The sequence below is a fragment of the Mycetomoellerius zeteki genome, unplaced genomic scaffold, assembly GCF_001594055.1.
Source record: "Mycetomoellerius zeteki isolate Tzet28-1 unplaced genomic scaffold, Tzet1.0 scaffold309, whole genome shotgun sequence".
NCBI lineage: Eukaryota > Metazoa > Arthropoda > Insecta > Hymenoptera > Formicidae > Mycetomoellerius > Mycetomoellerius zeteki.
In genome coordinates this window covers 44,358-116,446 of record NW_017257293.1, presented here as the reverse complement: position 1 = coordinate 116,446, position 72,089 = coordinate 44,358, and the positions used below count along the sequence as shown (strand labels likewise).

The 72,089-nt window shown below is 31.1% G+C and overlaps 2 protein-coding genes across 2 annotated transcripts; one reads left to right on the top strand and one right to left on the bottom strand.

The window, feature by feature from the left end:
* Nucleotides 1–18,910: 18,910 nt before the first annotated feature.
* LOC108724547 (uncharacterized) lies at nt 18,911–19,947 on the top strand. Its single transcript, XM_018450977.1, has 3 exons — nt 18,911–19,058; nt 19,577–19,618; nt 19,714–19,947. The coding sequence occupies exons 1-3, from the start codon at nt 18,945–18,947 to the stop codon at nt 19,768–19,770; spliced, it is 213 nt and encodes a 70-aa protein (XP_018306479.1). The 5' UTR covers nt 18,911–18,944; the 3' UTR covers nt 19,771–19,947.
* Nucleotides 19,948–31,310: 11,363 nt separating this feature from the next.
* Nucleotides 31,311–66,819, bottom strand: LOC108724544 (atrial natriuretic peptide-converting enzyme). The gene is made up of 20 exons (XM_018450974.1): nt 66,787–66,819; nt 54,244–54,304; nt 49,150–49,267; nt 46,541–46,777; nt 45,865–46,118; nt 44,853–45,137; nt 44,292–44,671; nt 43,097–43,224; nt 42,763–42,889; nt 41,124–41,275; nt 39,802–40,000; nt 39,185–39,337; nt 35,582–35,884; nt 34,071–34,221; nt 33,600–33,748; nt 33,313–33,499; nt 32,980–33,133; nt 32,510–32,633; nt 32,040–32,188; nt 31,311–31,568 (listed from the first exon to the last, which is right to left on the bottom strand). The coding sequence occupies exons 2-20, from the start codon at nt 54,294–54,296 to the stop codon at nt 31,365–31,367; spliced, it is 3,507 nt and encodes a 1,168-aa protein (XP_018306476.1). The 5' UTR covers nt 54,297–54,304; nt 66,787–66,819; the 3' UTR covers nt 31,311–31,364.
* Nucleotides 66,820–72,089: the final 5,270 nt, after the last annotated feature.

The following is a 72,089-nucleotide window of genomic DNA, read 5'->3' as shown; positions in this document are numbered from 1 at the left end:
TGTTGACGATAAAATATTGTAATGCTTACGTTTCTCGAATATATTGTTGAAATTTTGGAGGATATCAATTATTTTTAAACGAAATAAAAACAATTTTAATATCGTAAAACGATTATCAATTTTGTTAAAATTTTTACATTTTTAGTTTTGTTTATCCGAAAATGGAATAACCGGTTCTAAAAGATTCTAACTTTTAAGTCGGATCAGTTCTAATCGAAGCATGTCTGTTATTCGTCAGGAAGTTCATTCTATAAATTTGTTAGCAATCAATCATTTGAATGATGCTGTAACAAAAGTTAGATTCATTTCACATTCAGACTCTTCGTTTATCCTCATGCTTACACATGCTTAGAGTTTTTAAATAACGGGCCTTTTGACAGATTTCACTCTTGAAGCTTCTGGTCACTAAAAAAAATTTCGTATCCGGCTTTTGAATCGTCCGTGCGTCTTTCCTCGCATACCATTGGCCAATGCAGCCTCTAAAGAAAGGATATATTAAATTCCACGATATACTTGTCAAGGCGTGGTGCTGCTTCAGAGGGCCACCGTGCTGAAAATTCTTCGGCAACACCATTGCCACACATCACGAGACACCGACTCGCCCTTCGTTCCCTGCCTTCGCTTGTTTGCGTAGCCTCCTCTTTCTCATTCTCGACTTCGCGGGGTGCAAAACCGACTACGAGGTCACGCAGCGCCTAATAACGGCGTATTAACTTCGTCATCTGTGATCTCAAAGCGATCCGTTTTAACAGACTCGCCAGGAACGCCGTTCTCGCGCTGAGTTTCGCAACATTCCGCAAATATACATTTCAATCAATTATACTGACGACTTCACTGTGATATAAACAAAGACGACGATTCGTGAATCTAATACAAATTTAAAAGTGCAAACACATGCAAGTACATCTCGAGTCTTGTTAAAATTTAATGAAGATTTTACTCAGTTGATATACTTCACTTAGTTACAGTGACAAGGTGCAGAACTTTATATTTACTAATTATTCAAATTGCACAAATAATTTTAAATAAACATGTTTTTCAAGATAATCATTACAAAATTTAGTAATGAACTCTTATCAAATTATCACATTTACCTCATGCACGCGTCATTTATTTTTACCGATGACTACGTTTACACGGCATCCTTAATTGAATTTAATAATATCTAATAATAATATCTGTACTTATGTGTGAAACTAGCCAATCACAGTCATTTCATTTTTCAGAGGAACAGTTATGAGGTTGGCCAGTTTCATAACTATAGATGTTATTAAATCCGATTAAGGATGCCATGTAAACGTAGTCGATATCTTGATATTCGATCTTTCGTGTTTACAGAAGGTAATGCCTATACGATGCATCGTGATGTACTGAGAATTTGAACGACAGGCATGAAACGCCAAGTGTAATATGTGCGAAACCACGATGACAAGGATGAAAATTGATTTGTCGTAGGGTCGGCCTTGTAAGCAATCCAATGAATCCCGTGGGAGGTCATCATAAATATGTGAACCAAGTATCCGATCCCTAGTGACTCGAATTTCGTGGTCCAGCGTGGGTTGAGGCGTAGTTTTATGTGTCAAAGGCCGTTTGCGCCTCGCAAAGAAATCGTCAAAAAGCGACGGATCGTTACATTTATTTTTGTGAACGCGTTTCGCGGAAAATTGCTACAAGTTGTAGCGATTGTTGGACGCCATAGGAGTTCGTTGTTGAGTATCTTAGCGGCAGTCATGGTTTATTCTGTTTTTTCTTTAGCGTTCAACGAGCGAGGGACCAATTTTTGTAAACTTTGGATGACAACATGGCTACCGTTTGATTTCAAACGCAATAAAGAATGCACGGAAGTACGCCCCGTTCGGCGCAGAATCCAGCAACAGGTTGCAGACCATCGATGCTGCGCGCTATCCTAGATGATTTATGAATCCACTGGGGAACGCGATGCAAATTTTCTTCTTTTACACCTATTTCTCCTCGTACATCGCGATCACACTAGATAACGTTAGAATGCTAACTGAAAAGAGGGATGTAATTTTCCTTTCCCTCCTGCGGAGTAAATCACTGTTTGAATATTACACGAGATGGTCAACTTTTGGTAGAAGGATTTTTATTAGATGTTGGCAAAAAAATAAGAAACTGTTTTATCTGTTAAATTTGTATATGTAGTCATGTAATATGATACCATTGCACTCTGTACATTATATATCTCTATTTATCTTTAAGCAAATCTTTCTTTCCATAAAATTGATGTAATGAAATATTTTAAATAGTATGGTGGAATTTTTTACAGTTCAAATAATTCGAGATTTAACTTCAAATTGTTCAAACTCTTTGAACATCAAAATACATTTGAATTGTTTGAGTTTATTAAACTCGATTCGAAATCCAAAACGTAGCAAATAAAATTGTTGTTGATTTTCTATTTGCAATAAACATTTTTTTGTTCAAGTTTTTTTTGAATATTTGATTCAAATAAATTGATGGAAAGAAGACCGACTCTATATAAATTATCTAAATTTGAAATCGATCACGATTTCTTAGAATCTATTTAAACCTTACTTTCAAATACCTACCTTTAACAAATCCTCATCTTGATCTTCAAATATATCGAATTTTTGAACATTATATTATTTGATTTTGTTGAAGACATTTTTATAATAAGACTATGTGAAATAAAATTATATTGATATTACAAAGTATATTGTTCTTTAAATGGATGCGACTTATCAATATATAGTAAATGTAAGTTATTATTAATAAATCTGTATGAAATATATATTTATATAATTATGATGTACTATACACTTTCTTTTTTTTTAAATTGACTTCATATAATATTCTATGTAACAGGCAGTAAAAACATTGCATTCGGATAAGATAAGCATTTCTTTGAACACACGTGGGAATTTATATAATTAAGTTGTATATACATAAATATTATAAAATACACGAGCTGCGAGCATATTAGTGGTCCTTCTTACATGCGTATTCATGGCGATAGTCCTGAAAATATCGGACATAAGCCGAGGCAGAGGACTTACGAAAGGCGACAGGTCCGATGTACGGGAGAACAATAAAAGTAAAATTCGGTAAGATATGTGAGTAATAAAAGTGGACAATGGAGGGGCAAATTAATATTAAGGTGAGCCTGGATATCCGGGGGCTGCATCGGGATTATAGAGGAGAGACCCCGGCGTACCCTGGACGCGAAAGGGACCTCTCTCGATCGAAGGTAGGTGGGAAGAGAGCTGAGGATCGAGTAGGGACAGTAATTTATCAACCGTAGATAGGAATCTCTTCGGTCGCGTGTACGGAATCGGCAAAATATTGTCCATTCCCTTAGGTCCTAGCGATTCCCGATCGAATGATCGATACAATTTCTTATGTCTAAGAAATCGATTTGGTGTTATTCTGATTTTTTACGAATAAAATTGTCGGCCAAGACGACGCAGGCAAATTTATACTTTTGATCAAGAAAACGCGCATTCGTTGCGGAAATTAAGAACGGTATGGACAACTGTTTCGCCGGGAGCGACGCGCCAGCCAAAAATGCCAGACATACCAGCGGGCGCGCGCCCAGACGCCGCCTGTTTCTCGTAGAGAGAAATAATGGGAGACGAGAGGAAATAAAGGATCGTCCGTTCAAAGAGTTGGAACTCAATGAACAGATTGGGATGTGTGCGTCTCTCTCTCAGCTCTTTCGCGATGTATAAAGCAAGTCCATTCTATACGTAGACGTACGAATGATCAACATACGCGCTTTGTTTTCCTTCTTCCATGATGTACTCTCTGTATAATGTGAACGCTATTGTGCGAATATGATAGTTTTGGAAGAGGATTCTGATGTCATGTCATAATCGGTGAATGATAGATATATTTGCTCATGATAGGCGTATGACTGCATACAACACGTTCCATATGCGTAGGGGAGAGTGAGGTAATGACGAAGGAGTCAGATGAGGCAATTCCGAACGATCGCCATTAGTTTCTTTTCATTTTCACCTTAGAACATATACTATTGGAAGAAGAATAGGGCGCTGAACATGAAGCCAACATCTGTGCGAGAGAGGAAGCTATGTTCACAATGTGCATGTGCAGCACCGTCGTCTATGTGAATTGTACAGTTGGTTTAGTGTTTCTTACACATTACACAGATGTGTAAGACGGTGCTGCATGGTGCTGTGCATGCGCATTGCGAATATTTGGGACTTAGGGAGCATAGACAATATTAGGAATATTAGGGAGCATAGGCAATTCCTCTTCCAGTAGTATATGTTCTAAGATTTTCACACAAATGTCTGTTGTGTGAATGACTCAGTAAAGCACACGGTCTCGACCTTGCGCAAATTGTAAATAAAAATGCAGTTAAATTTCATTTGTCAGAAGGTAAAAGGAATGTACTTTCAACTGAGTAATAACATCATAAAAAAATCATGAAAAATTTTGAATAGGATAATTAAATCAAAAAGACAGATGAAGTACCAAAGAAGAGGAAGAAAAAAGAAAGAAAAGAAAACATATAGAAAATGACTTTTGTGATAATTAGCTGTGATTAGTATTCTGTTTGTGATTACATGGTAGTCGGGAAATTACGAATAGCAAGAGTTTTGTTAATAAAAATTTATTTTATGTTCAAATCTAATAAAAAATGACTATAGACGTAAATAAACAAATAATTGGTGTATAATTATAAGCAATTAAAAACTTATTTCTTAGCTTTTGTTTTATTTCATTTTCTGCTTAGGTGTTCGTAATTACCCCATTCTCCCCTAATGGTGTTAAATAACAGATCGCGCTTCTGAATTCGGTACCTCTGAATTCATCAAACGATTTTGTAACGCATTGCAACTGGTTCATTGGAGTGAGGCAAGGACAATGTAGCAACCCACTGGTAATAAGTAGCAATTTGGTAGGCAAATCTTTTAAGCACCCCGCACGACCGTTTTTATAATCCTATGCAAAATACCTATTTACATCCATTCTTTCTGAATGCGAGTACTAGATATTCATTGGTATTTTTTTGCAATTCGGCGAAATAAAAATTACGAACATTATCATACCGAAAACATCAGTAAGGAAAAGTGGAATTGCAATCGTGTCAAGTTACTATCTAATTTTATAGATAATTAATTTTTGTATTTTTGATATCTAAATGTATTTAACAGCCTAAAATTTTTTAATGCTAATTTTTTCTAAAAATAATAATTATACTTTTAATTTATAACATATGTCATCAATTTAAAAAACGATATCACTTGAATTTGATTTGTAATTAATAGTTATTAATATAAGACTTCAAAAAAAAGAATAAAAAACTTGATTATAAGTTCATTATAATAATATCTTTAATTAAAGAAATATAAATAATAATAATTTAATTAACTAAACTTATATATATATGTATGTGTGTATATATATATATAATATATATACTCTTTCTAAATTTGAATCAGTGGATAGTCACTAATTATCCAGTGGCATACTTAGCACTGATAGCAGTGAAATTCAACTGAAAAAGAAAAAATATTTGAGCATTATATGACTAAAATACTGATATTTACACGTTAATTTCAATCTTCTAATACCATATTCATTGAATTTAACCACTAAAACAAGGTTAGTTAGATCACATAATAAAGATTAGCTAGGTTAGAGATCTCATATTTAATTCACTGATTATCAGTGGCATACTTGGCTACTGGTAACATACTGATATCAGTGGTTAACCACTCTGATTCAGATTTAGAGAGTATTTAATAGACTTAATAAGTTAAATAAGATCTCATCTTATTAAAATTGAAATAAGAATAACAAATTTAATTAAAGTTTTACAGTTCATAAAAGATTTGAATAAATTTTCCGCTGACTTTCGAAATAGATTTATCTCGATGTTTTTAACACTATTATTTTAATATGTGGATTACTTTTTAACCAGATTTAATCTTTTCTTGTTCGCTCCTTTTTATCGAAACGATCGACCTGTTTCTATAAGAGTGATAACACCTAGTCAAGACTCACGAAACGAGTCCGCACGATTGCGAACGTAATTCATTTACTTCGGTCGCGAACAACAAATTATGCGTGTCAACACACGCATTTAGATACTTCGGCGGGATGGCGGGCCTCCTCCTGGTGAGAGACGACTTAGAGTAGAGCACGATACACACAGGCGAGAGGAATATAATAGTGGTGGTGGACCGGCGGGGGCGATGGAGTCGTTTCGATCGCATAAATCTCGCGTATTCGGCTGCGTGGCGCGTCGTGACGGGTTCTAACGATATATTCTGATATAATTAAAACAATAAATAAGATGGCGTCCCACCGCGAGCACCAGGGGTCGATCTCTAGTTCGGTACCTCCGGCTTTACCCCTGGACTCCTCCGCGCCTGGGTTACTTCTTTTCCTCTTCGCGTGCCTTCGAAAATTACGTTCGCGTACGCGACTCGCGTACGCTGTTCCGCAGCCTCTTTTTTCTAGTAAGAGTAACCGGACACGAGTTAAACGTATATCACGCGACGAAGTGAACTTTTTAAGATCCTCAATTTAGGATCGTTTTCGCAGATATGATGTAATCCGAGCAACGTTGCTCACGCAGTGTTATTTGAAAAAACAGCGAATATTGTGATATAATTATTAGATAAATATTTATTATAAATTATATGTAATCGTTAACTACAATATTTTCCTTAAAATAAAGTTGTGTTTGATTTATATACGATCACGCCGAATCGCGTTATCGTATATTCTCCATATCGCTCATCATCTATCAGCAGTCGACCCGTTTCTTCGAGTTTGCTATGAGGATAATTTACGAACGCATACCTGTGTGTTCGCGGGCTCGCGAGCCACGAAGAAGCGTGACCGAGGGCGTGGCGAGGCTTAATTACTGCTTAAACGGGAGTCCTCTCCGCCTACCAAAGTATAAGCTATCATAATCCTGAGGTGCCCCTTCGACCTCGACCCATTATCCATCGGGATGTTATAGTTGCGGGGGCTAACCACGCCGAAGCAGGTTAGCGGCCACTGGTAAATTATACGTTAGTTTTAACTTCGACCATATCCCTGCGCCCACGGATCCGTAATTTATCCCTTCCTCTCCCTCCCAAATCGTTGGGCGGATCGATGCATGTTTATCTTTACACTTCGCAATCATAATTTACGGTCGCATCAAAGGAATTATTAACAAATATGGAATAAATATACGTGAATTGTTACATGTCAACAATTTCTCTAAATTTTTTCAATATACATATAATGGAATATATGATGAAAGGCTCGTTAACCTTAATTTTGGCCATGAAATTTCTTTAATTTCTCATCCAAACTAATTTTCTTTCGTTCAAAAAAATGATTCAATCTCTCCTTTCTGAAAAGATTTCGTCTCGCTTCGTTTCGTCTTATTGTTTTTTCCATCCTAATTTTCCGCTTCATAGACTTCTCAATGAATCTAAGATTAATTAATGACTCGGTTTCGTAAATAGTATAATTCTAAAAAAATTACGTTAGGAAAAAGAAATAAATTGTTATATTTATAAATTCTATAAAAATATATATTTTATGTAAATTTTAAAAAATAAATTTTTAATAATATAATTATTAATAATATTTTTAATAATAATCTTGAAAGTTAATTTCTTTAAATTTATCAATCTTGGGATTAGCACATTAAGTATTTTAAAAGGCGACACACAATTGCTCAATGATAACTCTATTGTTGAGCTCTTATGCGACAGTTGCCATTATGTAAAATACATATAACGATGCTGAATAATTCATAACCATCGTTACACTCTTTTGGTAATTTGTGTTTTCAAAATAAATAATTTTCTCTATCGAATTCATTGACGATATACGGGCTTTTTCATCTCCATCTCATGATGGAGGCGCTACCCTTACGGATGATACGGGGAGTTACAGTTCGAGTAAAGTGGTCGGACCAATTGAGTGGTAATCGAGTACATCCCCTAGCAAACTTGATCATCACGGATAACAGACTTATCTAGCCGCCAGTGAATTAGGGTATATTGTAAAAGAGTCGTTACCCTGATCGTTATTAGCAACGGTTATTCACGAGATAAAGTTTCTGTACTCTCCCCTCATCATTGAACAGAACAAAATTTTTAATACATGTAAGGTAAATGAATATACAAAAGAATGGATGTTTTCTAACCTATCGTTTCTTAATATTTTTACTGTGAATAGTTTTTCTGCAGTTTCTATTTTTTTTCATTGATAATAATTATGATGAACTAATTTAATTGTGATCAACAAAACTTAAAAATTTTAAGAAATTATTTAGAAATTAATTTTCTAAAAGCAGATTGTAAATATATATATTTGTTATTTTCTATATTAAAAAAAATTGAACATAACATATTTTAATTTATAAGTCTTAAAAATTGAAAGAGCAATTAATTGTTTGCGAGAAAAAATTACATCTTAAAACAGTAATATAATAAAGGGAAAATTACAGGAAGAAATAAAAAAGATATTCCATGCATTTTTCAATTTTCATATTGAAAATACGATAATATTTTATTTGATTAATAGTAGTTTAATCAATGTTCATATTAATCTTTATAATCTCTGTAACATTAATCTCTGTAACAAAGTCAGATGTGTACCCCTGCAGTATGTTAATTGAATCTTTATAGGAGAGCGGAATTATGAAAGGATGAAAAGCACCTAATCTCTCTCTTAAGTACAGTAATGGTCGCCGGACAAAGAAACTTTAATTATACAATAATTAAAAGAGCCAAGTTTTCCAGCATCACGCGTTTTCGTTTATCTTTCCCCTTGTCTGCTGCCCCCTACTTCTTTCTTTTTCCTTGATTTCTGCTCGCTGCCTCGTGTAATATACAGCGAACACGATAAATTAATAAAGCCTGCTCGGTTATCCACAGCGCCGCGTTGTTAATTTCGTGATGTACGTTCGCGCTGAGTTTGTGGAGCGATAATAACTTTGTAATTAAAGAAGAAAATACGACACCAGCTCGAACCATTTTTTTCGGAGCCGTCCAACAACAAGGATGTAGGATATTATCTCTTAATATTAAATTTGATACTAAATTTGAAAGGGTTGAGGCAACATGCTAAATCATGTCAAGCGTATTGTGGCTAAATTGAAAAAAACTATTACTAACAAAAACATACTTCCTTCCATTCTTCAGTTTTTTACTTTTCTTCAAAAGCATATACTCAATTCTTTCCAGTTGTACAATGTGAAAGTAAAAAATGTATAATAAATATATAGCAACCTATACAGCATACGTTATCCGAGAGACAGGCCCTAGGAATGTCAATGGGACGTTCAAAGGATATAGAAAATCTTTTGGAGTTTGGAGATTTGTGCTGCATGGGGAAATATTTATGAGATAATTTGTTTGTGCGATTACTACTTTCTTAATAATAAACATCGTAAAACTGTTTAAAAGAAAGGACGAGGCTCTCTTCTGCGTTAACTATTTTAGTCATTTCTAAAAAGTCAAGTCTTTTTTCACGAATCATTGATTTTCCTTTCTTTCCTCTTTTTAAAAAGGATGTCTACCTGAATTCGAGTATTTGCAACCTAAAAAAGATTCGTGACAAAGATATAACGGGTATAAAAAATGTATTAACCGAAACTTTATTGTTATATTTTATTCGTTTATTTTTTAATTTCATTAAGTAATACACTTATTATATATATATACTAAATACTCTGTATATTAAAGAACTTAGTAATTTTTAGTGACTTAACATTCACTTTAATGCTTTTTTATATAATATTATTTTTAATTTTAATTTTCTCGGCTGTATTTATGATTCATTAAGATAATTTGTAATTTGCACTAGTTTACATTAGGTCAAGAACAACTGTTAAACTGCGCAACAAACTGCTCTGTATTAGCAAAGTAATGGATAAAAAAATGTTCAGTATCTGTAGATTTTTTGTCACGTAGAAAATGTCGTCAGTAAGATGTTAGGAGAGAATCACAAAGGTGAAGTATCGCGAGGGTGAAACGAGCCAGTGCACGTGGATGCAAACAGATAGAGGACTAAACGCCCCGCCGCACACGTACGATCTTAAGCTTAGCTTAAGACGGGATCACGCAGCGGGTGCTTAAATGCTGATGTAATCGTTGCACCGATTCCCCGAGTCCCGATAATCACGTCGCCGATATTTGGATTTCATTCTTCGTCCATTAAGACCGATAAAAAACATTATAATACGTACAGAGGATCAGCGACGAGACGACTTAGAATATCCAACCGAGAAACGGACCGATTAAAGATTCGAGTCGATATGGCACACAGGTCGATAATATTGAAGGGGAGAGCTTATCATATTTATTCTATATCGGGAAATATGTTATGCACGAGACGATAATATCGGAATGAAGCTGGAAACGGTGATGTTGAAGAATACTTGAATCTCAATATTGTTGGTTTCTTGAGGAGCCGCTCGTTACGTACCGAAGAAAACGAAACGTCGGACGCCGTAAAGTTCGTTAAAAGGTCGACGCACGTCGGCCGTGATTATAAATTCAGGTTGAAACTTATAATCGTGTTTGTTTTAATTAGAACCGCAGCGTGCGCCGGGCTCATTTAAGACTTCGAGTTTGCACCAGCTCTCCCGTCTCTCTCCTTTCCCTGTATCATCGTGGCGTTCCCTCTCTCCCATCCCTCTCTCTTTCTCTCACTCTCTCTTTCTCTCTTTCTCATCTTTTCTTGCATGGCTCGCTCGCCTCTGTTAATTTCACGTGAAGCATTAGCACGTTAATAAACGGTTATTTATTGGCCCGCTCCCGCGATCATTTATTTCTGCGTCTCGTTGCATTTTCCGAGCTCATAGCCTTTTCTATCTCTTAAATTAGGCATCGCTTCGCATCGAGGAAACGCACCGCTCATACATAAATCTACACGCGATCGTAGCGCATGATGTTTAATAATGGTGTAGCTATGGCGAAGCAATGTAAAATATTTTGTCATCATGAGAAAAGATAAAATATAATATCGAATATTATACACCTGAAAATAATAAATAAAGTACTTGAATTATGTTACAAAATTATGTAAAATATATTAGAAAGATTCAGAGTTCATTAATATAAATGATGTTAATTAGTTGTTTTCTAAATTGTTGATAGTTGGAATTATAAAAAGATTGTATCTAATTTTAGCAATCTAATCAACACGTATAGGTATGTGTGTCTATAAAAGTATAATTCGATTATCACCATGGAAATCTTTTATGTTTCAGCTTCGCTTAATGACAAGCAGCCGAGGATCATTCCGTATCACGCCATTCTTTGCCCAGAATTATCTTGCTAGAACGACTAAGAGAGGGGACAGATTTTCCGCGGATAAATTTCAAATCGCTAACAAATCCGATCTTGCGCATCGTTCGCTCAGCAAAACACGTTCATGTAAGACTCAGCTTCGCATGAATGGAACCTTTAGTCCTACGTACCGTATCGTGTAGGATACGGACGCAAGATGGTGTGTAATCATATACGGATTAGAACGATGACATTTTATTGAACGTCGTTAAATGATAATATCCCAAGCAGGTATCCACATGTTTAATTTACTCTTACGATTATTCTGTAACTCGCATTAAACAACGCATTTAACAACAATGTATTTAATATGCACAACTAAAGACATAAGTTTAAAAATCGAAAAGTGAGTGTTTTTTCAATGTCCCATGTAAGTATATAATAATAATACTGATTGCGAATATATTTTATTTTTGTTTATACAAAAAATATTTTAATTAGACAAATACATATTACACATATAAAAATATATATTTTAGATTAAAACTTGTACATTTATTACAATAAAATAAATTATTTAAAAATAAATTAATACTCTCGCGCGTCCAAAAATAAAAATAAATTATGAATATACACATTTTTACTATCTGTAAATAATGAAATCATTTATCATATTGGTGAAATTAAATACTTTGAGAATATCAATAAATATTTATATTTTCAATTAATAATAACATGTATACATCACTTTCAAAACGGATATTTTTTTTATTGTCATGATTCTTTATATTTTTCATTACGTTATTATAGATCAATTTACCATACTGATCTAACGTATTTACCGAGCGATTTAAGTTTTACCTGGTATCCTGTACCGATAATTGATAAGTATATCATGCGCGCGTTAAGTTTTTACTATACCATCATTTGTAATAAAAATTTTGTAAAAATTTATGAACACATTAGTGTATGTCTATAAATATATAATACTAATTTTAAATAAAATATCATTATATATTATCATTATATAAATAATTATAAATAACTTTTAAAAATAAATTATTAAAAAAATGCTTTGTTTTTAATTTGTCTATTCATTCTATCGATTAACGACAATTTATTACAGGAACAGATTAATTTGTACTATTTGTAATAGTTATAATTTTATATAGAAAATGTTTCTTACTTTTCCTATTCCTTAATAATTTTATTTTATAAGTTTTATATTCTCACATAAGTACTTTATATTTTTATAAATAATTTTACGACTGACATTTTTTTTTAAATATTTTGGCTACATAGTGTCAGCTAAAAGTATCAGCCAAAAAATTTTAATTCTAAATACGCCTTGAAATCAACTTGCAAAAAACAAAACAAATAATATAGCTTATAATGGTTTATGCAGCATAATGATCATATATTTTACTGGAGACACACACAAAATTTACACAGATACTTAGACGTAATATAAGTATTTGTTAGACTCGAAAATGAGAGAGAGAGAGAGAGAGAGAGAGAGAGAGAGAGAGAGAGAGACATCTAAATTATATTTCTTGGACTATTAAGAACTACGTCTGCAGTAAATCACAAACGTACAGACTAATACTTATTATTAATTATGATTAAAACCTTTTGAATGATGTTCAGAATCTTTAATAATATAGATGAAGACTTTTGGAAGTGGTTTTTCTATAATCTTCATTTTTATCCGTTAAAATTAAATAAGACAAAATGAGCTATAACTGACAGAATATAGAAATGTAGTAAACCAATATCAAAAGCAAATACGTCTATCCGGAAGAACATTTTGACTTGAAGGATACAACTTTATCTTTTGAAAATAGCAATACGATATTTTTATAGCTTATTTTTTTTAAACCAATACGTATATTATATATGTGTTGCCATATTTTACGTATCAATCGTTACTAATTTATATTCGTTTCATTTCGGATTTGTAATTTTTCCTTTGTCGTTTCTTCAACATTATGTATTTCGTGCATAAGATAAAAATATTTTACAAAATGTATGATTTTTATGTATAAATATAAAATTTTTATGTTGAATATAAAAAGAATAATATAAAATATAAGAGTATCTATTAAACTCGAAATTGTATTCTTGTATTCCTATATAAGCGTCGCTAGCGAATCACAAATCTATAGACTATTACAGCTTAAGTTTTAATAAACATTAAATGATGCAACTGTCATTTCTATCATTGGCTTTTGCCATAATTTTCATTACGGCGATCATGCACACAATGGAAGTGGTAAACGCCGTTTCCGAATCTGATGCAGTCGGTAATGCCGATCCTATGGCATGCATAACATGGTAAACATTAGTCTTTCTACACGGTTAAAACATTGTGTATTTGTATTGGAAACGATCTATTTATTCTTTTTAACTATTTATGTTAAATTTTTTAACATATTTGAGTATTAATTTAACACAATGTAATTATGTTATTTAAGAATTAAATTAATATTCAATGTGTCTTATTATTAAAATGATATAATTTATGAGTAAGTGAACAAGTAACATAAAAACAATGTGTTTAAAATGTAAATTCTAAGATGAATGAATAAAATATGGGTTAATTTAACATATCATAAATGTTAATTTTACTGAAAAAAAAAATGCTTCCACAGTTTGTTTACAAACTGTGCTAATATATCTTTTTTATACTTTTTTTCTTTTACATGATATTTGAATAACTTTTTAACATATTCATCTTGTGTTAAATGAACCCAAGGATTTGAGTGAACAGTTTGAAACATGCGATTTATATTAAATTCGACATTTTTTCCAACAGTGTAGAGTAAAACCAATACCCGGAAGTTTTACGCTATGCCAAGATATCCAGGTACTTATGGAATTTCATGTTATGGATAGTAAATTATTATTACGTATTCTTCAATTCCGTCTACAGACTTATTTTAACAATAACTTGCCTAACGCTCAACATTTTTTTATCCTTTTTCTCTAAACTGATTTAAACGTCTGTACGTCATTTTCGAAATGTCTTTCTATTTGAGCAATCATGTGTTCAGTTTTATCATCATATATTTTCAAAAGTTATATCTGATATTGCATATTTTTATTATAAAAATAGATGAGTCGCTAGCAACCATGGACAAGATAAAATCAAAAGAAAGAAACTTTACAGAGTAGACATCAGAAAAACAAGAAAATTAATTATATATTAATGAAAATATATTTTATATTTAAGAGAAACAATTAGCTGCATTTTTTATGAAATGAAATTCAAATAAAATCCACACCGGAAAACTAGAAAAATGATTGCGATGAGAATGGGAGATTGCAAAGAATGCATATTATATATATATATTTTCAAACAAAAATGTAAATTATATTTGTATCTATTATATTTGTTCGTTTCCTAATTATGTGATAATAAATAAACACCAAACTTGCATCATCGTGTTTTATTTACAGATGTTTTATAATATTTTATTTTTAATATAGTTTATCCTCTTATAATTAGAATATTAATTTTCTAGTACACTTTAACTGTTTTTTATTTATTTTAAAATATCTCTTTCTCTTTTTCAATTATACTGAATTAATTTTTGAGCAGTAATGGAAATATACCGATTATTTTCGTTTTACATTATTTTATAAAACAAACGTAAGATAAAAGATAAAATCTCTGATTATTAGTGTTTTTGTAACATTTATCATTACACAACCAATAATAAGATGTGGACATGAGAACTATATTAATTCTCATGTACTGTTAACGATTTTTACTACGATATTCATGACAATATTTATGATTAATTTATGTGAATATTAAGTTCATTTATTTATATATTTATTTATACTGAAGAGGATCCAAACGTATATGTGTCTCTTTATAATAAAGTATTTACAATTACATACTTACAACCTGTGTCGGCTCTCAAAGGCTTCGCTTTAATTTTTTTTTATTTATTCATTAAAGCTTTTATTTGATTTATCATTACTTTATGTGATTCAAAATTATTTTCATATTAGCAGATACAATGCACATCAGCTCGGTTGTAACTATACTAGGTCGTAATGCCCAATGACTCTCAAGCTACCTTCTCCAATCCTCCTTTTCTTTTAATTCGTTTGCCGCACTCGCAGTTATTTACAATTATCCATAAATTAGTTACCGAATGTGACGATTGCACGAAGTTTCCCACAGCACTGCCAGTATCAAATGCGACGTGTATTTCAGCGAAATATTATCTATTAATAAATGGTACGATATATTCCAAAATTCTTTGAAAAAATAATTTTCACTTAAACATTTTTAATGTATAAATAAATATAATAAACGTTCCAATAAAACGGTAATATTTTTAACTCCCATTACAAATCGCACGTCAATTTCAATGTAAATATTATTCACTGCGAAATAATCGCTTCGATAAATACTCATTGCTTATACAAATCGTTGATTGGAAGAGGTAATAAATTAATTACTGCAATCTCCAATCGTTCATAAATCGTTGCGTACACGAAATTATTCGCGCTGCTACCTGCTTGCTCGACTGTCGGTGAACGAATGGGTAGTGTTAATGTGACCTTAAAGAGCGTCATATTCTAGCGTCGTGCTTTAGATCAACTATTATAAACCGTTACAAACTGTCTGTACAGGAGATATATGCTAATATTGTGTTTAATGTGTATTCCAAATTTTTAAACGGCAGATACATTACATGCGTTGTTTAAATCGACACGATTACGATAACTTTGGCCTCTCAAAATGAAAGTGATTTTCGGAAGCATTTTTAGCGAGGAATACGAGAAAAATAGTAAAAAAATTCTCTAACCAACAGATATCAAAATAATTAACAATTACAAAGAAAAAAAGTAGAGTGGACTTCACTTCGCATGGAAAATCGCGCGCCCCTTTGCAGGGGGCAAGAGGAGTGAGAGTCGGAGGTGAGAGTCGTGCGCCCCTTTGCAGGGATGGAGGAGAGAAGAGTCGAGGGTGAAAGCCACCTAAAACCTGTTGGAGATCTTTCAGAGTCATAACCTTTTAGTGGATAATCATTGTTTATTAAAAAGTTATTATTAAATTGATCATAAAATTGAATTATGATTATCAAATTAAATATTGATTATAGAATTTTTTTATTATTTTTCCCGCGTTCCTTACTAAAAATGCTTTAAAAAATAACTTTTATTTTGAGGGGCCAAAGTTATCATAATCATCCCCTTGAATCAATCATGTTACCTCACATCAATTCGATAACAGTAATGTACAGATCATATTCATAAAACTGACAAAAAATGTAAAGCAATGTGTATTATATAAGAGACATACATATCCGATAACATTTAACAATGTAATTAAAGCGATATTATTCGAAAAACAGTGTTTTAAATAAATACTTCGACATATTTTTAATTGAGCAAGAATATTTATTACGTTGATTGATAGTCACTAAATAATTATAGAAAATAATTGTATTTAAACATTGCTAAGGAAAATTAAACAAAAACTTCATATTTAAAAAATATTTAACACATAACAACATAGATCAAGGCTACTGGAAATGACTAAGTCCCTAATCTTCATTTTTATCTGTTAAAATTACATAAAACGAAACGACGCTATAATCAACAGGAAATATAGTCAGTCAGTATCAAAAACAAATACATCTATCTACCCGAACGAACATTTCGACTTAAAGGACACAACTTTATCTTCAAAAAATAATAGTTTTTTTCTATTGTTTATACTATTTTTAAAACTGACATGTGTATTATATATTTGAGTCATACTTTACGTATTAATCATTATCATTGGGATTATTTCAAGTTTATAGTCTTTATCGTATTTTTTTAACTTTATATATTGCATAAAATGAAAATATTTTTATGATTCAAAAAATGATATTTATGTATATGCAATAAATGTGTGAAGTACAATATAAGAAAATGTAGATATCTGTTAGACTCGAAAACAATACCTAAATTGCATTTCTTGAGCTTTTCTTATATAAGAATTATGCGTTTGCAATAAATCAAAAACGTACATATTAATACTTCTTAAATAATACAAGATGTGACTGCTTTATTTATCGATGGTTTTTGTTATAATTTTTATTATGACGATCATACACGCATTCGAGGTGGAAGCAGACGCTTTTTCTAAAGCTAATGCAGTCGGTAAAACCGATCCGAAAGGAACATTGGATGTTGTAAGCATTAGTCATTTCATAATTAAATGTTATTCTATAACAGAATTCTTTTTATATAAACTTCTTTTTTGTAATTTAAGTTGGAATTCAAATTCTCGATCGATTGTAAATATATGGACGAAGAATTGTCATTATACATATATTAATGAAAACGTGTCTTACATTTAAGGGAAAGAAGAAGCTGCATTTTTCGTAGAATAAAATTTTAATAACATTAAATAAGGAACGCACAATAAAGAAATTGGGAAAGATTGTAGTAAAAATGAAAGACTATAAAAAGAATATCATAAATATTTTTAAATAAAACCGTAAATTACTAATAACTTAATTTGTATATTCCTATTATTCATCTTTTGATTACGTCATAGCAAATAAACAAGAAGTTTGCAGCATCAATCAAGTTTTTTTACAGACTATAATATTGTATTTTACATTATACACTCATTATATCTTATCTTAGAAAGCTCTTTTCCAACAATACATTTTAATGCTACTTTTGTTAAATGTTTGAGATACATAGAACCAATTTAAAGCCAATATTATGTCAATAAATTATGCTACTAAAATATGTATTTTGTATGTATATGTTAGATTTTTTAAAGCTACTACTTTTTTTTACTGGTAATAAACAAATAATTAATAAACAAATAATTCCTTTGTTAAGTGTACCACAAATAAAATAAATGTATAAAAAGATAAAATATAATGTTTTTTCAAATACATTGATTACGATATTATAATAACCTATCTCGAATTCATAAACCATTGAAGTAATACCTGCTCTATGGAAGTTTCACACAATCCACATTCTTTTTCAGGCATACAACTGCCGTATTCGCAATTTGCATTGATATTATCAATTATTATCGCTTTCGAATTATAATAAATAATGATTGTTAAAATTTCCATTAAAGAAAAATGAACAGCAATATTGGTCACATCACTAAATTTTTCAATCGAAATTAAAGTTGTATACGAAATAATACTATAATATTTAAATATAGAAATTTATGTAATAAGTCGCTAAAGAAGCTAGCCCAAAGCACATATTTACTCGAAAGACAGTAATGTCTTAAATGATACTTAAATGGCACGATTAAATGGCACGATTTTATTTTCTAGAAGTAGGAATGTTTTTTTTTATCATTTTAACGTTATATTATTTTTAAATATAATGTATGTATTACATACATAGTGTGTCATATTTTATAGTTTAATAATTTCGTGTATGTATTTTTTTTATTATTTATTTTAATATCACATTTTTCTCGTATAAGATAAAAATATCATGATTATGCATGTAATATTTATGTATATCATATATTCAACATTATTGCAATATGAAATGTAAGTACTTCCGCGTGTTAGACACGAAAACGACATCTAGATCGCATTTCTTGTCCTATATAAGCTCTACACATCGCCGATAAGTTAGAACGTACGTATAATTGAAAATAACTTGAACTTTAATAAATATTTAAAAATGCGACCATCCTATCTATCGTTGGCTCTTGCCATAATCTTCATTATGGCGATCATGGATGCATTCGAAACGAAAGCAAAAGCTCTTTCTGAAGCCGATTCATGGCCTGATTTGGTAAGCAATTTTTATAGTTAAAGTTCTATAGTTGTAGTTAGAATTCGTTTTTTTATTTAACAAAATATGGAAAATTTCTCTCTCTCTCTCTCTCTCTCTCTCGTATTTTTTTGAGATTTTATTTCTATAAGTTTTCTCTATAAGTTTTTGAAATTATTAATCGGAAACATCTAGCGTATATGTTTTATTTATAATTACTAGCACATTCCCTGCGTTACGCGCGCGCTGCTCCATTATAGACATTATGAAATATATTGTTACGAATTTATATTCTAAATGTTTGCATTAGAAAACTGACCTCATCGTTATGGCGGATTGAAAATTTGAAAATTCAAAGTGGTTGAATCACACTATGGCGAAATCTTTAATTAAATACCATAAACAATTTTATAATACAATTATTTTTTATCGAACGCTAATGTAACCACGGTACATGTTGCTTCCTTTTTTTTGTTTTACGTTTGAAAAAACCGTTATAATTATATATTTAAATGGAATTATTTCTTTTTTTATTACAGTTTGAAATACTCAAACCTATTATTAGCAAACCTATAAAAGGAGTAAGTTCTCCAACAATATATTTATTAAAAATATTACATATTAAAGAAATTGTTCTTGATGTTGCATTATTAATGGATGAAAATTTCACATTAAGATAAAGAAGACTGCGACGCACATTGCCACAGATGTCATGGATGCAAGTAAACTGTAGGACAAGATGCGCGATAAGGAATTATAAGAGTCTTTACAAAATGTTGCTGAAGAGTATGAATGTTATTGTACAGTAATAAAAAGGATAATCGGAATGAACATCGAGTGCCTGTTTCTGCGATGCTTGTTTCCTACTATCTGAAAACGAGTTCTGGGTACAATCTATCGCATGCTCATTTTACGCATATTGGCTATATTTGTTTGTATTTTACAAATATTAAATAAAATTTTTTAATTGAAAAACTGATGTACTTTGCACTTTATTATCGATTTTTCGAGATATTATGTGCACAATTTTTTGACTTTGCTCACTTTTTACATTTCTGTAATTTTCAGAAAAAATAGTATTTGAATTAAATTTTACATAACGGTATCTTAAAGCTTATTAAATTCCCTTTAAAATGACCTATTATTTCTTAAAATTCTGCTCACACACTTCCGATATTTGTCCAAAATAAACTCGGTATCTCATAATAGGAACCTTTCCTTTACTACCGTAAAAAAATCAGTTTCAAAACTTATGGACCGCATTGTATACATCATTAAATGTCTGAAGCAAAAACTGTTAAATAAGAAGCAACATATATGCACTGTTCATACATAATTTATTTGTCAACATGAATTTTCCATAAATATATCATATCAATATTCATGCTATATCTTCTGACTGCGTATATAATATCATCTTACAACGCACTATTAATATGTGTGTATGTGTTTACATACGTGTATGTATTATGTATTATTTTCATTTTTTAATACAGTATTTTTGTACCGATCCGACTTGCGTTTATGAACTCACAATGATTCTCGTGCATAATATGATGCTGTATGTGCTCTTCTTTATTTTTGCAGATTGCACTCAAGAAAATATACAGATAATAATTAATTCATTGTATATATGTATATGAATAAAAAGACTTACATTACACGCGCGCGCGCGTGCGTGCGTGCGTGCGTGCGTGCGTGCGCGCGTGCGTGTGTGTGCGTGTGTGTGTGTGTGTGTGTGTAAGTCTTTTTGATTCATGCAATAAATATTTTGGTAATTTTCATTTGCAGATATATCCGGATATGTTTTTAAGTGTTCACATTATTGCTGGTAATTATTATTTTGTACTTTTTTTATATCCTCTTAATCTCGACAATTTGTTTACAGCCAATCTGCAAAAATATGTGAACGAACAGGCATATGCGCAGTCACGCAATCGTAGCGATTAATATCGTTATAATAAATATTCTTAATTGTTTTCTCGATTAAAACAAATGAAAAAATTTTTATTTTGAATGTAATTAATTTTGTAATAATTTTTAAAACGAAATTGTTGTCATATAATTATTAACAGGTAGTATTAAGTATCAAATTATGCAAATTGGAAATTATTAATTTAAGATTAGATTTTTCAACTAATCAGAATGAAATGGACTAAAATTAAAATTATCTGATTGGTCGAATTCTAACATTCAATTCGCAATTTTCAATCTCCAATGTATAGTATGATAATATAATCTTTACAATTATTATAAGCATTAAAATTATTTATATGTATAAACAGATAATAACAGATGATATTTCAATTACCATACTTATCACTTATCATACAATATTTTATAATTTTGATTACATCTACGAAGATGTGCAAGAATTAATTTTTTGTATTAATAGTTTGTAAAAATATAATGAAAGAAAAATAGAATCAAGGCCCTTTTCCTATCGAAAAAATAACAGAAATTAGTAATACTTTGAATACTAAGAGTTAAATTGTACATAAAGTTTAATTAATTTCTAAAGCATCAAATCGCTCATGCGCTGCTGCGAGCACGAACCTGTAAGTTCTCTTTACTTTATTAACTATGGAATCGTCTTGAGAGTGTCTAAATAACTCGTATATGTCTTTTCGAATATCTTGCTAGACTACGACTCTCGACCAGCAAGAGTGAGTTCAATTAACGACATATCTTCTTTTTAGTCTACTTCTTTAAGATTCATGATAGTTAACAGCAATATGCACGTGTACGCAGTAATATTCCATAGTGCCTACGCTAAAGAGACCAGACCGCCACATTTGATATTACACTAATGAATAGGAAAGGCAGTGCAAGCGTTGATTCTACTATTATCTTGAAGTCATCTTGACATTTGATCATCTAGCGTTACATTTGTTTAAAGAAAAGAAATCGCTATTTTTTTTACGAAAATGACATGATTTAGATTCTCTACACAAGAACATCCGTAACGCGTTACGTTAACTACTGAAATCTGTATATAATAGTAAATAAGCTTCATATACAACGTACAAAGAAAATCGTAACATAATGTTTAACATTACGTTATGATTTTATTAATGTGTTGTAGGTTTATTATTACGTAGGCTTTAGTTTATGATCAATATTTAATGTAACATAATGCGTTACGAATGTTCTTATATTAGGCTAGGAAAACCTTAATCGTTACAATGTAAACTGTAAATTCGTATTTGTATTTTTGTAGATAATATGGCACATACAAAAACGTAAAATAGTAAGACGTAAGCAGTAAATGAATCGACCAATCGCAGTAGAGAATCTAAAGTTATTGTTTTACGTTTTCTGCTGTGATTGATCGATTCGCTTATTGCTTACGTCTTATTGTCTTACATTTTTCTATCTGCTTCTGACTTAAAATAATTCTATTTTACTATCAGAATGGAGACCTCGTCAATAATAATATTATCTCTCTTTCTATGTAAATTTCTTACATTATAAAATCGTAATAATTTCTACATGTTCTCTCTCATTATGATGTCTCTAATGAATAACTATTTCTTCAGTAACACTAAGTAATTATGTTTAAATGACTGATAAATTATAGGTGGCTTCAAGATAATATCATTACCTCTTACAGTACATTTTAGCGTTAATCGCGCGCAGTGAAAGATCATTGAACAATGACAACGAATTGCAACGAATATGTTTGTTTTTAAAGACAAATTTTTGCCGATGGACGAAATAAAATTTTGTTTAAGAGTGCGATCACTACACAGCAATATGGCATTCGAAGTTTAAGATCAATGAAATGTTTGCTGAACATCAATCATTATTGCATAATCGGTGGACGTTGATGATAATTATTGCAGAAGTAGAGAATTCTAAATGTTCTTAAATTTTTCGCGCCCGAAATGCTCGTGTAAAGGCGCTTCCAGACGATATGACCAACGTATGCCAATATGAGCAAATATTATACACATACATGACATACGTAATTATCCATATTGAATGTAGATCAATATTTAACGAATGTGTGTGAAGTTGGGATATTCGTTGGCCATATCGTCTGGAGGCGCCTTGATAGAAATATAAAATTGCAAACGGACGACTACGGATGTACTTTCCAAATAAAAATGCAATTACATATGCACGTCTAACAGTCGACAGCTTTGACTGTCTTTATCTCCTTTCACATTAATTGTAGTCTAACGTATAACATCGCCTAGGTCTATGTGTTAATCACAGCAATACACATTGTGTAAACGTATCTACATTTATAGCAACATACAAATACGAGCTTAATCATTTTACGCTACACGCAACATTCGTTATATGAGAGTACTAATTGCGCATAATAGTTGATTAAAAGTGGACAAAAACAAATTGCACAATCCGTCTTTTTAAATACAATAATAATTTTATATGAGCATTAAAAATTGCTGTGAAGTATATTTGCGAGAATATTTTATCTCTTATACATAATAAAGAAATAATGTTTCTTAATTCTTTATCCAAATAATGACGAAGTGTGCAAATCTTTTTTTAATTCACTATTAATCTTGTAAGTATCAGCAAGTTCCTTATACATGTACGTGTATGTATGTACCTTATGTATGTACGTGTATGTTGCGTGCAACTGTCACGCGTATAATTGTCCATATACATATCGTCGACCACTGATTGTACGATTAGGATTTGTACCGAGCACAAATAAGCGAATACATTCAAGACCCTCATATTACAATTGTATTCGTCTTCCTTGAAACATTTACGCTAAAAGCAAGCTGAAGTTAAAATATATCTGAGTTTGTAAAAAAAGTATACATAATCATGTATACACAAATTACAAATTTATCTTTACAATATCTTATATTCGATCTTATCACTCTGCTTCTCTTTTACACTCCTTTCTTGTTTATATATTTCACCGAAGATCTGAAGATGCATAATTTAAATTTTACACGTTATGTTGTGTATACATGTGTATACATATGAATACATATGATAATAGCTTTTGATTGAATAAAACGGCAAAACAACATAAAAGTATTTATGTAAAGTTAATTATATTGTTATGCTAATACGCACTTAAGAATAATAATTTGTTATATCAATAGCACTTTAAAAGCACTTTGTAATATACATATATTTAGCGATTTAACAATAATACATTATACGAATGATACATGTATAGTAACCAAGTATATTTTAAATATTTAGCGATTATTTATTTTAATCGCATACTTTTGTAAAAAAAAACTTTGCACATTTCGTTAATAATAGTAAAGATACATATAAAAACAAAACGGTTAGCATAAAAATAATTTTGTTATTGCCGAATGTAGATCGGAATTAATATTTATCAAAATTTTAAAATATTCAAGCTTACTAACGTAAAGTATTCGCAATCATATTTTTATTACCCAGTACTTGGAATAGCAAGCCTTAACTTTAATTAAATTTATGTGTATGTTTTTATATGCTCTTATGTTGTCATTAAATAATATTGATAATAACAATTTATTTTTATTGCCCTGATATTTTACAGAGAGATAATAATTTAAGAATTTTATAATAAATCGATTGTGCAACATTGTGCGATTTTCTGTGTAATAAAAAATATAAAAAAGATATTTTTAATAAAAATTAATACTTAAATTAATACTTAATAAATATGACCGATTAATACTTCATTATGACCGACACAGTAATACTAGCATTTTGTATAATAATATATCAATCTCCAAGCTCAGTATAATTGATTGTATATAGTTTTGCACTGACATATTTATCTCTTGTGATTGTTTATGGCTAAATTTTTATCGCTCTGTGTGTGTGTATGTGTGTGTGTGTGTGTGTGTGAGAGAGAGAGAAAGAGAATGATAACAATCATTTATTAAAGGACGCAAGAAGTCGGATTTCGTATTCCAAACATGTTATTTTTTCGATTCACATTTTCACGTAAAATATGAGAAATATTTTCAGATACTAATATCGAAGTTACAATTTATAGTAAAGTCATCAATAACTGACTTATAATACCATACATAATACTTGTGCACATTACTGCACATATATATCGACTTTTGACGTTCTTCTTTATCTAAAACAATTTTCTGAAGCAAATGAAAATTGAGTATATCAGAAACAGAGATGCGCGAAAGACAACGAGCTTTACATCTAAATTCATTCATTTGACTCGACTTACTAATTCACATATACTTGTCATACGTATCGCTAGACATTGAAAAAGCATAGTTCTCTTGTTAATAACATGCATTCGCATTGTTTCCGATTCGCCCAATTAAAAATAATCAAACTTAACTGTACCTGCAAACGCACTTACATACAAGTAAGCGCAGGTGCGCTTTGTAATTATGCTAATTTTTGTGCAACATCTTGCGACGATTCGTATATACGATACGTATATCTCTTACATTATCTTACTATATCCAACATTGACTTCACAGGAGTAGTTATGCATTTTTATGATATCTTTTAAAAAGAATACTTCTTCGCGCGCGCGAAAGAACGAGAAATACTTGTGTTTTGTGCGCAGCATTTTTTTACATCTTTAACAGATACTTGCCAAGGCTTAGAATCATTTTTCTCGAGCATATGACAAAAGCGTAAGAAATTTCTCTATGAGACTACACGCATCTTTTCAACAAACGAAAGTAGTGCGAAAGTAATTACTGAAAAGCTCGTTAATTATAATTGTAGCACATTGCGTGAAATTTACTTTCATTAGGTGATGTAATTTTCTTGAAAATAATCTACGAAGGACTAATAAATCTTATACTGTATATATAAATAACATTATAATTATTTTTTAATTGATCACGAATATTTGACTCGTGAATTCTCAAAATTCATCTCTAAAACAATTTCTAAATCTATAAACTAACATCATTTTAATATCTTTAACGCATTTTCAATAGAAATCATTTTTGTGATAACTCCTGTTAGATATTTCTTTGCTAATATTATTTATGTATACATAACCATGCAAAAAAAGAGTATATGATTGGTTCTCCTTCTTCTTTTTCATTTTTTTTTATATTTCATCTGTCTCTAATAATGTACCTGGACCATATTAAATGCGACAAATAAAATTGACAAGTTGAGAGGAACAAAATATTATTTGATGTCTATATATATATATATATATAAATTGTCGAACCTTCGAATGTTGAAAATCATCAAACAATTCGATTATTTATTCGAATTATACGAACTATCTGAACTCGAATGTTTTTATTTCGAACAATCCTATCACATAAAATTTTTCAGACCTTTTGTCCGAATTCTATTTAAATGTGTTTGTATAATAACACTAAATTGTGATAAAATAAATTAGATATTCTTTCTTATATATATTCATACAAATATTTGCGCATTATCTTTTATAGTTTCGATTTAAGAATCAATTTTATATAACAAAAATATGACATCATTTAATAAAGGAATAACGAAATTTGTACATCACAAAAAATATAAATTCTAAATTATCACTTAGAAAATAAAATAAATATTTTTAAAATAAATTTATATTGCTACCTCTAATTTGGCACTAAAATATATATTATATATACATATATAAATATATATATATATAAGTATATATAAATAATAAAATTAATTTCTCGTATTCAATTCCTAAATAAATTTTTTACATTGAATTTATTTTTACTGTAAATATATTATAATATATACCTATAAAAAAATCTTATACTAACTCTCCGTTTAATACATTACGTTTAGTATTGACTATACTTTTACTTTGTATTATTTAACTGTATATGTGTGTGTGTGTGTGTGTGTGTGTGTGTGTGTGTGTGTGTGTGTGTATGTACATATATAATATGCATACATCTATGTAAACCATTGACTTTACATTTCATCACAATATTCTGTTTACGCATCTGCGATCTTAGACACATTTATGTTTTTATAAAATGCTAATAACGTAACATGACAGCCAAGAGAAATATAACTCCTTACAATGTAAAATAATGATAAAATAGAATACAGCAAATAACATTTTCTATACACAATTTTAACAACAATATATATTGTATATAATTCTATTTATAGAATCAAAATCTCTAACAAGCAGAATAAGATGTAAAATAAAGATAATAATAATCAATTTGAAATATAGCAAATAGGAAAAGTTTTACTTGGCAGTTACTGTCTTTTAACTTAGCGCAATAATACAACAAAGAAAATTACAAAAGGTTCATCAGCTGTACATAGAAGCTATAGTTTTGCAGAATATCTCCATTAGATAGTTTAGATCCATTATTAGAACTGTAACGTTCACAAATGTTAACATTTTTGTAATGAATCTGGATATGGAGATAATCCGCGAAACGCATAGCTTCTGTATAGAAAGTACCTGTGGAAGTCTCAAAAATATATATTAGGTTCATTAATCTACTTAATCAAATACAACAGACGATTATATAAAAATAATATACCATTATTTCTGATTGTCTAATTCGTAACTCTTCTCAAAACGTTTGAAAGCAATGTATTAATATACATATATTTTATTTGTGTCCGTACCATAAAATATTTCATAGATAATATAATACAAATGGAATGTGTAAAAAAATGTTGTATGCTCTTCAAACTACATGAAATAATAAATAGAACTCTTGATTGGAGTACATTACTATACAGTAATATTATGAGAGAGAATTTTAGTAGACTATTTAATAGAATATATTATAATTATATCTTATAATTATTATTAACTAATCACTTTCGTATATCCTAAATTTACTGTAATCCTTAATAAGTAATTTATTGTCCATCATGGAACATTACCTAACTCTATTTATTGTCTGCTCACACAGTATTGTCGGTTATTTAAATATATAATCCATTTTTACAACTAAACTGTTGTCTGGATACTAAGGAAGACAGTTATTGTCTGAGTTATTTCTTATTGTCTGAAAGTTCCTGTATTATTAAGGTCATTTTCAGATGTCTTAAATACACCAATAAATGAGTAGATCCATCTTTAGATAATAAATCTGGAAAATTGTATTTACTATCATCAAATGTTTTTCATATACCAAAAGGCATTCTTTTCTTATGTAAAAAAATTGTTTTTAAATATCATTTGCTTTATATGCATTACAAACAGTATTAATCACTATAATTTTATTAAGACGAGACAGAAAATTGTATTCTTTTTATTCATAAATGACGAGAAGAAAGTTTGATGAAAAAGGAATAGAGCAGGAATCGCGTTTATAACAAGCGAGTAAATAAAAACGGCTCGCAAATAAATCGAGCTAAATATCAATTGTCATCGTGACCAACAATACTGTTCGTCTTACTGCTTAGAAATGGTATAAGTCAATTAGTAAGACTCCTAAATAACATATCTTATACAAAATATACTCATTGAAAAACGATTTTTTTATAGTGCAGATAAAAAATGTGCTGGTGCAGAGTATTGTCCCTAGAATTCAGTCAACATGTTTTTTACGTCTATATATAGCGCTACGAACACTCTATTTTCTACAAGCCTCTATGCTTAGGTACTTTATATTGTAACATATTATATATTACTTTATATTATACCATATTATATACGTATAACAACTTACGTACAATTTACTTATACCTGATGCACGTACGAATATTTCAATTAGAATACGGCAGGCTGAGCAAGAGTATACAATGTTAAGTTTTTTACTCCTAATTATATCCTTTTCACAAAAAATGATAACAGTAATCAATTTAAAATAGATAGGTGTATGCACTATCATAATACTAAAATAAGTTCAACGTATATCTCGTTTATTTTATTCAAAAATTTTGTAAGTTTTACGAATATGTAGAAAATCCTAGACACATTCTTATCGTATGCACAGAAAAGGTTTATATCATAATAATGAATTAAAAATGTCTCAAATATTCGTAACAAATATCAAAATTTATACGTGATACCCAAATAATAATAGCAATGACAGTAAGATATACTTACTTAAATTTTCTCTTATTTAAATCGTTAATTTTTCATTAGCTCAGCCTATCATCGAGACTTCTTGCATACCATACTTTTCTGTGAAATAAGTGTTGCAAAACGACGAACCTGACAAACGAAATTACGCCAATAATTGAGTTTAGACTGCGACGCTATTTCTCATCGAGTAACGTTTGCAGTGAGATATACGATGAAAATACATGCTACTATTCGTCATGGCAGTTCTTCCATCTTCAATTCGTATGTACATCAGCATTCCCGTAATACTGTATCTGTCTCAAACATACATATGCGTAAATATGAATCATGATGTTGAATCGCATGATTTCAAAATTTATGACGTCCAAGAGCCATAGCACATAAATAAAACGTAAACAGTAAGAAAATCAACATATTGGACTGAACTATTACTACTGAACTAACTACTTATATTATTACGATCTTGAGGCCCTTTGACCAATTCGTTTACTGCTTACGTTTTATTGCTTAAATTTTTTATGTGCCATGGTTCTAATGAAAATGTACAGTATGCAACAATGTCCCTGTTATGTCTATATGTTTATACGTGCGACTATAGTTTTAGGTGCCTTGCACGCGCTCTTAAAACGAACGTTATTATAGATAACTGACTACATCGCAATATACATTTACATCGATAAGCACATAGACATTTTCTTTGTTTCTTAGGATATATTGTCATTTCGTATGCGCATTATTTAAAATATTCGCGCGATGGTACAGTAATGCATTTCATGCAATACGTGTACGACATTTTACCCGTAAGGGGTGTGCGCTTAACTCGTTCCTTTACAAAAATACAGTTTATCGATTATATTGTATGTATATATAATGTGCTTTCGTTAGCATATACGTTTTCTTCATCTTAATAGTACATACTAAATTATATAACTTCTGATAATATTATCTGTGTAGATATCTGTGTAGTACTATGTATATCACAAACCATCGAAAAGCGTTTAGCTTTTCTTTTCAAATATAAATGTGCGATATATCAACGAAAGCGCTATTTCAAAAGAATATAATCCTCCTCTATTTGTATGAGGATTGTTCGTAAATCACAGATTTTCTATGATTGCCTACAAATCTATAAGTCGTTTGAGATAGAATAGCAGTATAAGTCAAATTATTCGCATTTTAAGAAATAAAAGGATTTCTGAAAGAGAGATATTTAATAAGAATATAATTGCTTTATTATATTTTCTTAATTCCAGCAAAAATCATTACGTTTCTATAATGGAAAAAAAAGATTTTAAATTGAGACTCATAAAACGGGGGAATATAACAATAGATGTCATGTTTTTCTAAGGAATGTACAATATTCATACTGCTTATACCACTGAAACGACTCATATCATTGAATGCCGCCGTTAAACGCACACCCTATATAGATTAAAAGTTACCACTTGGTGGCTCATACACGGCTGTCTTAAAGTCGGCAGCGATACAAAATATTTTTTGTCGCATCACATGCGTCGATTTTCGTTTTGTGCACAAATCCTCAATTTTTTTATTATTTCAGTAGGTACCAAAAGTACATACATCGGCATTTTTGATCCTTTCTTTTATCTAGTAGTTTCCTAGAAAATGGCTTATTACTTGAACTTATATATAGGTACGTAAATATCCTCAGTATCTGTATAATAGCTTCATTTATAAATTAGTGTATCCTATATGTTTCCGATTATCTTACATTTCTCTTGTTCGAATGACTTATCATAAAATCTTCTTACGAAAAATCGCAAAGTGGTGAAATTTCGTATTAATTGGACGAGCTATGACTGAGAATTGTGGTAGCAAATATCAATATTCAAACATATTGATGATAAAATCCGATTTTTCTATAATTATTTGTCCACAATGTGAGAAAATAGTTTACCTGCTACTGTGACCTGTTGTAATTGGTAGACTTAATTGAATTACTCTTACAACGAGGAAAAATTCCGTTGGTATTCATCGTCCAGCATCCCTTAGCTTAGCTAATGTTCATGATTATCAGTGATTTTTATCAACTTTGTTTATCTGTGCTTACTAATCCTAAAGAATGAGATTAACGATCTGTTAATACTTAGCTCTCTTTTCTTCATTCAAAGCTGCTGCACGAGGTGTATACAAAATACTATCCTTTGATTGAGCGACAGAAATCGCTGAGCGAAAATTAGCAGATCGAGAACTCATAATTTCAGTATCTTCTTCTTCCAATATATGTCATTAAATGAAAACGCGAAAGTCCGCATTTACTTCGTCTTACATTTTTCCCTCTTTTTCGCTTGATTTGTTTCTACGTTGCTGATTTTTACATCGAATATTTTATCCAACTCGGTGCCTTACAGTTTTCCATTACTTCTACTGTTATACTCGGAGTACTTAGACATTTCTTTTTGGATCCACGTTACGTATTTGGGTACGTAAGCGTAGACTCCAGGCAGTTTTGGATGAGCGCATTTTATGCCCCAGCTAACAATTCCGCCAACGTACCATCTATCCTTATCTTCCTTATCTTGACATAACAGAGGTCCTCCAGAATCGCCCTTGAAAAAAATGAATAATTCATAATTATTGTCATATTTATTTGCAAAAATTATAGTAACAAATAACGTGACATATTTTTGGACATAAATATTCTGAGAGCAACATATTATAAAAACTAACTGTATGTGTGAAAAACTAATTTTTCACATATACTATATACAAATGCGCATGTTATTAAATGCGATATTTAGATATTTTAATAATATTTTGCAGATGTGCGATATTTAAGGTGATCCAAAAATTAATATAATGCAGTTAAGTTTGAATAATAACCCAGTGAGAAATGATAATGGAATCGATATCGATTTGATGTCGATTCCATTATCATTTTTCACTGGGAACATCTACTGTAGTTCTATAAAATCACATTGAAAATTAATTCTCGATTCGCAATACATATAATAATATTATTTTTATAATCAACGGAGAATACACAAATGTTTTAATTGTTTAGGTTTTAGATAATTTACTTGGCATGCATCTTTTCCTCCATCCGCATAGCCAGCGCAGATCATTCCATCGGTGACATTCAATTCTTTATGCGCTAACCATGAATTACAGAGATGTCGAGGCAGAATAGGAACTACAACCTCGTTTACGGCTGGCTCATATTCAGAGGCTGAAATTAACCGACGAAATAATAATTGAATTTAATTTACAAAGATTTTCTTTCTGAATCGAGCTCGCTATTTGAAACAATTTAACATTTGAATGAACTATACAAATTGAGAACTTATTATTTCTTATTCATACTTCTTTGACTTCAGTTATAAAAGATAAGAAAAGAGCTTATTACATGTTCTTTCGAAGTTTATATCTTAATGATTGTTATATCATGTTATATTAAATTGGTACTATTGTTAATTTGCGTATATCATAAATTAAGATTGCAAGTAAATATTTTCTAAGGAAAGTTTTTTCATGTACGAATGATACTTACAATCGGTATCGTTTTTCTTGCCCCATCCAATAACAGTACAATTTGTATCGGGTGTAAGATTAGTGTCAGCAGTCGGTAAGCACACCGGTCTCAGATGTTCATGATACTGAACTCGCTTCTCAAGCTGCAATTAATACGAGGTATTGCATGAAAAAAATATTAAATTTAAAACAATATTCAAATTAGAATAAAAATCATCATTTTATAGTACAGATTTTTTAACTTTTTTTTTACTAGAACTCGACTTATTTTTCAATATAATCTTCTTTTAAAAAGTTATTTATCAAACTGCCCATATATACGTTATAAACAGAAGATTCAAATATTTCGTATAATAATTAAATAACACAAATAAATAAAAAGGGCGTAGTTAAAGTTGGATAATATTGATTTGTAATATTTTTACGTATTATATACATATACGTAATATATTTACGTAATTTAAGTAATAAACTTGAAAATATATTTACTTGAAACAAAGCGACATCATTGTCGTGAGCAACATCCAGGTTGTAATACGGGTGAGGTATGACTCTTTTAACTTTCAGTTTTTGACCGAGATAAGTATGAGAAAGTCTTCTAGTAATGCCAAGCTGTATCGTCCAACCGGATATCTCTGAATGACTGAAATCATCGTTTTATATAGAGAATTAATTCATATTTAAAAATTTCCATTAGTTTTTATTAATACATAATAAATAAAGAAATTATTTTTAATGATATTTTCCTTACATACGTAAGCAATTCGTCAATAATTGAAAGTAACATTTTTTTGAAATGTCTCGATTTTACACATTACTTACTTCCCAACGCAATGAGATGCGGTCAGCACCCATTGATCAGCAATAAGAACTCCGGCACAGTAGAAGATCTGTTCTGGACCGCCAAGAAGGGCTGCAAGAAATGGCCAATCACCAGGAGCTGACTCCACACCACCCACTATTCGCTTCACCCTCACGTTTCCGTATACAGAACGTCTGCGGCCGCAAGCTGCAACAGAATCGATCATCTCACGTCGTAAAGAAAGCCCGGGAGAACTATAGAAATTTTTAATTCAACGGTTTCTTTATACAGTTTTCCAATAATTTACCATAATCGACGCAAGTAAGTTTGACCATGGGATAAGGCTCTCGATCCTTGATGCATCCTTGAAATTGCTTCAGTAAATTTTTGTTACGGTATTCAGAACTTAACACGATTGATAATGAGTCATTCATCAGCTTAGTTCCGTTTGATACTCTGAAAATGCAATTAAAAGTGTTATTTTTTATACATCGTAACAATTTTTTGTACATCGCATTTTTTTATTCGAGAAGATGACAGAACATTGTTAACATTAGACGTAAAATTAATAAGCTAAAATCAATTACATATGTACATAAATGTTTCTCAACGTATCTCATCTCTCAAAGTATAATCGTTTGAATATACAATTAAGGATTTATGAAGTTGTTACGACGCATAAATGTGCGATCTAATGCGATTGCGAACATAGCACGTTTATATCATCACGTAATATTTATGTTCTATGTTATTTGACATATTAAGAGAGATAACTTACGTTCCCTTGTATCCCAGCATAGCGCAAACCTCTTGCGGCGACGTTGTCGGTTCCCAGTGCGAGACACATGCTGGCATAAATTTACCCATTTCAGCATGATATACCTCTAGACGGCCCTCGCCGACATCCCCGTTCCTATGGCTTAATTTCACTAAAAAACAAGATGCAGTACGAAACATGAAATTTGAAAGCCGCATAGACATTCTAGAACTGAAAATTATAATTTACATTTCTTTTTAAATTATTCAGACATTTTAAATTATTCAGGTATTGTATTATCGCGATACTTAATTTATTCATATATTACTTGATTACATGTATTGATCGAGACAGCGTATCAGTTGAATAAGCGAAAATATTTTGTACTACTTTCGAGAAAACCGTAAAGTGACATGTACGAACGGTTACTTTATTTTATCCGTAAAAAAATATATATAATATCTCTAATAATAAAATTTCTTTTACAAATTGTCAGCGACATTTTATTATATAATATAAAAGTATAAAAGAGATTACAGGTCCAATTTTAAGTCGATTAAAAATATAATCAGTATATGAAAAAAAAACGGAAAAAATAATATATTAAGGAGATATTCTAGTCTAGAACTTAAAAAATATCAACTTTTGTTATTTTATACTTCTTTTTAATAATTAAAAATTTCAAAAATAAGTTTCTACAAGATTATCGATATTCGTGAAAATAACGAAGAATATAAGTAGTTTTATAAATTATAACGCATTTTTGCATTTGATGCTCTGTCATTGTATTTAAAGGCAGCTATTAACAAGCGTAGACTAAAAATGAAAAATATGAGCATTTTGAATTAGAGAATGTTTGTGATATGGCTCCGGTATTGCCAATTAGAGATATACTTCTATTTTTTATACTATGTACTGAGATTATTGCAGTATCTACAAAAATTAATTATTTTTCTATAAAGTTAAATTCAACAATTTTGTTAAAAAATCGATATTTGTCTTTAAAATCAGTGCCATTTTAACAATTTATAATATTTTTCACTTTTCCAAGTTTAGACTATATAGCTACACTCATAATAACTAAAAATCCTTTTAAATTTTTTATATTCCTTTCATAAGTTGGAAGGCTGCAGCGATGAAGACTCCGCTTTTACACTTTGTTTTTTAAATTAACATAATATAAAAATTAGTAAACTTTACCCACACTAAAATTATATATATTTACTAAATCTACAGTACAAATAGATATAATAAAACCATACAAGAATATATGCAGCAGTTTTCTTTAAAAATATTCTCAAAAAAAGGATACATTTTCGTGTCCTGGACTAAAGTATTCTCAATAATAGAATTAACTAACAGCAGTCTAATTGAAAAGAACCCTATCAGCTCAATAATATTAATGAAACAAGTACATCATGCTCTTGCCTTAATAAAATATTATTTATTCATTAATATTGTTATTAAAAATTAACAAGATTATTTTTAAGTAGATTGATATTAATATTATTTTTTTCCGCATATTTACTTACGACAATATCGCTCATCCTGCCCCCAAGGACAATCCATGACTCCATCGCAGATATGGCTGGCTGACATGCACCTTCTTTCACCGCAGTGTAACGAAGATTTTGTAGAAAGGGTACTTTTAGTCGAAGATCCCTTACTTAAGACTATTTGGCCAAACGCGGAAGACACCGGCTCCGAAGATGTGGTGGAATTACAATTCCCGCAACCGATCTCATCGCTGTGATCGGAGCAGTCGAGATGACCGTCGCATCGCCAATCGAACGGAATGCACCTTGTGCCATCGCATTGAAAACCACTGGTGCACACTGTATAAACGAATCGGAGCATAATGGAGATCACGTGCTTTCTAGCAATTGATGTAATATAGTTTCTAAACGATAAAAAAAAGTATATAAAATTACAAGTGTAAATATCATATTTATAAAATAATTGATTTTATAAAGGATTTATAAAATACATATATACCTACTTTATTTTTCGTAAAATTTTATATACTTTTTTAGTGTATGCTGCATCCTCAATTAATTGATTATTTACTTTAATTAACAAATTTCTAATAAATAATAATTATTTGTCTCTATTTAATTAATTTATTTTAATTAACTGATTTATTTATTAATAAATGTTAATCGAAATTTTTACTGTATGTATATCAGATATGAAATAAATAATAATAGCCCAGAACGCGATTAATTGAACAAGAATTTAATTGTAGACAAAACGTTTGATATTACTTATATTATAATGGGAATAAATAAAATAGCAGTGTAACAATATATATTATGCTATTCCAAAAAAGCAACATGAAAATATAAAATAATATCAGCAGACTATGCTAAAAATTACGAAAACATATACCAAACATTCCATAGAGATATTAACATTATCGACATTCTTTATCCTAGCATCCTGTCTTTCGCAATATGTCTTCTCTTGCGATGGACACGATTGATCCTGCGCTTGCGGTTCGATACTTTCGCACATATGCGTTAAACATGATATGTACACATGCATCAAGCGCGACTCAATAAAGCTGCTTGGCGCCGCAGATGGGCCGTCACATACGATAGTTTAATATGGATTTTGTAATTAAGATTCCATCAGCGGTGACACATGCGATAGCTTGGGTATACAAAATCGCGATATAGCCCCGCATGTGCGAACACGTATGCGTACATATAGGATGTCGCTGAATCTCTTTTGTAATTACAACATGCACAGATGTGCTGACTTCAGTGTATCTCAACTGTACACATGACGTACTGGATAACAGAAAGATGTTTTGACGAAAGTTTCCTATTGTATAAATATTGCTACCTTCAGGTTACGTCATAATAATCTCAAGAATTTAAATCCATTTACGAATGCATATTTAGGAAATTCGATTCGATTAAACATTATTAAACAGACAAAATTATTAAACAAGCACAACCGATACTGTTACATAAATCGCTAATTACGTTCAAAGAGAGCTAATGAAATAAGAAAATTAAATCGGAAGTTATCATCGCCGAAAAGCGAAATATATATAGCTTCGAAAGAAAGCAAAAAGAAAAAAAATCCAGAAATAACCATCCAAATCTTGAGAATGTGTTGCATTTATTCGACTGAATGGACTTCGTAATTACAATGCAATTCGATCTTAATTAACCGTAGACGCGGATGAATCTCTCTCTCTTTCTCTCTCTTTCTCTCTCTTTCTCTCTCTCTCTCTCAGCGGACGCGATCCACCAATCGCGAATTAAATTCACCGCGAGACGAGAGACGAGTACTTCCGATCAATCCTGTCACCACGCCTGTCGCCGCGATTTACGTAATATTTGCTTTGGAAATTGCAGTGCGCGCGTGTACGTGATCGTTTAATTCTCTCTTCTCTCTTCTCTCGCGTGAACTATTCTACGAGATTTTAAGCGCCGTTATCGCGCTCGTTATGCGTATGACATGCACGCGACGATTTTTAAAATTCAATGAATAACGTTTTAAAAACTTCGAAGATATATTCCTCTTGTTATATCATTCCTTAAACAGTTGTGTCATAATATTCCCAACAAACTGAAACTACTTTATAGAAATAAAAGAAAAATGACACATTGTTTAAAAGCTGTCTCTGTTATAAATGATTTGCTATCCGCATTACAATTAATCACTATAAATAGCTGTACTATTGCTATTATTTGACATAAAAAGATGAGTTTTTTTATATCGTTTGTTACTATATTGAATTATAAATAAAAGAAATTATGTAATTATTCCATTATTGATTTGATTTAAAAAATTTTATTTGAAAAGCAGGGTTGGGTAGTGCTAAGTTAAAAAGATAAAAGTTAAGGTAAAAAGTTAAAAAGTTAATTAATTTTAACTTAACTTAGTTAAAAAAAAAGTTAACTTACCCAACCCTGTTGAAAAGTAATTCATTTATATTATATCTTATACACATACATTAAACTATCTTTATATTTTGACTTAATTTTTGTTTCTAAATAAGAAAGGTTTTTTTCGAAAATTGTAATATCGAAAATCGTCAAAATAAGATTAAATTTCCACAGGAAGGAAAGTTTCGAAGAACAAATCAATCGGATCCAGGAAATTTCATGAAAGCCAAAGTGACAATAGAATATGGAAAACATAAATGAGAGGGGAAGACAAAGAGAGAGAAAACCGAGCGTAAACAGAGTCCAAGATATCAAAGGAAGAATGAACAATGGACATCAAGTTAGTTAACAATTAGTTCCGTTTTGTGGTCGCATCCTATATTTAATGTCCGCGCGCAAATCGGCGTGAAACAAAAGGACAGAAAACTCATAAATAATATTACGTTCCATAACGTTTCGCGTAAAGGCACACAATACACAAAACCGTATTGTGCAATGGAATCTCAGTGTTGGTGCATCATGATAAACGCTGCTTAATCACGCTGACATTTTGAACGAGATAAATTTTATAAGACATTATCTGAATATAAAATTAATATAAATTATTTGAATTATCTGAATATAAAATGTTTATGTGTATTATTATTCTTAATTTAAAATAATTTAAGTAGAATATTAAATTATTTTTAAAATAATTTACTAATTATTAGAAAGTAGAATATTAAGTTATTTTTAAAATAATTTACTAATTATTAGAAAAATAATGATACACAAAAATTATTTCTCAGCACGAACAATATTTCGCAGCGGAAAATAACCAGGAATAACATACATATTTTTCTCAACGGTAGAACTGTTCGAACGCTACTCTTTAAATCCATTAGATTTTAGAGCATCAACGAAAGTATGAAAAGCTTATTTTTCTATGGCATATATCCTCTGAATCATCCAATCCAAAGAGAATGTTTTAATCCTTTAATTATTAAGTTCCGGATAATTCAAGTACTTGCTTTTATTTGCGATAAGCTCATTTCCGTTCCTGTTAGTTGATTAAATAATACATTTGTCTTTTTTGCATTGTATTAACGTAATGAAAGAACTATAATCGATTCTTGATTAATCTAATAGAAAATTTAATTAAACGTTGAAAATAAAATTAATGCAATCGATTTTGTAAGCTGTGCGAAAATAGCGCAAGCTGGAAGTTAAATTGTCAAATTTAGTGTCACTTACCCGGTTTTTCGGCTCTCCTTGCCGCTTCGATCACCTCATGGTGCCCGATGCACTCATCGGAACTCGGATTTTCCGGGAAAAGTTCGCACTCCAAATAATCCGGGAGAGACAAACCGAAAACTTTCAGAAAAAAACCGCAGCGTCTTTTGGTTTCTGAAATTGATTCAGAAAAAATTCGTCACTCGCGATCAAGATCGAAATATCACATAGTTCGTGTTATTCAAAATTTGAAGAAATTGACGATTTAGCGGCGCAAAATTCAGTACAATAATTTTACCATAGATTTACATGTCGAACAGTAAAATCGAATGCTATTAAGGCCCACGCGTATTAACCAGTATTACTGTTGTAATGCAACTATACGCGGCTTATGCTTGCAATTTATGGTTTGTCGAGCATTAATAATATACCATATTAATCCATATTCTGATAATAAATAATTTAACAATATTAAATCTCAAGTAATTTATATTACATAAAAACGCGAAAAACATTTGAATATTGCATTAATATTGCGATAAAATTAAAATAATTGTAAAATGAAAAAATAGTTAAATAAAAACAAAATAAATTTTAAATTAAATAATAAGATAGAGTAACAAATAATTTATACTTACGATAGCAGAGGCTACGACAAGGACGTACAACGCGACCACGATAGCCGCATTTCGGTACGAAAACGCTACAAAGGAATAGAGCAGCTAGTTCATAACATCTGACGTCAACGACAGCATCGTAAAGCTCCAATTCGTGCTGGGCCTCTCGCTGTCCGAAATTGCCCATGTAATTTGGAAACACAGTATAGTTGTACGGAACCTACGATAGAAATTGCGATTACGCATCAAATTCATGCCTCAAAATTATATCGTCAGTGTAAATTACACTTTGTGCAATTTACATATATCCAACAAGATATTTTTTATGCAATTAAGAAATAAGCAAGAATGTTAATGATGAAGAAAGTAATTCACATCTATAATCTGAGATTATAGTACAAATAAGATAATGAAAATTGATATTCTCAAAATTTCATTATGAGCAACTTATTAGAATCAATATATGAAAATCTAGATCAATATTTTTGCTATCAAATTCTAATACTAAAATTTCAATTTGATATCAAATTTTTAATGATTAACAAAATTCGATCATGTGAATCCCGGTCGTTACTGTGTTCAAAATTTTTCCTTTTAAATTCTTTAATGACAACGCTCTCGCGATCTTTATCGCTGCTCAATCTCGTTCTTACAATCAGACACGTACATTCTCAGAAAAATTCAGAATGCACGACTGCACAGTGAGTGCCTTATGAATTTTAAAACACACATTGTTCAAGCACGAGCCATTGAAATAGAGGGGAAAAAGTAAGTAGAAAATGTATTCAGGAGCGCGGACTCATCGAAATTACGACCGTCAACGGGTGCTTGTAATGTCCGTAAGGACATTTCGCCGCAGAAGGGAGAAAGTAACGTTGTCACTCTTACTCGTCGGTATTCTAGTGCGGAGCGGCAAGTGGCATGGTTACAATGCTGCATACCGGAGCGAATTCCCTTATGCCGCCTACTCGCACATTCCGCGTATAAAATTATTTTAAATTCTTTAAAGGCGGCCAAGCCTCTTTCGAGGAAAACGTAATACGTATCATCGTGAACAAGCAGCTTTCTGGCGCTACAAGCCGCTAAAATGCGTTGAATATTCCGAGAATATATATTCGCATGAATTCCAGAGTTTAACAAGCCTTCTCTTTCTCTTTGATACTCCTAACATTTCAGCAGCATTTTACATAAAATAATCGAATATTTTACAATAATCGTAAAAATGCAATTGGTTCAGAGAATTTAAATTTACTAAATATTTTACATTCGACACAAATTTGTTCGATCTTGGTGTCGATTCGCGTGACAATGTACGCTTATAACAGAAATTTTACAACTGTTACCTTGTGCTGTTGGCAGAAAGTTACGATGATGGGTAGACACACTCCCGGAGCCGGATTCTTGTCTTCGATTATGAAACGCGTACTTTCAGGTATCGGGATCACAGCCGTGTATATGGTTCTATTCTCCAATTTGAGATCGTTTTCAGGGTAGGCTAGTTTAGAAAAGAATATGGACATTGATACGAAGAAAACGTATTCATGAACAACGATGCCGCGTACCTATCATCGTCGTGTTTTATTTTAATGTTGTCGATTAAAGAACATAGTCACACTGAGCATATAAATTAAATTATTTGACATATTAGCTCGACTATCACATATCACATTCAAATAAAAAAAATATCAATATACCACCGTGTTGAAAACGGTCATGTTCCGGGTGTCTAGCGAGTGCAGAAGGGATGTGTACGTTGCAAACTTTTGTAGTTATTAACGTGTCAACTGCAGACACGCGGCACTCACACCGCGATAATTATTACTCGGTTTGCATTTAATTTCAAACCAAGGATTGAAAATATAAAAAATGTTTATTGCATATTTTTTTCATTTTATATAATAATTAAAATAAAATTCGATTGGTAAACACATCGATATGATGTAATCAGTCTATATAATCTTTTGGTATATTATATAACAGAGTTATTATCGTTATAACTTGTTATTACTGATATGTTACTTTACTGAAACCATATTAATATGTAAAATTGAAGCTTTTACTAATACGATTGCGATTTATATTTTAAAAGAAAAATTAAGGAAAGTAAAATATATATAAATGAAACTTGAATCAGTTGCTTTAATTAATCATATTATTATGTGAATCAATTTATGTGTTATTTCTTTCTTATAATTTCTCTCATAAAATGTGAGAATGCTACGAATCTAACTGATTTATTAATACTGGCATTCAGTAATATAATGACAGTAATACTGGGATAATACCAGTATTATCGAAAAATTATGTACGCATGTGCTATGAAAATTCCGGTTATACACGAATATTTCCCGCAATATCAGTATTATTAAAGATTTTCAATTCACAATTTTATAAAAATAAAAGTATTTACGATATGTAATTACTGTTATTTCGATATTCAATGCTTATTTTAAATAATGATGACGTAATCATTTTGCTTTGCACTTTTGAAATTGACACAACTTGTCGACTGCAAATTCAATGTGCATGAAATATTTATTTAATAGAAAAATAAAAGATATAAGATTTTAAAAACATGAAAAGAATTCTATGAGTCTTTCATTTGTTATCGAAATAATGTCGGCATTTGAAATCAAGTGGATTACAAGAACTCATGGTGCTATTGATCTTTCGGTCTCACTGGTCTCTCGCAGAGCTTGTTGTTGCATATGCACGTATATTAAAGCGTTCGGAGGGTTTAACAAGCAGTTTATTTCGGTTTATTCCGGTTAAATACCAGGCGTGGTTATTTGCGTCGCGATGTTTTTCAACTTTACTTGCACCATTTTCCTTGCCGGAAAAACAACCGCATTTTTAACGCTGCACATATTTCGACGGTATTAAAATTTTCGATTCTTTTAAATTTTGATAATGCAAATTTAAAACCGTTCGATATTGCGTCAAAAACATTTCAATTGCACTTAAATTGAGAGAAATGCTTACTTTTGAAGTATGCGGCTAAACCGCCGGCGATAGCCAAGAGAGCAACAGCATTAAGCAAAACCTGCACAAATCTGAAACGTAATCTTCCCGTTGTCACGTAGTGGCTGCCAGTCATGTCTCTGATTATCTAAGCAAACATAAAAAATTCAGAATATGTGCTTTTGTAAAATGCACGCCACAACAAATAAAAAAACAGGTGCGACATGAAGCTCTAAATCTGTGATTTTATATTTAAATGTCTAATTTTATGATGTAAGAACACATATAACGAATGCCTCATATTTTTATCTCTTCGTCTGTGCTGACGAAAGTGACGCTACATTTAAACGCTTACTTTATGATGCAAGGAACTGTTGTTCCCAGCATGCATCCTGACGATAGTCTGCAAACTGGCTGGCGTGCTCGTAGACTTTGTTATCGGTCTGCCAGATGAGTTATCAGGTTCCGACACCAAGGCTCTGTCTAGAAAGCGTTATAAAGTCTAGAAGTTCAGGAACTGATTTCTTTAGTGTCAATTTATCAATAAGTTGTGACTCTTTTAAGATACAAATTTTACAAATCAAGAAGAAAAACGGAGAGTATACGAGATGCAGCTTTCTACGGATGAATTTCGTGATAAGAAAATTTTTATTTCTTATTCCTCTCGGATAAACTGTTTTAATGGTAACGTAGCGACGAGAAAGAAAAAAGAAAACAAGACGACGCGATAGAACAGAAAAAGCTTTCCTTCTCGTCTCAGCTGTCGCGCTTTGCCTCGACGTTTATTTGTCGTTCTCAAGAAAATGCCTTGAGCTTCGCTACAGAGATGGAATATAAAGAAGAAATTTTACTTTGTGAGATATATCCCCGTTATCGTTAGTTACGTCATAAAACACGTCTTCCTTATATTTTAATCTTTTATAACCGGATTTAATTTTCATGGATAAACTGATATTATAAATATTACGTTCCCATTTTAATATTACCACAATTTATATTATAGAATTTTATTGAAATTCCCCAAAGATATAGTTTGCTAACTGTAATGATGAACTGCGTTGAATGTTGCGAAGAACTATGCGAAGTATTATTGCAAAGTGAGAGGAAGGGAGCTTTATGTTATATCTATCTTGAAAAGCGAAGATTTAAAAAACAACTTCTAAATGTCGCAGAAAAGGTAACGATGTCATTATAATCAAAAAATTCTATCAAAAAGATCTTTTGCGAGCAAATAATTCCTAAAATGCAGAATCAAATTGTAAAGTTTCTTCGAAAATTACAAGAAGATTGATTTATGGAATATTCACTCACAAATTGCTTATTAAATCAAGTAAGATTGGAAATTTATGCTCTAAAATTTCGAGATCGAAAATTATCTTTATTATATGCAATCATAAAAATCGACGTAACTTTATCATATCTAGAATATTTAAATCCTTTTCTGTATGTAAAGCAGAAGTCGTATTCAACGATTTTTTTCCTAGTGCTTCTGTTAGTTCTTCGCTAACAATAACAACCATGCGGTAAGCTTTGGCGAAGTTTTAACATACCTGGGACTTTTCCGTGCTTATGAGGCAGAAGGGGGGCTTCCATTGTCTTGCTAGTGTAGCTAGGCGAGCTGGTTTGACTGAAACTGTCTGAGGAAACGTTACTGTCCTGCCGGACGCTGATAGGTTTTGGTACGGGACTCTGACAAATGGCGCTCAGGGGTGGTGGTAGATTCGTCTGTGTTGCTTTTGGCAATTTCTCGAGTTTCTCGTTACCAGTTCGCTCCTTTCTCAGATTATGCTGAAGAATATTTCTAGCCCTTTCCATGTCGCTTTCGTATTTGCTTCGCATTATTGGATGCTGTTGTTGCTGTTCCAAAGCCCTCTGTTCACCGTGATAACGTTTGTCGAGATCGTGTGGAATTCCTTCCAAGTCCTCGTATCTAAACATAATGAATCGCATGTTTACATTTACTGCGGGTTAATTAACTCATTACTGCGGGTCAATTAACTCATTACTACGTCATTACTGCGCCGTACAAGCGTTTTCAAACGAGAATTATGAAATTATATCTATTTGACGTACAAGGAACGTAAGAAGGAAGTTACATGGAGGCATGTTACCTGGGTGGCTTGTCCTTATTTATCCGTCTGTCCATCTCCTGACGTCGACGGTATTCGTCGTCCTCATGCAAACGCCTCTCTAGATTCTTCGAGGCGACCTGCAAATCCTCGAACTTCGATCGTCGTTCGCGGCCGGAAGTCAAAATCGTTGCGTACTTTAATTCATCTTTTTGAAAAATCTCCCTTCGCGGTAACGCCATTTCTTCCCTAGGCTTGCTTTCGGATGTTTCTTTCTGTTCGCAGCTGCCAGATTCGTTCTCTTTCGTAAATTTTGATAATTGCTGTCTATATGAAAAGGAGAGAACTCCTGGTGAGCATCCAAGTTAAAATCACGTTATTTCTTGTATCACGTAATGATTGCGTTTCTACAATCATTATTAGAAACGTTAGATTTCCATAAATTGCAATATTTAATATCACTTAGTTTGTAAATATTAAAAAATATTAAAGAATATTATTTCTCAACTGAAAGAGTCGAGCAATTAATTTCTCATATTAAAAACGTCACTTATGTAGAAAATAATCGCTGAGAATAAAAAGATGATTCATAATACTTCGTCGTAAACAAATATTTATGTACATAAATACGTAATAATAAATAAACGCTCCCAAAAAATATTGCGCTGTTACTCTCTCCATGACATGCGATTTATATTCTAAACTAAACTAAAAATTCTAAACAAGAGAGAACTGTCCGAGTTTTCTCATCTCAGATTCACCGGAAATGGAATCTGACCTTACGCTTCGTTTAACGAACCTATCATGAGTGTAATCGTCTGTAACATCTCGCTGTAGTTCGAAACAACATATTACCAACTTGTATTTGAATACAGCAATGCATGGCAAAATTTTGCATTCAAGTACTTTTAACGGACTATTGAAAATAAGTACTCGGCGCTGAGCTGATGGCAGTGACAGATTATTTACACAAAAGCGCGTAGTATACTCAATCGTTTTTTCGAGAAAGATTTAAAAAATATAGAATCGCATATAAATAACATATGTTTATTACCTATTGTGTCGTGACATCGTGCCCAACTGTCGTTGACGGCCATTCGGATCCTCGAACTTTGCCTCGGCGCTTTTAATAATTCTTTCGTGAAGCCGTTTTTCAAGATCCAAGGAGACCTTTTGCAATTCCTCGAAACTTGAATTTTGGGTGAGCTTATGTCCTTCCTGGAAATTCGCTTGTTCGAAATCAGCCACAAAATCGTTATGCTCTTTCGTTTCCCGCGAGTCCTTCCCGCTATAATTCACCAAGTAATCCTGCAACTCGTCGAAAATTCGTATAAATGAACTCCATTTTGAATAAAATAATAATTTTGATATAATCAGGGTGTTTTGAATCGATTAATTCGTGTTTAAGACAACAAATCAATAGACATTTAGTGTCACTCAAGAAAAAGAAAGATACAAGACGTCTACTTGTTCGTTTAATTTAATTCTTTTATTAATAAGTGAATTACTTTTAGAATGTAGATAATATTTAATCTTTTTTTATTTAGTATCCATATTATTAGAAAAATATGTTTCTAATGATTACATAAGTATAAAGATGCCGTTTTGCATTTCATAACTTAATTTAAGCTTAATCATAGAAAGATATTAATAATTATACTCGTATTATTTCTAGTTTATTAGTTTTAAAAGGATTTAGCTGAAAATATGATATAAGATAGTTACTATACCTGTGACGCCTGATTATGATTTCTGAAAGAACATAAATCTATAAGTTTTCGATTCGACGAGTCAACGCTGTTCCACGCAGCCGACATTCCTGCCGAAGGTGCGGACGAAGGATCACTTGTCTTGCAAGGAGTCACTTGATTACTCTGCCTGATTGTGAGCTGCAGCGGTATAGGTTTTTCGTTCTTGCTTCTCTTCGGAATCGCCGGCGGCCTCAATGGAATCGGGGGTGGTGCTACCTATGTCAAGAATAAAGCACGATTTTTATCTCCATGCTTTTACTCTAATTGTAAGCTGCATAAAAAGAGATCTCGTTATTTGATAGAAACTTAAATACTGAGAATTATATCAATCTTACTTATTACACCGATATCAAGTAATATAAATTAGAAAATTTAATAAAACATATACCATATATTTGAAAATTAATGGTTAAACTATCGTTCTGTCAAATTTAAATTTCCCGTAACTGGTTTACTCTTATTTTAATTTTCGTATTATTTTCAGTATAATTTTTTAATAACTTTTGCTTTTGAAGAAAAATTTTATATTTTCTTTGACTAGACAAAAATTAATTAAACGTGGAAGCACTATTTCGAAACGAGAATTTTCACTGGCAACTGGTGATTTGCGTAAATTGACGTGAAAGTTACGTGCAAAGTTACAACGCTTATCATCGCTCGAAGACAAGCATCAAGTTTAACTGCCTTGTTGACAAACGTAAAGCAACACGCAAGTTCATTAGCTTCAAGCATTTATCGTCGATAAACTCTCTTCGCGTGAATCATGCTTTAATACCTCGAGTACTTTCAATGACTTTAGCAAAATCCTTTCAACAGCTTGACATTTTAAGTATCATTATAATTCCCGAATTTATCGATAAAAACTTGACTGATATTAATTAACGCAAAATTTTATATATTAAATAGATTTTAATTTTCAATAATAAACCCGGTAATTATGTAATTATATATAATATATTGTACATCTAATATATAAATATTTATAAAATATTTCTTACATAAAAAATTTCCATGCAAAGCAGCCAGTTATATAGCAATATTTATTATTTATTTAATTAAATTATTAAGATCTTTAATGATTACGAAGATTTAAATTAAAACGCAAATCTAAGAGTATAAATAATGTCTATATTTTAGTATAAATAATGTCTATATAAATAATTAAATTGTTTATTTCTATTAAATTACATTAAAATCAAACAGCAAAAGTACTTAAAGTTACGAAAATAGTAATTAATACTTGCAACGTTAATCAATGCTATGTTGTGTGTGTCCAATGTGTGTCCAGTGTGTGTTGAAGATGTTATGTATCTATCACAACGCCGAATTGCAATTTGTAGATTTTTCTTTTCTGCCAAATCAGGAATCATTATTTAATTTTAGCTTAAAGGCAAGTTTTAGACAAATTTCAAATTATATTAGATTAATCTAAAGTTTTCCGCATAATATCCTATATACGTCTAAAATTTTTCTAAAGTTTACATAATGAAATTTAAAAAACGTACGAAACATATCGTATGTTTACATACACAAATAGTCTGTGTACTATTTATACTTATATTTTATATTTATTGGGCAATAACATGTATATTATTTGTAGACATAATGATGAGTGTATTATTATAACACGATTAATTGTCGCAAAAAATGCATTTTACATTTTTGTACTCATCTTTTTCTTCATAAAAATCTTTTTGGCACAGGATTCCAATTTTGTCGGACAGTTTTCTCATACGCTGATATTAATTCGCAAAGTAGCGGCGTACCACTAACTACCGGGCTTTAGTCGTGTGATTTAAGGTGTCGAGATTATGTGGTACGCTGGGATACCGCCCATGCGGTAACTTTCCAAACTTATACCTGCGTAGGAGGAGATACAAAGTTCGAAAATCCTTTTAGTATCTCCCACCTCGCCAACTTTACTTTTCCCCCTAAATCATTCTAGTAACTTTCTCTTTAATGTCTCTCAATTGTCCAATATATATACAATATTGCAAATATTACAATAGCTGACAAACTATGAATATATGCATTGGTAAGTAATACTAATTAATATATTTTGTAACAGGTGCGTATAATCAGCATTGCTAGTATACGTATAATAACATTTTATATTAAGTAATCTTTAGTTATAGATAAATTGTATCTATATTTTGTCTTTTCACACAGATTTTTAACATCTTTCCAACATTAAAAATATTTAAAAAATATCAACAAAATTTTTGTGCTGTTTCAATTTTTAAAGTTTTCACTTTTTCTCATGTCACTATGTTATTAATATAACAATAAACAAGAGAAAAATATCTTTGTTTAATAGTTTTTAATATAGTTTTATAAAAATTATATATACTTTTTATCACATTTATGTCGTTACGATTTGCTTTACTAAATGATTTGCGCAATGAGTGTTGAGTGAAATGTATTATTTGTGAAATGTGCCGAGATATTTGTTAGATAAGACTAATTTCAAACAATTCAAATTGATTAAAAATAAAACATGTATAAAAGTATCATACCTATAAATCGCGCCTAAATAGAACACTAATTCACTAGACTAAAGATAGCTAGAAACAAATAAAATTTATTACCGCCGGCGTGGCAGAATGTCGGCGTGGTATTGGCGGCGGTACGTCATTTCCGGTGCGTGGTGGTTCCGGAAGCAGAGAAGTTTTAGTTGGCAAACCGACGCTATGAATTCTGCTCTCCCTAAATTATAAAATAAATTACTATTCAACTATCTTTGGTTATTTTTTTTCGATTTTACAATATATTTGAAAATTATTGAAGATAGTATGAAACATAAGAAAATAAATTAGTAATTTAATGTTTAAACATACTTACAAGTACCTAGATGTAATTAATTCAAAGTAAAATATATAACATATAATTATGATCATATTAAAGGATATCAATTGTCTTATTTTATTAGTTTCTTTTAATTTTAAAGGACGACTTGTCATTTATTCATTTATGGTTACTTATAGATGTTGTAAGATATACATGTCAGATAAGATAGCGGAAAATCGAAAACAATAAATTGTTGAAAAATGCATCATTTCATTTTCGTATAAAAAAAAATATATGTACTTTTATGTCATGTGTTTATTGTGCATGTTAAAAATGTTAAAACAATATAATATCATATGAAGTTTGTTAGTCACGATATTTCATTTTTCGCTACAATTATATGTAAATTTTATTTTATATATAATCAACGCATTAATTGTTGTTGTTATATAAAAATAATTAAAACCAATGTTTGTGGAATGACCAACGCAAATTGTTTTTCCTGTTCAAAAACTCTCAATGTTATACACTTCTATGTTTCTGCATTCACACTGAAACTTCGTAATAGCGAATCTCGAAATAGCGCACAAAATCCCTTCCATACGCGCAAGATACATATGCATAGCATAAGTGGGGATATCGATAGAATCGCGTAGCAACACATATTTACGCATGTCTATTGCTAATGTGTTATCATTAGCTGCGCCCTAGTGACTGGGAAAGACATGTTCGTGTAAATTTCATGCAAAATTATCAACTGTGCTCTAGTGATTAGAAAGGACATGTGCAGATTTCGTGCAAAATTATCATATTCACATGTCCATTTTTTACAAGGGCTAATATTTTGGAAAAACAAAAAAATTTTGATATATAAAAACAACGTTTTACATAAAATAATACATTTTACATAAAGTAAATTACATAAAATAATACGTGAATGTAAATAAAATAATCTGTAGACATGGCCCTACTTCTTGTCAGTGTTTAGACACGTTATATCGTCTCTAAACACTGACAAGAAGTAATATCGATTTTTCTCTCGTCGCATTGTCTCCAATATTTCTAACTGAGAATTCGATAACATAACTTAAGAAAACATGCATTGATCAATCTTTTTGGACATTTCAACTATCAGCAAGACACAAATACCAATATCAGTTTTTAATAATCATGCGTCGACTATGTCCACGTTAGCGTTTCAAACAATTAGAGAGAGCGAAGTATTTTTATAATTTGTATATAATTTTTCTTTATTCTATTCAATCCTTCATGTAATTTTTCATTATATTTGTTTTATCATACTGACTAATTTATATAAACATTGATAATGATCCGATCGCGATCGAAACGTTTGTTTTTCTATTAAAGTTTATAATATTTTTAACGTAATGATATAATTGTTTATTTTCCACTTTTAAATTATAACGATTGATTTTTGGTTCGTAGCCCTTTTTCTTTGTTACGTTTTTTATAATATTATTGAAAAATGTGTCATTTGTTTTCGTGCGAAAAAGATATACGTACTTTTATGTCATATATATGCATTTATCGTGCACTTGCATATTAAAAATGTTATTGCATGTTAAAAATGTTACATAAAGAAATAAAATATCATATGTTAACTACACAAATATTGCGTTTTTCATTACAATTATATGTAAATACGCTAATTGCTGGTGTTATTATTATATAAGAGTAATGAAAACCAATTTCTGGGATAACCAAAACAAATTGTTCCTCTCGAGTTTTTTGGCTACGACCGACGCGATGATTAAAATCTTCTCGTAAATATTATACATGTCTACGTTTGTGCATTCATAACACGAAAATAATTAAAACAATGTAATTAAGATAATAAAGTATGCAAGCAATAAATATTAATGATTATCCTGTTTATTTTATTGTTTCTGTGATAATCTTCTTATTAAGAATTTCTAATTGTCAATAAATACATAAATATTTTGATGATATTCTTGAGACTTCCACGGGTGTTTCCTATATGAAAACCATGCGTTTCGCGAGTTTTCTCCGTGTCCAGATCCATTCTTAGAATGCCAACGTTTCGTGAATCTTGCAGTCCACTTCATCAAGGTGAGGAGCAGCCTGATATTGTATCAGGCAGTATCAGGCTGCTCCTCGCCCTGATGAAGTGGACTGCAAGGTTCACGAAACGTTGACATTCCAAGAATGGATCTGGACACGGAGAAAACCCGCGAAATGCATGATTTTCACATAAATATTTTGTACAATATTAATATATAGTTCTATGTATTTACATATTGTTATTATATTTTTATATGTATATTAATGTTTCTGTTATTGAAGTATACAGGACAAATATCTTAAAAGAGATGTTAAAATCCCAAATGTGAATATTGTAATATTATAGTAAGTAAAAAATTAACTCTTAAACTGAAAAATTGTTTTATGAACAACCGTATCCGATTGACACTCGCAATTGCTGCAATTTACGTGTTGTAATTAATGATCGTAAGAATTGCCATTAAAAGAGATTCAATTAAATGTTGATCTCATCATTAAGTGCTTTAAGCACCAAACGTTAAAGTTATACGTGACGAAATAATGATGCTATAACCGTTATGTCGTAAACATCTTATACCTCGTATTATTCGTTAAACAGACTTGTTAAAATATCTTTTTGCAACATTGAAATTTACCATTATTGTTTGCTATACATGGTTTTCAAAAATAAATAATAATTCACCATGCTTCGAGTAAATTTTTCGTGAAATTGAAGCAAATGCTCCTCGAAATGATTTCCTCATTCTTTTCCCGGTTTTGTTTCCATTTTCGTTTTCAACTTTAGCTTTCTTTTTGCTTCCGCAAGAGGATTCGGGTCAACTGCAAACTCCGTCCATGAGTCCGGATTAGCAAAAGCTGTGGCACAGAAGCTAATACGTCAGGTTCGATCAAAGCTTTACTATTGACTTCAAGCATACTGTTAACGCGGGAAGCACTGCATAGTGCATAATCTCGAGTCAGAAATTACAAGTTCTCATAACTTACTATATTCGATAAGATTATGAACAATAATTGCACATCCTTTTACATTCTAAATTTATATAAAAAAAGGAAAAAGAATATAAATAAGTTACATAGGCAGTAATAAATTGTGCCGACCAATTATATCTTTGTAAGAAATGAAGTGACAATTTCTCAGAGATTAGCCCATACATAGCCATGTCACCAAAGTTAGTAAAACAAACAAAATTGGAAATAGATCTGGAATATGAAGAAACATTTTTAACATAAAAAGAACATTATAAGAATCAATTTTGTAGCTAGTTATTATAAACAAATTATTTATTAGCCATAGACCTTAATAGGCTGATAAGATTTCAAGCATTATAACAAATATTATTCTTTCCAAAGATGACTTACATTAATTTTACATTTTTCATATAGCAAAGCTTATTGTATTTATGTCTCTCGCACAGAGAGGTGGACAGTACCATCCATGCAGTGGAAATAGATGAAGGTCGCTGATACCGTCATACGACTTCACATTTTTGGACCGTATTTCTTAAACAAAAGCTAAAAATGAAACATAAATACAAGCTAAAAAATGTCTTTTATCAGATAATATAGCAGTTTTTATAATATTGTTTGCAATTTTGCAATTATTTAATTTTTTTTAAGATAAGCACAAATAAGAATCTGACAAAATGGACCCCAAAACTGACACAGTGACAGTAATATGATATACTCCTATTCTTTTTCTTTCAATAGAAGTCACACAAGATATCTACGAGTGAATGTGTATGAGAATTTCTAGAATCCTTTCACTTCAATGTAAAAGATTTTTTGTTGATTTATATGTATATTTCATGATATTGGGCAAAACACAAACATGTAATGCGATAGTTTTTCTTGGAGGGTTTTCCCATAAATACAGGTGCCTTCAGTTCTGATAGAGTTATTTGACATAATATAACGCAACACTATATAAAGATTAAGTTAGCTTATGGTCAGTTACAGACAGGTTTTACTGCACCCTGATTTTAAAAATAAAGTTATTTAAAAATAAAATAAGAAAATATCTTAAAATATTTTAAAATATTTTTTAAAAACAAATATTTTAAATTTTAATATCGATTTTACAATTAATATTATTAATTAAATAATGTAATTTTTAAATTTTCTAATATTTTATTTTATAAAATATTTTATAAAAAAAATAACAAAAAGTATAAACGAATTTCTAAGTAACTGTACCTTCTAAGTAACGGTAATGCATTACGTTTATAAAGTTACCAGCCGTGCACAAATATACACATATATATAGGTATATTATATATAAAACACATAAATCATGTAAGCTTTATATTGATATTTTAATTGCTCTTCCTAAGTTGGATCGATTCAGCGGAAATGTTATAACCGCGACACATTTTCCTGGTGACATGACATAATGCGGCATTTCGTTACCGCAGAATGACCATTGCGAAGTCTGTATCTTCAGTGAAAGTATATCTTATACATCATCCGCACGCTCGTAACAACTCGCGGTTCTCGTGCACTAAGCTCGGACAATCGTATTATTATAATTAATGCATGGCAAGTTGTTATTTAAGTAGGGGCGGGAAAGAGAGAGAAGGAGACGAACCGCTAACTCGCTGTCTGATTAAATATCCCACTGCGTTTACACTAAATTAATTACTGACGTGCCTTGGAAAAGTTATACTTTCCACGAAATTCATGGCTCTCTCATTATCGTGGCACAAGTCGAACTCAAAATGGCGGAAAAGAGACGGCAAAACGAATTAAATTATGCTTTTCACTTTCTCGCAAACGAAATACGAATAGAGCTATTTCAGTTTTTAAAAGCATATAATTAACGTATAATACGTATAATTATGTCAAAATATTCTTACCTCGGTCGGCGTGTCGAGCTTGTATCATCGTCGCACGATTCCGTAGTAGACATGTTGTTTTCTGCAACACGCAAAGCAAAAATGCGCTTTTTGAAAGGATAGCAATGCGATAAATTATCAGCATTTATACAAAATAAATTTGAAAGATTGAAAGAAATTGTACCTATAATATTACGATATATAATTCCATCTTAATTTTTATGACCTGACATGTTAATATTACTAAAGTTGTATTACTAAAGTAGTACTAAAGTAATATTTCCGAAGTTACCACATTCTTTTCGATCGCATAAAACAATTTTTATAATTTACTTATTAAATACTCTTTCATCGAAAATGGCAAACTGATTAAAAATAATGCGTTTTATAATATATTGTACTTGAAGCTCTCTCTGTTGTAAGTATATCATAAATTGAAAATTATCAATCATCAACTGCATATACTTAACTATTATTAAGTGCAACTTATTACTATTATTCTTTCTTTCCATCTATATTGATCTTTGCGGTTTGTAGCCTTTAAACTTTTAAAAATTAACAATTGAGCTATTCTTTTTCAACACTGGCTCAATTGTCATTCTTTTTCACTCTTTAGAGATGATTACCACGCCAAAGATTTTAGAGAGTAAATTTCAATTCGAATAGCAGATACAAAAGAATTTAGTCAAATAGAAATGTAACAAGATATACAATATTTATGCGCTATGTGTGATTCGAGGTGTCGATATAGTGCAGATATACGCACAACATAATTTACGATCATTGCTTAGTATGACAAACGGGTCCAATCGCATGCACCGACATATCGGTTACGCGATATGCGGTTTCAAATCGATATAAATGCGACATCGTGCGCACGTGGTTGCTTCGATCGACTAGATTGGCCCTTTAACCAAATGGTCGGTCTGTAAACGATGACAGAGCTCTGGCTTTACCTCCCTATGTACCAAGTGAAAGCACTATTCAATTTCCTTTCATGTCTGTATATCTCAATGTACATACATAAGTCCTTCATATTTGGTTCAGAGACTCGGCTCTATCCGGTCCTCAATCTGCCGGGATCGATGGATCACTCTTGTTACACACATTTCCGTTTCAAATTCGACCGCTCATCATCACGTGGTTCTCATCTCGTTGCTCGGAAAGTAAATAGGAATCCGTTTTTGCAATAAAGAGATACGCGATGCGGTCGACCACAAGTAGATCACTTTTTACTTGATAAATTTAAAAAAAAATCTCTACCAGTACCGTTGTTATGACATTCTTCTAGAGTTATTGATTCTATAGTTATTTATTCTAGCTTGCTGATAAAAAAAAATAATATTTTATAGATGGCTAAGTTAATATTTCATTATATAATATTGTTACATGAGAGAGCGCTTAGATTAAAATAGATTTTTTATATATTATAAGAAAAAAAATTCAGAAAAAGTACACAATTTTGTAAAAGCCTTACTGATTATTATTATAAATGCATAATATTTATAAATCTCTCTATACTGTAAAAATTTTTATAACTCATTAATTGAGAGCAAGAGTTATTTAATTTTGTTTAGATTGCAAAATAGCAAAATTAAATTATTTAGTCATCAAGGTAGTTAAATTCTTTATTTCAAATAATAGCATCGAATATATATATTATCTACTGATTTTCAAAATAAAATCAACAAAAATTACGTAAATGCAAAAGAAAGAACGTAAATTACATGCTTCAAAATAATTATAAACAATTTTTATTCACGTTTTTAACTAATATATAATAAAATTTAAATATAATATCTAATGTACAACAATTATAAAAATCTGTGTCATATCTATTCGAATATGTTTGCATTCCAAGATCCATTGTACAAAAATATCAAGATAATTTTCACGATATCGAGTATCTTGGATTTTCAAGACTGAATCTTTAAGATCGCCGTATTTTCCGGCGCCAAAAGAAAAAGAAAAAAAAAGATTAATCATGAGAGACCGTTTTACCCGTGTACCTTTTCGCTTTTTATGAAGCTAACTTTGGCTGGAAAGTAATTTCCATCGGCGTACGACTGTGTAAACGAGGAAAAAAAGGAAGAATCGTCGGAATTCCGTCGAAGGCGCCTCAGCCACTTTTCATTATACGGCTACTTTGGCAACCGCTTGTGGAGTCAAGAATATTGCGCGTGAAAACGCGTTGCCTCGAAAATCAGTTTCATTGTATTCATCTCTTCAACTCGCTCCCGTTTATTCTTTCTGTAGGTTTTCTCTATTTGTTGAACTTTTGAGCTTCCAGATGCTTTAGAATTTTGATCAAGTGACTAAGATTTAGTTACATTTCAATAAATTTTCTTACACTATTTGAAGATTTAACATTTCAAAAAGCTCTAAAAATTCGATGGTCGCATAGTATTATTATTCTTTGTGAAGTTTGGAATCAACTTTTATTGATTGGTACTGAGAGATACATTGAGAACAATTTCTGGTTGAAAATGTACGAACCAGTAGATTCTAATCATATCAATCAGAATTCTAGTCAAGATAACCAGATGTCCAATTATGATCACCGGAATTCTGATTAATGTGATCGGAATTTACTGGTTCGCTCATTTTCAGTCAGAAATTCTCCCTAATATACGTATCACGACTTTTTGTTATAAATGGTTGAGTATGAATAGTCTTTTACAAATTAAACCCCAATCAAGTGCAAATTAATAATAGGATCCTATTTATCGCTATCGGTTATTAGCCTATTTATCGCATCTGGTGAGGACATTATTTTAACAAGATTTTAATTTAGTTGCTACGAGAGAGATATCAAATACTGAAATTTGAATATCGTGTGGGTGGAACTGTTTTTTCATAATTTTTTTTCTTAAGAGAAGGTGGAATATATCTTGAAAAATTGTTTTCTTGAAAAAAAAATGATGAGAAAACGATTCCACTGTCACTGCTCGAAAAAAACATGACAGCCGATATATTCCACCTTTTCTTCTCATATCTTCATGAATTAGTTCGTAAAGACTTATATAAAATATAATTAACTTTCGACTATTACAATATATTTCAATTTTCCATCAAAATTCTATAATTTGCAATCAATATGGCATGTGCAATATCGAATATTAAATGAAAACAAATTCTCTTTGTATTTAATATCGAATAACCGATAACACCGTTCTGTGCTTTCGAAAGTGAATCGATACGCTATCGTTCTTGCAAATTTAATTGTACGTTATCAACGGGGGACGAATATCCATATATGTTTAATGTTTAATTGTATTTACACTTCGATGAAATTACCATCGTGTTCGGTTACAACACGGATAATTGAATGATCTGCGAGTAAAAATACAGTATCGCAGGGACACATATGTGGAATATATGTAGCACATACATTCATGCGCCTTATCATTTCCGTCAAAGGGAATCCTTCGACAATAGCGAATTGTCAAACAATTCGTTTAATCAGCACTAGTAGCAGCCAATTAATACGTAGTATTCACAGTAAATCTCACTTAAAGGGACAGTTGGTCTAATTAGAAATCCTCTCTCTCTAACGTATCTCCATTTAATTCACATCCCTCTTACATGCCTTCGTCGTCTTATACGCGTGACCTACTATAGAGGTAATTCCTCTATCGATTTGTAAAATGTATCCGATAGCTGCATATCTGTCGATTTACACGTATTTTCCATATTTTTAATATACTGATAAGATAATGGCATGAACAATTTATGTATACAGGGTGTTACAAAAATTATTCAGCATTTATATAGTAGATAGTACATCTACACTATGCAAGTTAAAAAAGTTTAAATGAACATAGATCGCAGATTCAACCGCTTCTGAGATATAAGCAACTTTGTATGCTTGTATCATAACTGACTTATCGCACACGAGAAATTGAGATAAGTAGCGTCTGATGATAGCCTATTTGGAAGAATTACAGGTCCAATGAGATGATTTTTCATAATGCCCATCCAATTGTAATCGCCGGTTGATTGCAACTAATTGAATCCCGGTGAAATTTTACGTTATAAAGTGTGTATGGAAATTGAATGAGAACATTAAGAACGCGGTTTGTAAACACTGAGGTAAATCTTCACGTCGCATGCGACACATAGATGTCAATAAGTCAGTTATGATACTAATAGTTATAATACAAAATTGTTTATCAGAAATAGTTGAGCTTTCAATCTATACGTTCACTAAAGCTTTTTTAATCAGTGTGATGTGTTTTATCTACCATAAATGCTGAATGATTTTTTTAATACCCTGTATATGCATATATTGGTTCAGTAACTAATTTATTCTCAGAATTTATATTTTTACAGAAGTCATTTTGGATGAAAATGAAGCACAAAAAGATGCACAATTATATAAAAATTTAAATTACTCGATAATATATAATTTAATGCGTCTTCCGTTATTATTATTAATTATTATTATGGAATATATTAAAATCAAATTGCCTTACACATCAACGTTTATTACTGTATCAAAAAGGAAAAGGATGGGATGATAAATGCCATCATGAGTAGCATAAATGCAAAGTATGTATATGTATCATATTCTGCATATATCTACATAATTATTTGAATGCCACTGAAACGCCCATAATTTTGCATTATAAAGATAAGGGCTAAAACGTTTATTGTGATTTAATTGAGCATTTAGATTAGAGATAAATATGCAAGTGTTGCCAGATTATCATTACTTTTTTGATCCGTAAATTCTTCCATGCATTTGAGAAAGATCTTTCGTAAAAGAAAAATTTAATTGATAACATTTTATTCGATCTCTGTTTCGAGTATATCATTTTTTAACGTTAAAGTTAAGTGTCTTTGGTAAATTGTGCTTAAGTTAAATTAATTAACTCGTCGCAATAAAATCTACTTAGTAATAATTGAAGATTAAGGTCTTGTTTCTGTATGCAGCCCTAAAACTCAATTTGCGAAAAGCTTCTTACATTCAATTACTTATAATTCAAAAGATACGAGAATATCTTGTAAGTTTGATCTACATTAATAAAAGAAAACGCAAATAAAGGAACAGGAGACAGTATCAAATATTTTGTATAAAAATTCTTGAGTGATATTGTACAAATGTAAGAATATAATATTGAATCAAAGAAAAACGTGTCCAGAAACAGGACGATCATACTGCACAGTGGAGGCCACCTTAGTGCCGTTTCTTCTCATCCCGTAGATTGAATCAATTTATATCGTTGACAATATTGTGCAAAGCTTCCCTCCGACTTTCGCAAACTCAATTAATTCACTGGTATAATAGAACAACACGTTCATCTGCAATCATCTCGGAAGACACTTTTGCAACGAAAAACTGCATAATTTATCATTGTCTAAATTTGTAAAAAATAGAATTTTAAAAAGTATATTATAATTCTATTAAAAATTTTGTAATATTCTATAAAGTTAATATTATACATTTGAAAAAAATAAAAACATTTTTAAAGAGAAAAAAAAGAAGAAAAAGAGAAAAAAGAAAAAAGACAGAGAGAGAGCGCGTATGTGTGTTTAATTTTCAATATTATATGACATATAATATTATAAAATTAAAATATGCGGACGTTGTTCAAACTTACTTCTATATTAGTTTATCAAAAATAAAAAGGAGAACATAGAAAATAAGTTCATATGTTTATATAAATTTGTCTGTTGTCTTTTAATATATTAATAATATGATTAAATAAAACATTTTAAAAAAATAGGATAAAAGTTTTAATTCTTAAGTTATAAAAATGTTATGTAGACATGCATATCTGCTTGATAAACGTCAAAAGAGAATTCTCAAGAAAACTCAGAGATTTTATTGTCTGATAATTGGGGTATCTCGAGATATTCTGAGACTAGGGTAGAGAGCCCTCGAGTTTTCTCCGAGTCTCTACGTAGGATTTCTCTTTTTCTTCGTCACGAATGAGTTATCGTTAAAATGTAACACCTTAAAATAACGTGTTTTATTTTTTAAACTCGTATTTAATCATATTTAATCAGCTTTAGGCTGTGAATACGCCAATCGAAACTTTGTCGAGTAGATCTTTTGAGAAGATCATTAAATAAAGTTACTTAAACTTTTTTAAATGTGGGATATATATTTTAAACCGAGGAAAAAGTGGATATAAAGCGTTATTTCCTTATAAAGTTTAAAGTCAATTTTTGTGCAAAAAAGCATTGTTGTATTTTCTCAGCTTAAACAAAAGAGAGAGAGAGAGAGAGAGAGAGAGAGAGAGAGAGAGAGCAGGAATACTTTTTAAGCTATGACGCCATTAAAAATAAAATCTCATCAAAATTAAATTAAAAAACCTCTTTTGTTACTTTTGAAACTTTTGTTAATTTTTTTTTAAATAAATTTCGTTTTAATATATTCTTCATTTATGGGTGAATATTCGAAACATTGAGAAATAATATTTGTGTTACGTTAAAGGAGAATCGTTTATTTTCTTCACAAGAGAATAATATGCGTTTATTTTCCAAATTCTGGAGTAACATATATATTTTAGGTTTTCCTTTCCTGTAGTCGAATATGCAGATCAGCGTCCCATTTTCAATAGATAGAGATGCTCTTGATGAAGCGCTTGTAAGCTTCGTGTAAACGCTTACAAACGGATCAAGCAGCCTGCAATGGAAACAAATAGCTTGCGATACGCTCCAATCGGTACACTATGAATACACTCAAAATGACGCGTATACAAGAGAAAGGTAAATATATTCCTAATTCTGGTGATCTCCTGTCAACGTAGCTGTTCACCGTTTTTATCATAGTCATATTTATATATAATCACCGTTTTTTTTTTAAATAAACTCCATTCGTGTTTAAGACACGTTCAATGGCCTCAAATATGAAATAGGTTTCCAAAACTCAAAATACCATGGCGATTGCTCAGTTTTATTGTGAATTTATCCAGGAGGAGTCATCGAAGCGACCGATGAAGCTCTACCAGCTCCACCGGTCGAACGAACTAGCATCAGTGGCGGAAATTTCGAACGTCCGATAGCTATCTACATATCCGTTTATACGCTTGTCCATTCCTCGTGAAAACACGCCGTTATCGATCTTGTAGATATATCGCTGCCGTATTTAGCCGCATTCAAAATTCATTCAGCCGGGATTCAGTCTGTGTCTGTATGGCCGATACGACGCGCGTAAGCGCGCGTACATATGTGTTAAATCCGACATATATCGAGTGTTCGCCTTCATGTTTGCAAAATCTCGCTTTTGTCATCAGCCTTTCCTCCTTTTCTCGCAGTTCCACTTTTATGTCCTCTCCAATCCTTCCTCTCTTTTTCTCTCCTTTTCTCACGCGCAATCTCTCTATACATATGTAAGAATCCTTTTGCCTGGCATTGTGTATATAGCGGGACAACGCCGGATGAGAAAATTCTGAAATCTTTCAGCCTTCGCTCACATTCGGGGATAATGGCACATAATAGATATCGCGTATAATGTCAAAACGATCGAGTCCAAGTTATTGAACGAATGAGTCAAGCAGCGAAGGAGAATTAATCCAGTAAACAAGAAACGTTACAAAACATTTCAGTAACGTTGTAGTAACGTCACAACGTTGCTGCAACGTTACTGAACGTTGCTGCAACGTTCCTTGCTTAGTGGGAAGCGTCTTACAATCTGAGCTTCACAAACGTAACAGCATCGTATTTCGCGAAGGAATTAGAGCGGAGCTGATTGAGAAAATATAAAAAGAGCACTCACTTGTTGTATTGCCATATAAATTCAATTACGATGATTGCACTGGAGTATTAAATGAATTTGTATCATTAATAACGTAGAGAGATAAATAGAGGAAAAATGATAATAATTGAGAATATTATTAGCGCAAAATATCGAGTAATGTATAGAGATATTGATTTCATGCCAGATATTTATCGTAAACATACCAACCGAAAATTTTAATTCGTTAGCAAATAAAAAAATATGTGTATTTTATCTAGAGACAGAATAAACTGCGCGAACGTGTTACGAAAATCGAAAGAAAAAAGGGATGATACGCGCGATCATAAATCAATCTGTTATTTTAGTATTTATAGCGTGTGCATTTATACACGACTGTCGGTCATGCGCGACGATACGTAGATCAGACACGTCGCGTGTGACAACCCGTTTCGCTTAAATCATGCTCGACGGAAACTTGACGTCGGATGTTCGTAGACCATCCAGCAAAAAAAAAGAGGAACAACGAAAGAGAAAAAAAAAGGAAGGAAATGAAAGTCCAGTCACGGAAATTACAGTATGCATAAGCAACCGAATCAAATATCTCTTTATTAAATCAAATAAGGTCTACTAAGCACTCGACACTTAATTCCTCCTCTCGGCCAGAATCTCTCTTGATAACATTGATTTTCCTACCGCAGAGAGACGAGAGCCACGTCGTTCTTCGATTACGTGTTCTTTTCAGCGAAAGAAATACCCATTGCTAGAAGCTGTACGTTGACATCTTACCCTAAGCGACGTGAAACCTCGGAACAGCTTCAGCGAAGACAAATGATTCCGTGAAAGTAACTGCTTCATGGCTTTACTTTCGCAGCAAAAGTGGGGTCTTTTGTGCATGGCATGTTATTAACAAGCAAATGCTAAGGATATTTTAATAATGTGGTAACTTAATTTTTACATTGATTCCTCCTATATACTTAATAATTATTAGAAGCCATTTGTTATAAGACTCAGCAGTAACATCATTTGCTGCTGCTTATAATAACTTATCATTTACAATTATCCCAACAATTATTACGAAAATATAATAAATCAAATTTTCATTTAAAAGAGGTGCCGATTATATATATTATTTCTTAATGTAAAAGAAATAATAAAAAAACATGTAATATTCATTATTGATGTGTGTGTGTGTATGTGTGGGTACATAATATAATAGAACAAATATTTTAGGGAAAAATAAATCAATCCAGAATATTTTATGATTTGCACGAATCACTGCTTCTCAAAAAAAGTTACATGTGTATGTGTTAATACATTAAAAAAGACATTTATAATGTCAACAGCAAATAAATCTTATATAGTAAAAGCATGTACATATGTTTTATAAAAAAATATATTTATGAGATACGTGAATTATTTCAAAAAAAGAAAAATGAAAAATTTGTTATTCCTTATTTTATGAAAAGAAGTTTTTCCTTAAAGTGATAACATCCAACCTCTGTGACATTATTTTCCTACATCTTGTCAAACGGTCTTTCGTCCTTCGCGATTGATACTTTTTTCACGGCGTGAGAAAAAATCAATGAATTCCAGTGTGCCATCCTTTCGACAAAAACTCTGGTACGTTACAAGCGTAATTGCGTTTTCCTTGCAACGATATACGTTGTTGAACGAGACTAAACATCTCACTATAGCTTTTTCGAAAAAATAAATTATAAATAAACGATACACGTGCAAGTATATTGTTCCTCAATTAATAAGTCTGTTTTTTACAGCTGAACTAGATACACTTTTGAAATTTAAAGTGAAATAGGTACATGTTGATATTTGGTTAAAATGAGGAAAAAAAGTAACTTTCTAGTTCAGTCTAATACAGGAATAAAAAAAAATCCAATGATTCTTCTCGACTACATTTCGTTTCTACTAAATCTCGTAAAGTGTATTTGTATAAGTGTACAATTCGCCTGCGTATATATGTCCTGCGTGTATATGTCCTGCGAATTATTTTATACTGCCATATTACAGAATAATAATACGTTATATAATGTTTACTCCGATAAAATTATATTAATAGTTGTACTTGATAAAGTTAAAATATTGTAATATTGATAATTTCAAAAATTTTAATACTTTAAATTGCTGTGTGATATCATAATATAGATGAAAAGTAAAGCTCGAGTAACAGTGAAAAATAGCAATAAAATGACATAAATCGAAATACAATAATCATAGCAGTAGAAGTTCTACTTGTAGAAGTTCTACTTTGGGACCAAAGTTTTATTTTTAGACTGTTTTTTGTCACATAAACGACCGCGGTCAATCCTCGGTTTTCCAATTTCGTCCATTTTTATCCAAGGCAATCGACACTTTTTCTTAAACCGTCATAAGAAAAATACGTGAGAAAGATAGCGGAAATCCATCGTGTTACCCTACAAAATTACATCGTGTCGTTGCATAGTTACATAAAGGATTACACCACATTATTGCAATATTTGAAATAAATATTAAAATCATCAAAACTATTAAATATTATATAATAATTAAATACAAATAGTTAAAGTTATATCACAGTTTATCAAGGTTACCTTTTCTTTTTTACAAAAAATTATTTTTCATTTTGTCATAAGTATCCAGTAATTCAGTTTCTGAATAATTACCAAGATAGCAAGCTTATTTATCAATTGTTAATTGATGTCAAAATAACATCACTTAATGTTATTTTGATGTCAAAATGACTACAAATAACGTCACCTTGTTACTTAAGAATAATGTTCCTTTTCTAAGTAAATAAATACGATAGTTAATAAATGTATAAAGTATTTAATATATTACTTAATCATAACTCATGTCATTCTTGCGTGATTTTCAATTCGATATTTAAAAAAGTTACAATATTTATGAAACTTTAAATGCAAATGTCATACGGTACTTTTTCTATATTCCACTTTATGAGATAAAGGTATCTATCTCGTTTCTTGGGAGGAATATTCAATTAGCGCTTTTGCATTTAATGAAGACGAACTCTCGTCGAGAAGCAACGTCGAGAACCGCAAACGTTATCTAGTTACTTGCAAAATCAAATCTATCTGCAGCTGATACACGCGTAAGAAATTTCCTTTCATTCGAAGATGTTTGTGATCAAAGCTGTATACATCTCAAACGATGCAATTTACCAGTAATTTATGAAAGTATCGTAAATTCTTATTTATTTATTATCAAACTATGAGATGCACGTCTGTGAATTGCAATTTCCTGCAATAACAATTTGCTACATGTTGAGTTTATAATTGAAAGTAAATCCTCCTATTTCATATAATTGTATCAGAAGAGCTTCCCGAAAAAGATGAAAAATGAGTGCAAGACGCGGATAATATCTATTTCATGCTCCTTATATTTTCATTTCGCGCAATATATTACTACGAAAATATGGTAAATTACGTTTTCATTTGAGAGTCACGATGTTAAGCAGATTATTTTTGCTTAATATAGAAGTAATAATGAAAGAAAATTCGGTCGAAAAAATGAAGTAAGCATTATCGATAATGAACGAAAAAAATATTATAAAGCAAACTAAAAATTATGTAATATAAAATATTTTATAGAATAAGAGGCAAGAGTGGCAACAATCGTAATAGCAATTGATAAACCATTATTCAACTAAAGCTTCAATAGGTAACTCATGTTTTTAAGAGAGAGAGAGAGAGAGAGAAATGGACCTTTTCTCACATTCGTATCTTTGATCATTTAAACGCCGCCAATTTTAAAACCATAACAATATTGAACAAGTAAAAATATGTGTTATACGGTACAAATCAATAAATGGATGTATCAAATTGTATGAAATATATAAAATTATATAGAAAATTGGGACTCTAAGAGTTAGACGTTAATGAAGAATTTTATCCCAATATATTTCGGTCTTACTAAGTTTTGATAATCTTTTTTAATACGTATAATATTTAAAACAGGAATTGGAATGTAGTAAACATTTCTGTTGTATGTTTTATGCAAGAAAATACGAAAATAGAACCTTATTTTTAATCGTACTCAAAGTGTCTATTGACGTTCTTTATCATTAATTGAAATTGTAACGCTATTATTTATAATCTTCAAAATTACAAATGTAGTAATTACGCTATTTCATTTCTTATTTGTTAACATTCTCTTATTGTCATATGTTACCTTAATGTTATATATATTGACATTTAGATACAATTTATAATAGAAAAACGGAAAAATAATAATAACGACCAAATTGTAATGTAATTATTGTTAAACAAATAAAAAGTATATGTATTATTACATCTAATAATTAAATAATATATCTACTATTATAAAATTTAAAAAATTTTTAAAGGAATTCATTTATTTGGAGCATATATGATTTATGTATTTTCCATTTAATATATTTGAAAAAAATTAATGTACGAAATATGTAAGATTATACATTTTTAGCTAAAAAAAAATTGAATAAACTATAGTGAAAAATTATAATAAGGAATTTTGAAGACAATTTTACAGATTTATTATTCCAATTACACATATTATATTTTTCTTTTTTCTAATTTGTAATGTACGTATATATATAATAAAAACTTACATGTAATTATTTTTAGATATGCATATAAACAATACTTGTATACCAAATAATCATTGTTAAATTAGAAAAAACTGTCTATGTATCTTACCATATACAAAATCTTTTTTAAGTAGTTGCTAACTGATACATAATATTATATCTATTTCTCAATACAGTTTATCGAAAACTCGATAATTGTATCTTATTTTATTAAAAACCAATATAAATTTTAATCGAAAATAAAGTAATCTAATCATATGTTTCTATGCAATATTAATTTATTTCTTTCAAAACTCACCTTACACCGTGGACGATTATAGTCCTCGATCTCTTCTTGATTTTTTCAGGGCAACCTGCATCCGTCGCGTCCTACGAAATCTATGACTCTGGCATTGTCAACGCGAGAAATTCTCTGCCTCGTGTAATGTAAATTTATCATTTTGAATATTTTCATTACGAGCACGACATTGGGGTTTTAATTTCATCTCCGTTATGTACGATAGAGAATTAACAAAATAAATCGTTGAGACGGAAAGTCACGTATTCAATATGCGAAATGGAAGAAGATTACGTTGTTGTCGGTTCATTTCTTTCTCGATATTAGAAATTTCTGTTTCGCTGAGCCTCGTGGCATTCACCCGGTTGTGCTCTCGCTTATCCTCGTGGATAGTGTGCTTTGCTTGACAGGGAATTCATTCGCTTCACGTCACGACGATGACACCAGCAAATATTGTACAAACGCAAGTCGTTCGCTCCGTCTTCTCGTTACATGGCATCTCTGATAATCATTATGATATTACAGATTAACAGTTATGAACATTTCATCGGTTATTTATCTTCGAGATCTTCGACAGTTCGACAGTCTTCTTTATCCTCGAGTTATAACAGGTACGAATACTCCCAGCTGGATGTACTTACAAATTACTCCGTCACCAAGACGCATCAGAGGAATCTTCGCCCGGGAGAAACTCGCTCGTTGTTGGCACGCGGTGCTAGATGTGAAGAACGGGGATAACTTCTAGAGCACACGTGGAGCGAACGTGCGTACTACGTGCGTGGGTGGTAGAGTACTACTGAATTTCACGTTCGCGAAAAGCCAATCCCGACCCATCCCCACCGCATCGCATCCTAGGCACCCTTCCAGGTCCTCTCGCACCCTCTTCGCCTCCCCGTTTTACCACCCAGGACTCGCGCACGGGCACGGTTTCCTCTCTCTCCCTTCTCCTACCTCTCTCTTTCTACCATATCTCTCTTTTTCTCTCTTTTTTCCTTCTTTTCCTCTCTCGGTCGAAAGCGAGTTTGCGCCTCTATTCGCTTCATCGCGACTACTACACGCCCTGCCGTTTCGCTTCTCTCCACCAACAATAACGTTCGCGACAATTTCTTTCACTCATTGGGTTTACCTCGCTCGCAGACGGTTTCGCTCGACTGTCCTTTTAGAGAGAGGTAAAATGCCTGCCGAAGTAACGGCGGCTTGTCGTACACAGGGTGTCTCAGATCTGTGCTACTTTCCATTTATCTTTTGAAGTCAATTCTAAATTTTAGATTTCTCTTTATAACAAGAACATCATGAGACTAAGAGTTTCGCAAACAACCCTTTCAAGAATTAATTTCACTAAATTCCTATAGAAATAAGATAGAGTAAAATAAAATTAACAAATCGACGAAAAAATTAATAGATAAAAAAGATAAAAATATTGTACATTTGCATATTTACTTCACAAAATTTAAGAAATGTAGGATAGTAACAATTCTCTTAGCAATTCTCTTTAGCAATTTCTTTCATGTGAGATCGAAGAAAATGTTCTGTACGATATATACACTGGAACATAAAGATCGTAAGATGCACTCTCTGCAGAAACTTTTTTTACGAGAAAAAGTGTTTACTCTTGAAACGTTCTGTATTTTTCTAAAACATACAAACGAACGTTTCGATTTATTTTATTGGCGTGATGTGAAATATATTAAAAAGAATTTTGTTTTTAAAATTCCGTTCTAACCTTTGGTGTTTGTAAACTGATTGCATCAGCATATTTTTCCGAATTCCTTTCATAGGCTACTTTAATATTTGCGTTCGATTCCTCTATTCAATCGTACTTCTAATAAAAACGAATGATTGCTTCACGGTCAACGTTGTCATACTGAAAAGGATAAAAGAACGTTTCAAGAATAAACACAAGAATAAGTTCTCCTTTGTAATCTCTCTCCTCTAAGCTTCTCCTTCATTTATTATCATACATAATATCATAATTATCTTAGCTTTCTCTCTCGACAATTGCATTGTTTCTATGTTTCAATCTATTAATATTACGTACAAATGCAGCAAGATGTTCTGCTTTTCAATCTCCATAATGAGTCATTCTCGGGACAAAAGAAAGAAGAATAACTTGAGAAATCTCAAGGGCACAGCAATTGAATAAATAACTTAATTAAAAGGGTCGCTGCAAGTTAAATTTGAATTAGGCGTAATAAACGGAATGTCGTCATGTTATAAAAAGCATGAAAGTCGGTATAATTATTTATAAATGTCAGAATAAAAAAAGACATTATTTTTTATGTGCAATATTGAAATATTATATACTCATAGAAATTATATTAAGCAAGCGGAGCGTCATTTCTGTTACCAAAAGTGTTATATCCTTTGTTACATCCTCTGATGAACATAATTAAGTAACGTTCATGTATTCTTAATGAAACTTAACAATTAATGCACCGAAGGTAATCCTTTGCGCTCTCAATTTAATCAGCCGAGATGATATCAGCTATAGTAGATAATATCGTTAAAATTACGAATAAGTCTATCAAGAAGATATCGTGATATTTCCTTCTGAAAATTTCAAGGGTCTTTAGCACTCCATTTATCTTCTTGTTATGCTCGAAACTCTTCAGTTATCGCCAAGATGTATGTGTGTGTGTGTGTGTGTGTGTGTGTGTGTGTGTGTGTGTGTGTGTGTGTGTGTGTGTGTGTGTGTGTGTGTGTGTGTGAACAATCGTTGCTGATTCCTTATTGAAGATCTCTGACGAGATTGGTCACTTACAAATAGCCGATGATAAGGATCTTATCTTGAGCATCGGCAAAGCTGAGAGTTTTTCACCCTTCTTGACAACGTCAAAAGTCAATCGGAAACTCCGATAGTTATGGAACCTAATTTACGAATGCAAAGTAACTTAAGAAGTAACAATACTATTTAACGAAAAATTACATAATCATAAATATAATCTTCTATTTTTTCATATCGCGCGCGTCGCTTGACTTGATAAAAAAAGTCGAATTCTCTCTCTCAAATGTCACACGTTTTCTTATAGAACGCTATTATAGGTTTACTTTAACAGACTATATACTAATTAACACTCGTATAATGAAGTTTCTAATGTGCTAACATTATAGAATTTCGATCGCAAATTTCAGATGTACCAACTGATGAATATCAGAAATTGATAGAATTTCGTTTATGCAGCTATCGGAACATAACGGAATTCTCGTATTTCGCGTGCATGATATTTCCTAAGTTATGTAAACATCCGAAATTTCCTAACAATCTCGAATATTAGCTGCCAACCAAAGTGAATAACCACAGCCTCCGTCGATTTGAAGCGAAAAATTAATATTGCTGTAGCGTAGCATGGAATATTGTAGAAACAAATCTAGGTCATTTCTGTACGACTAAAATTTCGCGTTCTATTAAGCTGTAGTCTATTATGTCCATATGGTTCTTGTAAATCATGAAGGCAGCAGAACTTCTTGGAGTGTTTCTTTATTTTTCCGACCGACATTCGACTCGATCTTGGACACGCGGTGTATAAATGCGTTCTTTTCTCGACCAACTCTCCAACTGTAGCGAACTCTGATATATGTCATCGGCAAGGTCGCCAGATACATATACCAACAACAAAAGTTAAAAATTAAAAATGTTACAAGAAGTTACTGAGCTCTCGAGAACTTGAATAGATATAATATTAGTAAGAGAACTTGAGATATTTGAAAGTACGAAGTATATAAATCACGAAGCATATAAATTATTTATACTCAATACATAGATATATATTGATAATAAAATATCAAAAATGACAATATGTTAAACAACATATTTTTTTTTGTAAAGATAGTAGTACACTTTCAACTTTTAACACACACATACACACACACACACACACACGAAGAGGCAATCTATTACATCTTTGAAAATTGGCGTAACGCTTGAGATTACTACCTCTATGTGAAAAATTAACTGTCCCATAATTGGACATGGCTCGCGCCTAAGAGACAATCTCAGCATAGATGATTGATCGAGAGCAATAAATCTCGTTACAAGGCCGAGGGTTTCTTGGCTAAGAGAGTTATCAAAAAAACGTCGGAATAAATAGATAAAGAGAGACGGTAGATAAAACGAAGAGTGAGAGAGTGTCGCAGAAAGCAGCACAGAAAAGACCGAAGACGGACGATTCGCTCTTGAGTAAGATTTACAAAGCTGAGAGGGAGAAATAAATGTTCGCCGTGCGACAAATAGACCTGAAGCAGGGATACTGTCGCTGGGAGCCTCGGCGCATTTTAAAAGGCACATTATACAGACAACCTAGATTATGCATTACATCATCGTTTTAATAACACCGGAGAAATTTCAACGCGGAATTTTGAGGATCTTGTTAAATCTTCTTTTATTAAATACCTTACATAAATATAAGCACGTACAGATGACATGTTTGAGATGTAATACTTTTCCAACAGTAGGGGAGAGTTGTCAAATGCGTACCACTATTTTTTATTATATTTTCCATTTGGCATTGTTTTGTATGCAATGAACATTAGAAATTGTAGCTTGAGATTTTGGACTCTTATTATTACATGTTTAACTTTCCACCAATCACAAATTAATTTGTTATAAGTCTTCTTGTAACATGCTGCAAAAAGCAATCAGTCGCTTAAATCGTATCTATAGGTATTTTTTTATAATTATCAAATAACAATAATGAAAAAACAAATGGCACCAAAATAAAATTGGCTTAAATATATTTTTGCACTTGACATTTATAATGATATCAATTATTAGTTTTATTATTGTTAGTTATCAGTTTTATCTTTTGATGGTATTATTAGGAAACTTGATGGATTTTGTAAAAATATCAATTTAATTTTTACAATGGTTGCAAATATGTATACAATGAATGTAAAATATTTTACAATAAATCTTTTTTTATAAAAATACAAAAATTTATATAATAAAATTGGATGATCGAATTTTTATTAACTACATAAGTTGATTAAAAATTAATATCAGATGTACCTGATTTTTTAAAACGTCCATAAAACAAGACGTAGGCTATTATATTTTTGTCTATATTACTCATTTCTCATATATTTTATATTATTGTTACTAAATATTGCCTATATTAACTAATAATATAAAATATCGATGAGGTACGATTTAGGCGACCAGTATGCATTCGGCAACTCTCCCCTATTATTAATAAACAAGCATCTAATTGACAGTTAACCCGTATATTGTGTGTAAACTTTATTTTTTCAGAAAAAACAAAAAGATTCTACCCATCAATAATAACGAGTTCAGACACATCTATTTGCTTCAAATGTATAATGATCAA

What these genes read in the sequence shown, in the direction of transcription:
- LOC108724547 (XM_018450977.1), top strand. Translation starts at nt 18,945, where the DNA reads ATGCGACCATCCTATCTATCGTTGGCTCTTGCCATAATCTTCATTATG. An exon ending in CCGATTCATGGCCTGATTTG is followed by an intron (nt 19,059 to 19,576) that starts GTAAGCAATTTT and finishes TTTTTATTACAG; the next exon opens with TTTGAAATACTCAAACCTAT. An exon ending in TTAGCAAACCTATAAAAGGA is followed by an intron (nt 19,619 to 19,713) that starts GTAAGTTCTCCA and finishes TTTCACATTAAG; the next exon opens with ATAAAGAAGACTGCGACGCA.
- LOC108724544 (XM_018450974.1), bottom strand. Translation starts at nt 54,296, where the DNA reads ATGTCTACTACGGAATCGTGCGACGATGATACAAGCTCGACACGCCGA. An exon ending in GACATTCTGCCACGCCGGCG is followed by an intron (nt 46,778 to 49,149) that starts GTAATAAATTTT and finishes TTCTTGACATAG; the next exon opens with GTAGCACCACCCCCGATTCC. An exon ending in ACAGTTCCTTGCATCATAAA is followed by an intron (nt 42,890 to 43,096) that starts GTAAGCGTTTAA and finishes ATGTTTGCTTAG; the next exon opens with ATAATCAGAGACATGACTGG.